The sequence below is a fragment of the Budorcas taxicolor genome, chromosome 13, assembly GCF_023091745.1.
Source record: "Budorcas taxicolor isolate Tak-1 chromosome 13, Takin1.1, whole genome shotgun sequence".
NCBI lineage: Eukaryota > Metazoa > Chordata > Mammalia > Artiodactyla > Bovidae > Budorcas > Budorcas taxicolor.
The window spans coordinates 57,267,309-57,338,273 of record NC_068922.1 but is presented as its reverse complement, the minus strand read 5'-3'; the positions used below and the strand labels follow the sequence as shown (position 1 = coordinate 57,338,273).

Below are 70,965 nucleotides of genomic sequence, written 5' to 3'. Positions count from 1 at the left end.
TTGGACGGTGGGGCGTCTTTGCATCCCTCTGGAAACAGCCAGAGGTCTCCGAGCTGGTGTCCAGGACCCGCGCGACTGAATCCCGGGCGCACCCCAGGTTTCGAGCTGTACACCCAGAAGGCACGGGTAAGTCACTTATTTTATGCGCTTTTTCCCCTTCTAGAGAAACTAGTCTCAAACCAGTTGGCCATGGCGGGTGCCAAAAACGTGGTTCAGAAGTGCTCGCGCCAACTTTCGGAAAGCAGAGCCACCGCACTGTAGCGACAGTGTTGCAATGTGCGAAAAGTAACCTGGCAGGGATTGGGTGAGAACTCCGGAGACTAGCCCGCTCCCGGAAAGTCTCTCGCGCGCGCGGCGCTTAAGGCACTTGGAGCCTGGAGCCCAGGACCCTTTGCTGCCAATTTGCAGCCGCGCGCGGCTGTGCGCCAGTCCTGGCCGCCACCGCCCGTCCCCGGGCGCTTGGCGGGCCAGAGACCGCCGCAAAAAGCGTGCGCACCTGCCTGCGCGCCTCGTAGCAGACCTCTCCGGGCCAGCCGGCGGTTCCCCACGAATCACCTGTGCTTGGAGGGCAAGCAGAGGAGGTACGGGAGTTTCGGGAGGTGCCCGACCGGGCTACCAGGGTTGGGGGCACGGACGTGGTCGTGTCGCGGCATCGCCAACCTTTTGGTGCAGCTGGTCTGATGGTGAGGCTGGGTACATCTTGGCTAGAGAGGTCCCGGGCTTTTTGCGCAGCTGCCTGGGGATGTTAGATAGTAGCTAAAAGGTCAGCGAGGTGGTCGCGAGCGGAAAGGTAAAGCAGAACAAGGAACAGGCTGGAGACGGAGTCGCGCCTATCATCAGGGAACCCCACAACGCACCCCCAAAGAGCGCATAGCCAAAGAGCGCATTCCGAAAGAGCGCAGCACCCGGTGAGCTGGGGAAAGGTGTAGGAGCCGCCGCAAGTCCCAGAGCGATTAGTTGAGAGACGGAAGGGGCCGGAGGCTACGGCAGCCTTGGGGAGGGGAGGGCTGGCAGCCTGCACCGGCCATTTTTGGCTCGGGTGGGGATAAGTTTGGAATCTGTAACCTGAAGGCAAAGCTGGAGCACAGAAACGGCCGCAATCCGGTAACGCATCTTCGGTGCGTAAAGTGTGCCTTTCTCGCCAACCCTGGGGGGAGAGACTGGTTAGTGAAAATGTATTTACAAAACCTCCCCCGACTTGGAAATTGATCTTTTTCTTGGTGCGCGGGTGTCTCGTTTCGTGCCGGTTTGAGCTATTCTGATGAGAAGGATTTGGGGTAAAAGTGAGGCGTTTGGAGACTTGAAAAGGCGGGTCGGGTTCTTAGACTCCTAAAATAAGGTTTCAGCCTATATTCAGAACATATCTTAAGGGGTCTTCCTTCCAGGTCTCCGCCAGGGGGAAGGCGTCGCGCCGCCCCAAAACTTCGCTCTGGTGGGCTGCGGCGCTGACTAATGGCTCTCGGATGCTGCTCTGGTCTTAACTAGTAAACAGCGGCGAAGGGGCTTCCTTGGGCAGCGGGGGAAGTGTCCAGAAGTCTGAAGGCTGCCTAGGACTTGGAGGCGGGTCCGGTGTGCCCTGTCTTTGGCTTGAAAGCGTTAAACTGCCTAGGTGAAATGGGGCTCCCCAAAGCTAACGTTTCTACTTAGTGTAAAAACGGCGGCGCAGTGTTCCTATTGGAGGCATTGAACGTGCTGGCTTTTTCTCTGGTGATGTCTTGGCAGCCTGCGCTCACCCAGTTAAAGGTCTCTGGTGAATAGGCGGCTGCGGTCAGGATGCCCTTGGCTTTTCAATGTGGGGGCTGCCCTCCCAAGTTGGAGAGTCTAGGGGAACTGTTTTCCTGCAGAGCTGGGTTTTCCATTAGAGAAACATGTTGCTTTAGCATATAAAAGTTGAAAAAAAAAGTCCTCAGTGCAACGCCCACACCTGTCACCCCAGTCTCGGGCTGTTTTTTAAACAGAAGCCTGGGCGGGAGAGGGTGGCTTTCTTAACTGTAGGCATTATACCAGGTTAGTTGAGGGGGCTGGGTCCCCCCTTCCAGGAACGCACTGTTGGCCATCTTTCAGACACTCCTCCACGAACTACCGGATTGAGAAAACCTGTTACCCTCCCCCACTCAGTTCCCTTCCCCCACCCCCTCCCGCCTTCCATCCTGATTCCAGGGTGGAAGAGTCATTAGGAACATACAGAACACCTGAGGAACATACCAAACCCCTGTGGGGAGGACCCCCACCCCACGGAGAGGGGCTTTTGCTATACACAGGATTCAAAAAGCCCTCTTTCTACCTACAGCACTAGTGTTTACCTGCCTTTCTCTCCCAGAAGCGTTTCTGGCAACTTCTCCAAGCATTCCCCACTCTCTAGTCTCCCAACTAGCCCTTTGTCTCACCCTGCTGCCCTGAGGTATTAGCATTTGAATGGCCTTATTTGCCCTTGCAACTTAGGAAATGGGCTTCTAAAAAGCAGCCCTTAGAGTTGACCACAGGGGTGAATTATCAGCCAGTTCCGAGGTTTCAACTGGAGAGGAAGAAAGGAAGAGGAGGGGAAAACTAGTCAATAAAGCTGGTTAAATGGTCTGCTCCAATATTCAGGATTTTTTGTTTTGCTACATTAATCATTTGCTTAATAAAAATGTGCTTTTTCGTGGACGAAAGTGTTGTTTTAACTGAACTTGAGTTGGAAAATGATGCATCAGTGTTCAAATACTGTGTGGTGTCAACAGTATGATGCAGATTTATTTCTAAGGTTTGGCAAACAAAACATTTAATCTGTTTATCAGAATTCAGGAATTGGGAATTTTAAAGTTTGGAATTAAGATAATGTCTGTTTAACGCACTAGAAACTTTTCCTCTGGAAATGCTATCACCCCTTTACTCTTTAGCCTCAGTTTTAGCAGCTGTGATAGAAGGTTTAATGAGGAAGAAAGCTGAAACTTCAAGGTTGGTAAGGAATGAGCTTTTTAAAAAAAAGTGCATGGATTTTACTCAATTTTTCTATATTATCACTGCACTTCATGTAAAAGGAGGCTACAGAGAGGAAACTGAGCAAAAATCTTGGTGGCTGGCAAAGTATGTCTCTTAACAGAAAGGTGACCGATTACGAACAAATCACTAGAATCAAATCAAACTTCCAGAGTGATGTCATATGCCAACTCAAGGACTGCCCTTCCCTTAAAAATTGTCCAGCAAAGAGGCGATGAGATTCTCAAATTACATCTTTAATCCCGTTTTAGAATGAGGGCTGGAATTCCTCATCTTGTTCTTCGGGTTTGCCATTAATGTCGCTGTTTTCTAAATTCTGATGCTCCAGAGCTGGATAGCTGGGTCTAAGACCTCAGGCTCATCGCCCACCCCTGCCTGCGGCCTGAGGTCAGGCCCAGCGGTCTCTGCCTCAGTTTCTTCATATGGAACATGAAGGAGCTGAAGAGCAGGTCCTAGCATCCCTTTCTGCTCCCAGTACCTCCAGGGTGACTAAGTAAAGCCCAGAGTTTCCCAATTTGACTCAGATCAATGATTTTAATGCTAAAGGAGCCTCCCTCCCCCCAAAATGAAAGGTTGATAAAATAAAAACACCAGTTGTGAAGAAATCTTTCTGGTTTGTGTTTGTCTAATTTGAGTTTCTCAAATCTGATTTTGCATTGGGGGCAAAAAGGTGCAAAAGTCAGGAAAAAAAAAAATCCATAAATAGGATTTAGAGAATTCAGGCAGACAGGTTAGAGAATTCAGAATTGCACCACAACCTCTTACTGACAGGGATGGGGCAGTGGGGTGGGTGAACGGCCTTCTGAAGAGCAGCTGTTAAGCCTAAGAGTCACTGCTCGTGTTAGGTGTGCTGGGCGCTCCTCTGCCTCCGTTGTCGCAGGGTCAGAAGACAGGCTTTTCAGGGTGGGGGCCAGCAGCCTGGAGACGCTCGCCGTTTGGAGAGAGAGCAGACAAATGCTCCCGACCTCAAACTGACCGCAAGTGCTGAGTATATGTTCTAGTAACACTTACAAGTGCCCTGATGAGGACTGACCTGAAAAATTGGCTCAGAGGCTGCAGCTAATTAGGATAAACCAGTTTTCTTTCAACCTTTTTTTCCCCTTCATTATCGCTCCCTCCCAGGAGCTTTTTCAGACATTTTTTCCTGAATTAGTCCTCATTCATGAAATGTGAATACCACAGATTCAGAGATACACCATGTATCTGCCTGTCTACTGTGGACTCCTGGAATAGCTAAGGTTTTCTTGCACTCTCCCCCAAACCAATCTTACCTCTGTTGCAAAATTGTTTTTTTAAAAGCGTTTAAGAAAAACTAATTTATGTCAAATTAAGTGACTTAACATCCCATTTTCGTTCTGTATTTTAACCTTTGGGGGGGCTACATATCACAAGGCTATATATAAGATGAATTTTACTGATGTTCGTTTTCTTTAAATCTCGTGTTTCTTCCCCCAAGACCCCCGATACTGGTGCTAGTGAATTCACATGGCAGAGAAGTCCAAGTAAACAGCCTAGTGACTTAGTGCTTCCAAGGCCAAGAGTGTGCAGTGTGGGGCCACTGTCACCTGTTGAAAGCACCCAGCCAGTAAAGGCAGGACATCTGAGAGGAGCTGGCACTGCAGCACCCCACCTCCCCATTCCAGGGCATGCAGTGCTGTAATTCAGTGGGAGATTTGAGGACTACAAAAGGAAAGTGTAGGGGAAGTCACAGGAAAAAGGAAAGATGGAGGGAGATGAGACACCTGGGAAGAAAGGAGGCTGAGGTTTGGAGGTGGGAATCACAAAAGCTGTGTTAGGGCTAGAAAGAACAGGCTAAAGCAAGAGATTTGGGGAGGCAAAGGTTTAGCGGAACCTCCATGGCAGTCTGGAACATCAGCTTAGTATTAGGAAGAGCGTTTTTCACAGCTGAGGGTGACAGTGGAGTGCAGTCACTGTCTCCCTGAGAGTCTTACAGGCCTGGCCCAGAAATTTCAATTTCATAGGTGCAGTCGAGCTGTCATATATACACCTCAACTGCTTCAATCAAATGGGAAGATTTACAGCCTAGGAAACCTTGCTTTATATGGTTTAAATCCTAAGTCCTGGATTCTGGTTCAGGGAGAGTCCCCAAATCTCAAACTTGAGGGGTGTGAGGATCAGAGTCCAAGACTGCCCCCCACCCACCGCCCAGCTGAAGAAGACAAATTTTTCCTCCCCCAGGCAAGAGCCGGCTTCTGAGTGCCCTGGCTTATGTTGCTGTCTCAATTAGATTTCATTAGGAGACTTTGCTCTGGGTAATTGAGGTTGTGTACAAAGGTGAAATATACCATTCCCCTTACAAAGTCAAGAGGAATAAGTCATGCAGCCAAGAAGCCCCTGGGGGCCTGGAATTTCCACCAAGAATTTCTGAAATTTCAAACAGAGCTTCCACTAAAGCCAAATTTCTCTTCTGGGATTTCCTCCCACCATCCCTGCCCCCAACTTTTGCCCCCTTTAGTCCCCTTCCCAGGGTGGCATTGTTCCTCTAATCTGGAATAGCCACTTCCTCCCCTGGAATTCTCGGCTGCACCATCAGCCAGCCTAGAGGAGGAATCCACAGCTCCATCCAGGTGGCTGTAGAGAATGTCTGGACCCACCCTACAAGCCCAAGGGGGTCAGGTGCCAGCCTCACGTCTGGCTGCAGAATGGGGTGGCCGTTCCAAGATGAGGGCCACCAAGGACAGCTAGTGAGCTGAACGAAGGGGCTAGCTGAACAAAGAGAGCTGGATTCTTGGTGGGAACCCTTGGTCCCTGGGGCTTTTTAATCTGAGATCAAGTCTTCACACCTCTGGCTGCCACTGTCTGTAATGTCAGCTCTGCGCCTGCTCCTAAGCCTCATCCATTGGAGGCATTTTCCCTGCACTTGGCATTTGCTGAAATAGCCTGGTCACGCAGACCCTTCTGCAGACAGCAGTAGGCTGCTGCTGCTGCCTCCACCGGCTGAGGCTGGCAGAGGAGATGCTGGGAGGTAAAAGGATGGGCACAGTGAGTCCTAATTGAACAGTAATTAATTGAACAGCATCAAAGTCTTATTGCTACTCAGTCAGCACTCAGAAAACATTTGTCACTGGGAGGCTGAGAAACGTAATCGTTGCCTGAATTCTCTTCCCTTTGTCCTCCCATTTCTGCTTTTGCCTTTTCCTCACAACTGGTGAAAAGATTCTCCTTTTCCTCACCTGACAGTAACCCACTGCCAGCTAATGACATATGGGGGCTGCAGAGAGGGCTCAGCAAACTGCCCCCCCTGCCAACCATCCCCCCACCTCCCGGGAGGAAATGCCACCACCAGGGGAAGAGGGATCTTTTTTTTTGTCCTGGTTTCTGCTCTCTTCTCTCTTGCCTACCTCCCCTCCCTCTCAAGGGACCCTCTTCCACTTTGCTTTCTCTTTATTGGATACAGGGATGAACTAAAACAGAAAGCTGATAGGCAGCTACTTACAGTCTGGATAGGCCATGTGCCTTTAGCAATGAATAAGAACCTCCAGACGTAAGTACACTGACGATCGTTCACTGATTATGACGTGTGCTGCCAGGGAGGCATCAATAGAGCAGAAGACGGAGTTGGGGGGGGGGTGTTGGCAGGGAGTCATGTGGGGCTGCCAAGGAAGGGGGCCATGTCCCTGCAGGTGACACTGGTGCCGTTTAAGAATCAACAGTGAAGAAATGCTGTCTTTTCATTTGGGGTTACTTCTTTACAAAAAGCCAGCTGATCACTCCCTGTGGCACCTGGGCTGTCAGATCTGAACAGATTGACTTCCTTAGAAGTGCAGTGTTTGACTGAAACATGTGTAGTATTTCCCATCCTTTCTCAATGCATGAAGTGTAGAAACCCTATTCTTTTTAAGTAGTTGAGGATACACAATTTTCAAGAAACCTCCACCTGGCTTCTGACAGCCCAGCCTTTCCTCCTCTCAGGGTACCATTTCACTGCAGACCCTAGCACAAGCCCTGCTGGGTGGGCGCCAAACCCCAGGCTGCAGCTTCACCCCAGCTCAGTCTTTCTTTAGGTACCCTGCCTAGTCTCTGCCTTCCTCTTCTGGGCTACATGAACCCATTAACTAATGTTCCTTCCCCCTTTGTGCTCATTTCTAAAAATATTTACCTTTGCCCTGATAGAAATCCATTCAGAATTGGAAATCAATGCCTAATGTAATACTTTGCGATTATAAAATCATAATGGCAGATCTTAAAAACTGTGCCCTCTGGCCACCTCCATCCAGGTCAAGGCCATGTTTGTCTTGGCCAATAAGGTCACCAGCCCTGAATGGGCTCGCCAAACAGTCCCACCAATTAGAGTGGTCACCAGTTAGCCCCTCAGCTGATCACCCCCAGCTCTTACCATACTGGTTTCTTGGGTCCCTGTGGCGAGGCTACCCAGCTGCCTTTCAGGTTAGCCAGCTCTTCTGACATCTGGCTACCCTTCTGCCAGTCTCTCAAGTCCCACTTCTGATTTGTGGTGAAGCTTCAGCTCTGATCCCCACTCATCCAAGAGATTTGGGGTTTTCAGATTCTGGTAGCCAGTCACTACAGTGAAATAAACAAGAGTGGACAAAAGGGGGACACTGGAATTAAATGCCGCAGTCTTTTCTTCCTGATCCTAATTTACCTTCAAATTAAGGCAGTTGCTACTTAAGTCTAAGGATCCTTTCTCAGCCCACAGCAGTGGTTTCAACTGGGGGCAGTTTTGCCTCCCAGAGGACACTTGGCAAATTTTAGAGACATTTTTAGTTGCTACAACGAAGGGGATGCTACTGGCATCTAGTGGGTAGAGGCCAGGGATGCTTCTAGATATCCTCCAGTGCCCAGGACAGTCCCCACAGCACAGAACTCCCTGGCCCCAGAAGGCAACCAGTGTAGAGGCAGAGAAACCACCATATAAATGAGCTATGCTGACCAGTTCTTAAATTCTTCCCTCTGGTGTGCTTCCACCTGGCCCTTCCTAGGCCCACCACTCTTTCCTGTAATGTCCCCCCTTTTTCTCTCCAGTGCTCCAAGTGTTTGAGAGTCTATCACCAAATTTATTTCTCCCCTTGAAGATTTTATCTGATCGAATGATTTCATATCCTAATAAGGATAACGGTCACTTTGAATTTGGGGTCTTGTCTTGACTCTGGTCCCGTCCTCCTAAATGATAGGCTGAAAGAAATCTCCACCCAGACTGTACCTCCTTCTCCCCTCTGTCAGGTCCAAAACCAGACTGGCTAGGCACCATGCCAGCTTTTCTCCAGGTCCTCCCTGACTTCTCCATCCCAGGGGCCAGACTTGGGCTCCGCTGACCCTTGCATGTTGCACCCGGGGGCTGCTGGAGGGTCCTCTGGGATCCCTCTGAGTCCCTCCCTCCAGCCTTCTTGCTTCCTTCACTGTGCCTGTTTCTCTCTCCCTTAAAGGTCACGACCAGCCAGGGCCTCCTTTGTTCTCTTCAGCAGGACCATCCTCCACACTGCTTCAATCCTGCCCTAAAACTAGGCTCAAATCCTCACTTGCAGGATTAAAAAAAAAAAGTTCAATATCTGTTCCATTTCCTACCAAAGAAGCCTCCAAACTGTTTGCCCTGCTATTCCATGGCATCCTCAGAGAAACACTATCCAGTATTCCCTGCCTCTCTCTCCCACTGCTCCCCCAGGCCCGGCCGGGTGACCTGTTCTCTTTATCCAGCCGTGTGCCATGTTTCTTACTATTGGATCTTTGTTCGTGGTAGGCCGACGTCTCCCATCCCCCCACTTTTGCTTACAGCCTAGCCATCCATCCCTCCGTGGAGGCCCATCTGCAACTCCATTTTCTCCAACAAGGTACCCCCCAGCCCACCGCCCCAGTTGAGGGGTCTGTCTTTTCATTTTTATGTTGCTTAGCCTCTAGGAGGGAGGATACTGTCGGCCCGATCTTCATCCCGTCAGTGCGTGTGCTCTCCTGGCAAATAATCCAGGTGCTACAGGCTCCTGGGGATGCAGAACAGACTCTCTGCATCCATTCCTTGTTGAATGGTGCTGTGGGAAAGAGCCTCGGTGACATGGGCTGTGCGCGAGGCCTGGTGAGTGTAAACCGTCCCTTTAGGGCCCCCATTGCGGCCTCCTTGAGGCTCCAAACCGCGACACCTACTGACCTTCCACTTCGGCAGGGCTCAGCATCCCCGTGACCTCAACTCCTTATCCATCTGGGGCCGTTCCTCTGCATCGGGGCAGTGAGCCCCCTCTCTCCTCAGGGTCTTGGCCCTCTACCTGCAGGCCCTTCGCCTCCTCCTCGCCTCGCCCCGGCAGCGGATCCCCCTTAGGGGTTTGCCCGCCGCCATCGGCGAGAACGAGGGCTGCTCCCTGAGAGACCCCACCTCCTCTTTCAGCCTCGGTGACCTGGGGCGTCAGGAAGTGACCCCACAGCGCCAGCAGGCCTCGTGGCGGCCCAGGCCTGGCCGCCATACGCCCGCCCACCAACCGCTCCTAACCACCCCAGCGGCACAACCTCTTAGGGCGTTCCAACGCGGCGCCCCCTATTGGACCTCCCACTCACATCCGGTTTCCGGTCTCACGCCCCCCGCTCATTCGCTAGGCAGCCTTGATTGGCGTGACCCCAGCCCAATGGCTGACCCAGCGCTGGGGTCGGAGGGGAGTGAATTGACTGTTGCAACCCAGTTGGCACATTCCGTGGATGCCCAAAAGGTTGAGCCGTTACGCGTGGGGGTAGTTGTTCAAAGTTTGAACCAAAGTTCAGTGTTGGTACTTGGAAGTGTATTGACCCGAAGAGCTGAGATGATACGCCCTTGGGGGGGGGGGGGGGGGCGGGGCTCCAAACATTACCCGGGGTCCGACTTTGTCAGTTTTCCTCGGCACAGCTCATCCGCATGGGTGGTACGGGGGCAATGATGCGCGGTGGCTCTGACCCCCTCGTTCAAAGAGGGATGTGTTAGGTTTATCGAGGTGGGAGTGTGTGTGCATACGTGGTTAGCCTGACCGTGGCTCGTAGATACAGCGATCCAGGCGATGCGATCTAAGCGATGCGCCCCGCTTGCCGCAGCCCACCTTGCACGTACCATCCCTCCCCACGCCCTAAAGCCAAGTGATCACCTCCTTCTTGCCCAGCTACCTTCCACCTAAAAGTGGCTCATAGGTCCATGTCACCCACTGGCGAGACAGATATGATGCTTGAGTCCCGGGTCTTACGTGAACTACACGCAGCAAATTTTTCCTGGGGCTCAAATCCCTCCGCAAACCCCCAAACCTTGATCTGTGTCCATGCGCACGCCAAGCCCACCCAGGTGGTGTTGGCATTTATCCCTGCCGGCGCTGAGCCCACCACACGCTACAGCGACGGCGATGGGAGCTCAAGCCGGGCGACTGCCGGGTTTGTGGCCGGACTTAGTGCCGCCTCAGCGGGCTCAGGCATTAGAAAAGTAAAGCAGCTGTTTTGGGGGACCCATAGCGAGACGACAAGAACTTGAAGGGGGCTGGAGAGGGGCTAGAGAAGCTGACAGATCAACCCCGCAGCCGGTGCCGGAAGCGGGCAACAAGCGCACCGCGGTCGCAGTTGCCCGCACGGCACGGTGTGTATCTTTGGGTTCGGTGCGCACAGGGTTTTTCAGTTTCCGAGACCACCTTAAACCGGCCATAAATCTCAACTGAAATTCCATTTAGCCTTCTCCCAGAACAGCAAGACCCCTGGAACTCTGGGGCCTTCAGTCTGTGGGGTCCCTGTGTGCGTCCCACAACCCCCAGTTCCGTGCCGCGGCAGCTACCGCTTGTAGGGTCTTGGTAGTAGATACCCAAGACCCTATTACTCCCTTGTACTTATCGTCGTCCCCATGAACGGAGAAGAACCCTGCCTGCGTCACCGTAGGCCACTGCAGAGACCCCAGAATGTGGTGGGGATGGGGGACATTGATGTGCTTTATAGGAGCCTGCCTCGGCAATCGGCAAACAAAAGCCGTAGAAGCGATGTAAAGTACCCCAAACACATTTTAAAAACAAATTGCGTGCTCACACTCGTCACCCCCTTTCCCCTCGCCACCAGTCTGCTCCGCCGGTGGGCTCACGACCACCTGTCGCATCGCCGCGCACTCCTGCACCCCCTTCGCACGTGCCCGAAGCCTTGCGCTCCAGACTCGGGACTTAGGATCTGAGGCTGCTCAGGGCTGGGGGCTGCGGCTCAGGGGTTCAGGGGTAGTTTGGGGTTACGAAACACTCCTGCAGTCCCCCCTCCCCCCGAGGAGAGTCTGTTGGGTCTGGGAGGGAGGGGTTCAGCTCCTGCGCTCCCGCAGCCCGGGGCCCACGTCTTGCGTCACGTGTCCTGCAACGCAGGAGAGCGCTCTCTCTGACCAGGGGAGAAGCGAGGAGAAACACAACAAATCAGTCAGGGAGAGGACTGGAAGGAGCCAAAACGTCCCTGCGAGGCCTGCGCGCATCGGCCCCCTTACCCAAAGTCTGGGGCTCCCGGAGCCTGGGGCCGGCTCCCAGAGCCATCTCGACACTGGACCTGCGTCCTCTGGTGGCAGAAAAAGAGCACTACGAGCGATTTTCGGACCGAATCGGCGCGCTCCTCTGATCCAAGCAGGCGGGGCTGGCCTGGGACTGAGCAAAAGAGAGAGGAGGGGACGAGTAAGGCCAAAGGTGGTGGGGGGTGTCCAGGGGGCAGCCTGAGGGGATAAAAAGTGACCAGAAAGGAGCCAAGACTCAACCAGCAAAAATAGACTTGTTTTTGCCATGGTCTGGGGTTCGAGGCCTTGAACCCCTGAACCCCTAGACCTCACTAGGGTTGGATAGTGAGGTCGGAGAACTTTCCAGCTGGTACTTTGATTTAAATTTTTTGAAAATATTTTTTTTCACCCTAGTTCGGTTGGGTGCTCCGTCTCACGGGGCCCCAAGTTTATTTTAAGAAGCCGCCACCGTGTTATGGGCGTGCGCAACTGCCTCGACGGCAATAATATGTCAGGACAACGCAATAACCCCCTTGAACTCGGGGAACAGCCCGAGCAACCACCTTTGGAGGCCCCAGGGGCAGCTGCCCCCGGTGCTGGGCCTGGCCCAGCCGAAGAGATGGAGACCCCACCGCCTCACAGCGAGCCCATCCCCATCGAGACTGAAGGCGAAGCCTGTGGACCCCCAGAGGTCTCCAGACCCAACTTCCAGGACCTCAGCCAGGCCATCAAGGAAGCCGGAGCCCAGGGAGGGTACAGCCCCCCTCCCGAGGAAGCCATGCCCTTCGAGGTCGAGCAGGCCAGCTTGGGAAGCTTCTGGCCTACCCTGGAGCATCCTGGAGACACCACTGGGACCGGTGCAGGCCTTGAGGCCTTCAGCCCACCGGTCATGGAGCCCGGAGCCTCCCATGAGGCCGTTCCAAGCCTGGGAAGCTACAGCCCTCCACCAGAAGAAGCTATGCCTTTTGAGTTCGAGCAGCCTGACCAGGGAGACAACCAACCTCCCTTGCAGGTCTCAGACCTTGCTCCAGGAGGCCCAGGTTCGGTGGTCTTCAGGGCTCCTCCCAAGGAGCCCCGAGCCATCAGACCTGCAAACGCAGGCATCAGAGGAGGATGCAGCCCTCCCCGCGAGGAGGATCTGCCATTCGATTTTGATGGAGCAGCCTTGGGGGACGACAGCCCACCCCCTGGGCTCCCCCGAGCTATCCCACAGATCGACGGCGGTGGGGGCAGCCAGATCACGACAGTCGCGGTCTCGAGTGCGATCCTCCTCACTCCCGCCGCGAACGAGCCCCCCCTCTGGGTCCCCGGCATCATCGGCAGCCCATCTCGAGAGGCTGTCAGACCTTCTCCACACTTCGCGGGAGACAGCCCCCCGATGGAGGTCTCCAGACCCCCGCGCGAGATTGGCAGCGCCCCCGTTGGGGTCGATGACGCTCCCGGCGACATGGACAGCCCCCCAGTCGCGCTTGACGATCTGCGCATCGAGGTCTCCGGAGCTCCCGTTGAGAGAGAGCAAGCAGAGGGAGAGAGACCCCCAGCCGAGGGAGAAGCAGCCGAGATGGAGGGAGGCTCAGCCACCACAGCCGCAGAGGGAGGCAAGGTCCCTGATCCCGGGGACCGAGCCCCTGCCGCCGCCGCCGAGGCAGCACTGGCCGCTCCAGCCGCCGAGGCAGCCCCGGCTGCTTCAGACCCCCCCGCCGCCGGAGCAGCCCCTGCCGCTCCTGCCGCCCCAGCCTCTCCTGCCGCCCCGGCCGCTCCTGCCGCCCCAGCCGCTTCTGTCGCTGGGGCAGCCCCGGCCGCTCTTGTCGCCAGGGGAGCCCCTGTTGGCCGGGCGGCTCCTGTCCCCCGGGCAGCCACCGTCCCCCGGGCAGCCACTGTCCCCCGGGCAGCCTCCGTCCCCAGGGCCACTCCTATCACCTGGGCAAACCCCACCTCGGGAGCCCGACCCGAGATCAGTTTCCTTAGACCCCCCAGCCCGGAGATCCAGGCTGCCGATCCGCCTGTTCCGCAGCCTCCGCGCGCATTTGCCTGGCGGGGCAGGTCAGAGCCCAGCTGCTGCTACCTCTACGACGACCAGATATCGGTCAGCAGCGACAGCGGAGACGAATCCGACGATGGGACCTTCGGATGCCGCCGCTGGTTTTCGTCCAAGAGAAACCGCCGCCGCCGAAAGCCCCGGAGCAACTTGCTCCACAACTTCCTCGTCCGGGCCTTCCGAGGCTGCGTCTTCGGATCCGAGAGCCCCCAGTTCAGAGGCTCCTTCAGCCCCAAGGTCAAGAAGGTTGCCTTGGCGGAGAAGCGCAGACAGGACCGCAAGGAAAACGCGGGGAAGTTTGGCCAGAAGCGGTCCGAGAAGAGACACAGCCAGCTCACCAACAAGCAACTCCAGAACAAGAAGATGGACAACTCGCATACGCACCGCATGCTGTTTCTAGGTAATGCGGCGGACTTTGCCCGTGGGGAGCAGGGCCACCCGGGAACCCCGGGAGCGGGTGGCAGGGCTGCCCGATGGGCCTCCGGGCCTGGCGGCGGGAGGTGGGTGTCTGGGCCGAGGCGGGAAGAACCTGCCAGAAAGTTCCAGCACGGGGCCCTAACTTTGCCCTGGGAGCGGGAGGAATCTTGGGTGGGCTTGGGTGGGGGAGAATGTGCCCTTTGGGGGATAAACATGGCGCGATACAACACTTAAGGGTCGTTTCCAGCTGGACAAACCAGTGCCAGCGATCGTAAGACCACGTCGCCGAGTCGTGGGGTGGGGGACGGCAAGAAAGGCGGGGGCTTCAGGTGAGCCAGGAACTGCGGGGCGGGGGGATGGGGTGGGGGTGGGGCGCTCAGGGGTCGCTCATGCTAGCTGGCTGGGGCCGTTGGTGGGTTGGGGGTTGATGGAGAACGTGCGTCCCTGCCTCGCCCGCCTCGGCTTCCCGGTATCGGACAGCTTGTTGTGGGTGTGCATTGGTGTCCACATTGTGTCCGCCTGTGCATGGTATCCTCAAGTGTTCTCCAACCCCCATCCCTGTCACCCCCCAAATTACCCGCCGACTGTGTACTTGTACCGGGGAATGGGCTGTCTTGTGTTTTGCGCCATTGCGCGGGCAAAAACTTTCCGTGAACACACAACACACTCCGGCGGTACCTGTGTGCTGGCGCTGGCGCTCTGCAGCGGGCGGCGCGATACGGGCGGCGGGAAAAGCCTGAGAAAGTAGCGGGAGATGCTGGGGAGGTTGTGGGGCCACCAGCTGAGCTGCGGGCGGGGGCCGCCTCCGGGCGGCCTCCATAACCTATTTTCTGTCTGTCTTTCTCTCTCTTTTCCCCTTTGCGCTAAGCGTTTCCTCACTTCTTATTCGTTCGCCAAACCCTCCCGCCTTTACGGTTGAAAAACCAGACACGCAGGTATCTGGGGTGTCCGGGGCTGCGCGCAAAAATTTGGTATTCTGCACACATTCGGTTTACCTGGTGGGAGATGAAGGGAGGAGGGGCAAAAAAACCCTACAAACCACACCGGGACTGGTTCCAGGGGATGGGCGTGGCTATGTTTAAAAACTATGAAATCTTTTTTTTTTTTTTAACCTAGGGAAGAGCCTGAGGTAAGCCAATCCTTTACCCTTTTACCAAATACAGTAGGAGGGGCTTGGTTCTAAGAGAGGGGTTATGCGTTGGGAGTTGAATGCCCATCTTGTGTTTGAAATGCAATTAAAATAAAACTTTTTAAAACAAGCTTCCAGTGTATTTTAAGTGTGTGGATAAAATGTGAAAAAACTGTGAGACATCTAAATGTTTACATGTGAATTTTTTCAAGCAGCTTTAGCTGGGGGCAGAGAGGCTCAAAGGTAAGACCCTCTGCATATGGGCTTGGGATACAAAAACATTAAAAGATCTGTTGATAATCCCATTGGGAGGATGCCGTTGATGGCCCTGGCCTCCGCCCTCCTCCTCCCCTCACTTTTCCAATAGCCTCCTCCTCCCCCCACAACAAGACCCTCTGCTGCGTCTCCCCAGTCCTTCCCTGGCCCCGCCCAGTCCCCCTCCCTCCTTCCCCCTCCCCTAGATTGTCCTTAGCTCAAATCTGGGTCTTGATTCCTGTGCCACTATCAGAGCAGCAATTAGCAAAGGTCTGAATGTGTGGCTTAAGTGAAGATTTCAAAAGTGAAACTCCACAATCCTAACTTTTTAAATTTTATTCTCTAAGCCCTCTCGAGGGATTTCAAGATTACAATTTTTCAGGCTATGCTACATTTGCTAAATATTTTGTGATGTGCCATATAACTGTGTGCTATTTTGATATGTGCTTCCCACAAGTCACAGTTTTAAATGTGATGGTCATTTTATTCATCCCCACCCAGGGAAATAAGGACAGCATCATTTCCCTCAAAAACATCCAGGAGGGAGGTAGTTTTACACTTCAGATGCCCTAACTGCACTAAAGGCCCAGAGCCTCAAATGACAATGTGTTCTTTTCCTGCGGACAACTGATTTTGCCACAACAGTTCCATTTCAACATTCCAAACATAGCACTGGGTAGCACACCTGTGATGGGGGAGGGGCCATAATTGGGGGCAGACAGGAGAGCCAAGGCACAGTGTGCACTTGCCGCCTAATTGGCAGTGTCCCTCACATGCTGCAGCCTCAGTTGCCTCATTTGTAAAAATCTTTCAAGCAGATCTTCATTAAATTTTCCTTTGCTCCATGCCCAGAATCTCCTCTCCTATACCTTTAGGGTGGGGCGCACCACCCACTTAAATCAAGACTGGAGGCTTATGCCATAGGTTATACAAACATCTACCCTGCAGCAAACAGTCCATGTCTGAGGCTGAGCCTTAAGAACAATAGAAGTTTCCCTTGCTTAGTCTTGTTTTGATGCAGGGGGGAAAATTCACCTTATAAAGATTAGCTGGGGTCACCCTGCATCACCCTGGCCCTACACCCAGGTCAAGCACCTTTGCATGCAGTGTGGTCCAGTGAGCCTTGGGCCCTGTCTATCAGGAAAACCTGAATTCAGAAAGCCAGGTTGCCTGCTGTGTCAGTGTGGCTCATTGAGCCAGGCTGCAGTCTGATAAGACTTTGTTTTTTGTTTTTTGGGTTTTTTTGCTGAAGTGACAAGAGAGGTACCCCACTGGATCTGAATGACTGATTGGGGAGGGGGAGAGAAGGCAGGGTGAAGACCCACAGACATCTAGGACAAACATTTTCACTAATATTTAAATCCTAACACATAAAACAAGATATCCATACATGCCCACCCTTGAAAATGCAGACCAAATGACCATCATTTTGATAATTTGTGACATACAGATTCAAATGTTGCTTTAACAACATGTGTGCATTTCTGTGTATATACCTTCCCCATTTTTATTGCCCAAACAGCTTAACCACATTACAGAGATTCTTAAAAAGATAGGTAAATGGTTAGATAGTCGATAACATGACTGAAATTCTAGAATAGCTAAAAAAAAGTGAAGCCCATTTCTTACTCAACACTATCCAACGATAGATTTATTTCCATGTTTCTATTGCCTTTCTGAGTAATTTCAGTGGCTTAAACATGTTTTTTGAAACCTAATTTGGGTGATTCCATCATTTTCCTTTAAGAATTGAAGGGACTGCCAGGTTAGAATTTCTTAGTAGCTACTGCATTTATTAAAATTGTGCAGGTAAATGCTATATATATAATAATGGCTATTCTGTCATGACACTTTATTTATACAGTGAGTCTCAATTAATTGTATGATCATTTATGCCACCAAGTACAACAGTGAGGGCTCCGTCTCATCCTGCTGGATACCCCTTTCCTTTTTTTTTTTTTTTCCTTTTTCAGTTCAGCCCTTTTTTCCTTATTCAAAATGCCTCCACTGAGTCATTTGTTGCAGTGGGAAAGTCGTGGCTTATCAGGCCAAAAATCTCTTCCTTGCCTTTTAAAATCCAATTTCCTACAGATTTTCCTTCAAATAAAACCATTTTTCTATATAGCTATGTTAGTTTTTATCATTTGCCTACATTACAGATACCTTGGAAAACTGGTATTCAGCAAAAAAAAAAAACAAAATAAGATTTGTCACTTTTTTGTTTATTCCTCCCACCTCCTTACCTTCCCCACCCCCAGTTTGAAAGGAACAGCTTCACTGCCTTCAGAGTTATTAGTAACCTGTAATAGTAATGATTACACATAATGATAGCACATTCTTACTGTATTTTTAAATGCCTTTCATCCAGTCACATTCATCCTTTGCAACAGCCTTGGGCAATAAAAATGTGATGGGACCCCACTGCATAGGCAAATAAACCAAAAGCCTAGTGATTAAATGTCAGTTACTTTTGCTCAACTCTGCAAGATAAGTGAGGGCGTCAGAAGTTTCTAATTCATTGCTTGTCCCCAGAATGCGGTGATACGCTATAAGGCATCGTTTTGTAAGTGTGCTGTGTGTTCTCTAGTTCCCTTGTCAGATGACAGGTGCCCAGCAGTCTTCTGCTTCCTGAATTATAGCCAGAACCAGACAGATCCCTGCTTATAAATGTCCACTGTGTGTCCGTGAAACGTGAGCCTCCCCATTTCTGGAATACCTGTCACTGTTCTGGTGGTATTTTGTTTCCACATTTGTTGTAACCCATCTGCCAACACCACAGCCTTAGTTTGTTTGTTGGACTTCTTTTTTTAAAAGCAGGTTTTCCTTAAAGTCTTTTAAAAATCCCCCAGAAGTATTCGTTAGTGAGGTCTAAAGTTTTTCTCTTTACTCAGGTTTCTACTAAAAAAGATACACACACACAAAAAAAATACACCATCATCATCATTTTAAAATAGTTGCTTTTATGCCTAGCCCCCTCCATTTTTAGTGTTCCAGTGTAATAGACTTGTTTAGAATCTCCTGGCTTGGATCTAATGACCCTATTAAAATAACTCTTGCTCAATATTCTTCATAGTGATTATTTTTTAAAAAGTATTCCTTCCTTTTAGTCAGGGTTAATTCCTTCTTAGTGAGAGTCAGTGCATAATCTTAGAAATCACCTTTGACTTTTATGGAGGAAGGTTGATATTAAGCAAAAAAGAAAAAAAGACATCTTTTTTAGAGAAGGTAACCTAACTGACTAGATTTGAAATTCTCCATATCAACCATGAATCTTTTTAGAGTCAATTTCCCCACCATATGAAATGTACCTCTCACCCCCAGCAGAACTGTGACAACTGTGACCCTCTAATTCCCTCCCCATGAAGTGATTTTGGGAGACGTGTAGATTGCAAAGGCAAACTGTCCTCTACAGTTGATGTGACAGGGTCCCCACTAACAATGAAAAAAGTTAGTTGAGGAGGAAACTGCAAGCACTGGTCAGCCTAATTAACCCTCTCCAGCCCTGGTGCCCCCCCACCCCACCCCACCACCACCCCCCTGCCAAGGAAGAGGAACTCAGACTCTGGCCCTGTTAACTCCAACCTCAACAGATTTCATTGAATTAGACTGAAAGAGTCTTTGTTCCATCAGATTCCTGTTCTGGCCCATGGTCATGCAGGGCATAAGACGGTAAAAGTCGGGCCGGGGTCTCTCCTTGGGAGTCATCTAAAGGGTCAACTAGTCCAAGTGGCCTTTGTAAAACTGAGGAAGGCTAATGGGAAGCCCCAGATACAAACTGACCATTGGTGTAGGCCAAGGAGCCTCTGAAAAGGGAGGGGAGGGGTGTTTCCAGAAGAATCAGAGAAGGATGTGTCCTTTTCCTTCATTGTCTAAAATGGGCACCAGATACTAAAAACTGAGAGGAGCCTTTAACTAAGGGCTTGGCACATATAAGTGTCTGATAAATGGCAGCCATTATTTTTAGGTGTCTTACTTGTCTTCCTGGATTTTTCTCTCCTTGGTCCAAGTGAGGGTTTTTATTTGCTTGTTTGTCTCATATTTTCTTAGCTTGTGGGATCTTGGTTCCCCTACCGAGGATCGAATCCACACCCCCTGCACTGGCAACGCAGAGTCTTAACCACTGAACCGCCAGGAAAGTCACTGGTTGTCTTCTTTGTTTACGGTATTCCCTGTGAGACTTACAAATTCTAAAAATCCGAGGCACCCATCCTGTCTTTTCCTTCTCAACATTTCGGAATACACTCTTTATCCAGGTTTTATAAACAAGAGTCAACCCAAGCAGTAGACGGACACGTTGCCACATTTATGATGGTGTGGAGTCACTGTTAGGTGAGTGACAAGATGAGGTGGGAGCTTATTCTTCACCTGTCCTGAGAAAGCATTACCTACTCCCCTCTCAGATCCCTCGCTGCCGCCCCCCCTCCTCTTTATTAGCCCTTATCTATAAATCAAATCACTACTGTGGTTGAGCCCGGGGTCCTGAGCACTGATTGCTCTGTGCTTATTACACATGCCAAAAAAAAAAGATTGTCTCTAGTTTTCCTTCCGACAGCCAGATGGAGAAGAAGGCCAGCCACTGGGAATGGAAGATGAGAAGACCCTCCGAGAATGAGGTAGGGAACAACACCCAAAAATACCCACGTTTGACTTTTCCTGGTTGTTGATGACATGCTCAGCTGAGACATGAGACGCTCTGGTCTCTGACAAACAGCAAACCCTTGAGAGGCGCAGCCCCCTCCAATCAGAATTCCTGGAGTAGTTTCACCCAGGCAGCAACTGGGGGCTGTAACAGGGAAGGACATTCGGGGACTGATCTGTGACAGAGCAGGGAACTGAACAGTAAGAGAGCATGCGCTGCCATCCTGCCTTAGAGGAAGAATGCACTGCAGGGTAATTTGTTAAACCTCAGGAGAATTCTCAAGCCTTTTGACTCGTGGAGTTCTGCCCACAGAACCTGAACATAAGATCTTACTGATGTTTCTTAATGATTCAAATTGGGGCGAGGAGGGAGGTATAAAGGCATAAATTGTTATCGGATCCCAGATTTATTATGAGTCAGTCAACGTTTCTGAAGTTGTCACACACACTTGGTGTGTAGGACAGAGTGAGTACCTTAAACTTCCCTTAACGAGTTGATAATGGGAAGGGAAATCTCGTACTCACTTTTGAAGGCGTGCCACAGACAAGCTTTCCCAACCTCCATATCAGCACACAGCGCCAATTCTTCTAAGGGAAAAAGAACTTGATTTATCCAGCTCTCACCTCTCCCCTACGATCAAAAGACCAGAGCACCTCACTTCTCTTTCCTCTCTGAGCAGTTTTGCCTTGCCTCAAACTGACTGCTAATTTGCAAATGACTGTGAAGATATAGATGGATATATATATTTCTTTTTTACAGGGAACCTTTATTCAGGTAAGTTTATAGCTGTGGGATTTTTAAAAAGAAACAGTAATTCCTGTGATGAGGCACACAGACTAAAAGCAGACACTGTAATGTAGTCCATGGCCAAGAGAGGCTGCTTGCCAGGGCTCTGCTGAAGGATCCAGAGCCAGGTCCTGCATCTCGGCAAGTCTCCATCCAGGCCCCACTGACCTGGGGGACCACAGGCCTGGGCCTCAGTTTCTTTAGCCATACAAGTAGCTAACTGGTCCACTGAAAAAGAAAACAAACCAACCTGTTGACATAGGGTGTGTCACTTATGAGGTACACAGCTACTGAAATTGCTGGGGCACATGGACACTCCCTTTTAAGTAGATGCTTCTTGTTTCTCTGTGGTTCCATAAGGTACCTCCTAAGTTTTTTTGGCCTTTGTAGTTTCTGAAGTTATAGCAAGTGTCCGTGTTAATTCTCAATCACTGTTTTCTGGATAGGTCTGAGAGGCCCAGAGTCTACTCCATTAACTTATTCATAAAATCATATATGTCATTCAGGGGTCCTTCCACCCACTGCCCACCCCCAAATATGAATTATTTTTTTACTGACTGACTCTAGAAGGGCCAAGAGACGATGGGAGTGAGTTGGCATTTCAGGTGACCACTAGATGGTGAGGTGGTACAGGCAGAAGAAAGGTGTCACATCGGTATGGCAGCGAGAGGGGAAGAGGAGAGCCAGCCAAGATAGAGGAGGGCTCCCCTTCCCTGCAGCCCCACCCCAGGACAAAGCCCAGGTTCTGATCAAAACCCCTTTGGTTGGTAAGGCCCTGGAGCTTTGGTCAAAACTAGTCCCTCTTATTCTTAAACTGTGACTTCTCCCTGCTGGCTCTCTGCTGGGAGTTTAGCATTTTCAGGGGGCTCTGTATAACAGAGGGGTCCTTCATAGGCAGACCACTGACATGTTGCCATGGAGACCAACCTGTGCAATGTAGAATGTGTGGGAGCCTCTCTAACCTCTGCCTACTAGATGCCAGTAACACACATACACACACACACACATACACAGAAATACACAATACACATGCACACATACACATACAGACACACAAACATACACACAAACACACATATATACGAACGTACACATACAAACATGCACACACACACATGCATACATATACACACAGACACAAATGTACACACACATACACACAATACACATGCACACAAACATACACAGATACACACATGCATACATGCATACACATATATACACAAACATATATGCATACACATACATACATATACACACAAACATATACACATTTACAGACATAGACACATACACACATACCCCACCCCACCCACCACCACCACATACACAAAGTGTGACAACCAGAACTGCCTCCAGTCATTGCCAGGTGTCCCCTGGAAGTGGGGGAACAGAAATCACCCCCAGTTGAGAACCACTGCCCTCACATCAGCATCAAATCCTAGGAAAGGCAGAGCTCATACAGATCATAACCTGACCACTTTAAAAAGAAAACTATTATCTTCAGAGAAAAAGTTGCTAACTTCAGTTACTAGTAACCACTCAGAAATGTTAATTTCAGCGTTGGTGATCCTACATTCTCGGGTAGAACTGATTTCCAGATATCTCTGAGAAGAAGGTGACCTCCAGAAGTTTACTAGATGACCCTAAATGGAAGAGAAAAGGAAATTATTACAGGGAAGGAAATAATGAATCGGTCTAAGATTGCTGATTACACAAGTCAGTCTGTAGCTAATAAATAGTAGATCAGGGCATAAATAGATTTTAACCCTTCAGTGATCTCATCTACCACTTAGGGGTTCTTTAGGGGCTTCTGTTTGAAGCAGGCAGGGGATGGGATTCTCCCTATCTGATGTGCATAAATTGATTCACTCTGCATCAGAGACGAGTATGGTCAGGATAGTAAGGACTGGTACTCAGATGGCTGCTGGTCACATAACAGGTCTAGATGGTTGGGGCCTCACCTACGTGTGTCCCACAAAAAAAAAAAACAAAAACCAGAGCCTGTGATTGGTAATGTGTGCATTGCAGCCATAGGGTGTAGGCCCTGCTAGCTGGGTCATTGTAGTCCTAGCCCTATGGGGAACCAGCCCATTGCATGGGGGTGACCCCTAACCATTAAGACTTGAGATTTCAAGGCAGGAAGTTGTAGAGGTGGGTAGGGGGCAGTGGAAGGAATGACTCTGAATGACTGTACTGATGAAGGTAAAATAAGATCTTTAAGAAATAAGACATACTTGTGCCAACAGAAGTGAGAACCCAAGGACGTTTCCTGTTCAAGAGTTGCACTTGGTTTTTGGTAAGATGGTGGATACACCCAGCCGTCCATACCCCCATTGCTAGGGCAGATTCTATAACCAATATCTTGGAATAATCACAATAAGACTAAGTAATTTAAAAAATTTTTTACAGATTATTTTTTTACTCAAGTATAGTGAATAAGTCATTTTATTTTTAAATAGTGGTCTAGCACCCCCCAGCTTGCACCTAACCAGCCCCCTTCCCCGCCCAATTAACCCTTATGGAAGGAGACTTTTTGCTTCTTTATTATATTTTGAGCCTAAAACACTTACATGTTTGCCCCCTTCTGGTCTTCCAATAGAGCTATTACAGATTCATTTGAGATTTATTAGTTTTTAAGAATTTTTTTTTTCATTTTCCTTAGCGAACTTGGAATTTGGGGCCCTTAAGTTAACTGCAAAGTCTAGAAGGAAAAAAAAAAACCCTACTCTCCATTCTACATACCTATAAGAACTTAGATTTTTGCTTTTACTATTAAGATTACTTTAGGATAAAGGGTGAAAACTGGTTGGTAGTTTAATAAATTATCTACTGGATATTAAAAAAAATAGGTTCCAAGTTTAGTTAAGCAAAGTGCCCTCTAACTAAGATCTGCTTATTGCAGAATCCTCGAAACTACCCAAGGCATGTTTTTTTTTGCATGTTGATTTTGACTTTTTGCCTGGGACCAAGTGCAACATCTTTCCAAGGAAATGCTTAGAAGGCTCCAGGCAGAACCCAAAACAAATGCCAGACGTTAGGGGAAAAATTTTAAAAGTTGGATTGTCATAAAACTAATAGCTGTTTATAATTCCACACTTAGGTGATTTCATTTCTTCCTTTTTAGCTGCTAAAAGGGAAGCATATTAAGATCATTTTGTTTTGCAAACAAATGGCTTGTTTTAAGATGGACACTTGACTGAGGGTTCTCTTTTCCAGTTGGAGGGTTTCTCTCGGGATCTTTATCCTTGGGAGGTTTGGTCCGGGGTGGACTTGTTGTGTTCATCCTTTGCCATGCTCCCAAGTTACCCGGATTGCAGAGGGGGTGGGCACAGAAGCCCTGGCTTCTTCCCAGGATCATGGAAAGGGTGCACTGGGTGAACATTAGCTGGCTCTCATTTCCAGAACCTTGGTTGATTCCACTGCTCTATTCAAGGATTCCATGAATTTGCCAAGTGACAGCCAGGAAAGGCCAAAACTTGATCCTTAAAATACCAACAAGGCTCCTCGTCCTGAAGATTCTGCATGGTCAGGGGAGATACTTAAGCTTGGTGGGTGGCCCTAGAGAGAGCCAGGAGGTGCGGCTGTCAGTGTTCAACTTTATGTAGAAAGAGGTAATGACCCAAGGGACAAAGCCAAATCCCTTGCAGACGTCTTATCCTGAGATTTAAGTTGACAGGTGCCACAGGTCTCGCTTTTTATTCTTTCTGACCCTAAAACCTTGATTCCCCAGAGATAGGGTCTGACTTCCCATATTAAGGCAGGCTCCAAGCTGGGCGCTGACCTTTCATTCTGCCAGGAAGAAAGGGTTGGGGAAAGGCCACCAGGACTGCTTCATTGGAGAAGGGCAGGGGGAGGGGGGAGCTGTCCCATTCTCCCCGGAGGTCTGCCCAGCTCAAACCTGGGGTCAGAAATCAGCCTCTTAAGAGATTCCCTCATTTTTTCTTTGCTTTCTCATTTTCTCTTCCTCTCTTTTGAGATTAAAAAAAAAAAAAATTCTTACTTTAGGGAGGTTTCTGAGCAAGCAATACCTTTTTTTTTCTTCCTTTCTTTTAGGGAAAGGGGCCAGAACACCAACTATTTAGGGCTGGGAAGTGGAGACAATAAAATAATGCAAGGCTGTTCGTATCTGGCTGGCAGATGGCGCTCGGCTTTTACAATTGAGAGCCTGGCTTTCCAGAATTCACAGGGAGCTTGCGCCCAAGACAGAATTCCGCAGCCCCCTCCCCTAATCCTCTTTCCCAGGGTCACAGTCCCCACCCCTCAAGGCCCAGGGATCATTTTCTTTTTTTTTTTTAAAGGTTTTCCAGTGGAACAATGGATCTCTAAGCACAGATACCCTTTTAACTAGTGGTTCTGTTAGACCATGGCCCATGCAAAAACACACTATCACAGTGACCTCTAACCTCCCAGCCCTTTGGCGTGCCCTCGGTCTTCCGGGAACCAGTTCTGAGACCTTGGGCAAATTGCTTATCTTCTGGGTCCCAGTTTTTCTCATCTGAGAAAGGAGAGGACTGTCCTTTTCACTTTAAACTTCTCTAATTCTCTTCTTAAAAGTTTTAATAGGACAGGTATGCCAAATAACCATCCTGCCCCGCCACACACACACACACACACACACACACACACACACACACAAATGTCTTTCTTTTCTCTTAAAGCATCCTTTCCAAAATAGCAGCTTGTACAGGAAATATTAGGCCTGTCTTTTGCTCTTTGGCACCTAATTAATAATTTCTGGGTACCCGTCATTGGGAGAACCTCTGCAGGATGCACAAGAGGGTGGGATTCTTTCTCACCCCAATCCAGGGCTAGAAAAGAAATTCCGAGGTGTCAGAGGTCCTTTTGTCCATCAGAGAAACCCTGGGAGGTTCCTGGAGGAGTTAGCATTTGAGACAATGTGGGAAGATCCTGGGAGATGAGGGAGTGGACTTTGGGGTAGATACTCAGTGCTGTCTTATAGAAAAGATACTGGCAGGGGGTGAATCCTTACAGTTTTTTCCATTCATGAGAAAATGGTTGGGGGTTTTTGAGGGTCTCTGAGATTTCAGGGCTAGTTTTTCTTTTCTCCCATTTATGACCTTTCTCTACCTCTCAGGGCTGCAAGCCTGTTGAGCTTTCATGGGCATTCTTACTAAGAAGAGTTTTTCCCAGCTAAGGACCCCCACCCTCCATCTCAGGCCCAACCCTGGGCTTAAAGGAAGGTCACATCTGTCATGATGAGGCCAAGTCCAGTGGAGGGACAGTGAGATCCGATGGGGTCTGGGGCCAAGTTCCTTGGTTCCAAAGAGAACAGGGACCCCTTCCATTTCTCTTCTCCCCTCCCTGCAGCAGCTGTAAAACCATGAGGTCATCTATTTGAGAAGGGCCACGTGAACTTCCTCCCATGCCAGGACCTACCAAATCCTGTCACAGGAATTCATTCCTGTCCAACAAAACCTACCCTCCACTCACCATTCTTAAATACACCCTCTCCCCTTCCCCTTTATAACTGAAAAAATTAAATAAAACTGAATAAAATATCCTCTATGCCAACAGGTTTCTCTCAAACTTCTAATTTCCTGGGGCTCCTTTAAAGTTTTTCTTACTTTTTTCCTGCCCGTACCTTCCAACCCATAGCCCTGAACTTTGAACAAGGCAGGTTAACAAAGCTCTCCCCCTTCCCCGGGGCTGGGTGTTGGGGGGGGGGGTTCCTCTGGATGTGGGGTGCCTGGGAAAGCAGGGCAGGGGGGTTGCCCTATTAAAGACACCTTTTCTGGGCCAGTAGAATTCTCCCCCACCAGAGGTCAGCAAAGAGCTCAGAATGACTGGGATGCCTACAGGAAGTGGGATCACTTAGAATTTTCTAGATGAAATATAGCAAGCCCTACGGAAAGAAACCCCAGGTTTTGGGGGGTGGGTATCTCAAATTAGGGTCCCATCCTATTCTGGGTCCCTGGGAGTTTAAACACCAATGCTGCCATTCTGTACTTAAGGGAGACAGGGAGCTTAGGTCCATTCATTTGGTGGGTTTCTCTGCCACTTTTTTCCCCCCTGGACAGCACACACATCTTTACCTTCTGGGGGGCCATGTCCTCTTAGAACCCAGTCTCCCACATCGGGCCAAACTGCCCACTTTCGCTGCCCACAGGACTGGGAATCCACACCCCACACTTTCCCTGACCCCTTTCCCTTTTTCTTCCAGAAGTTGTACTTATTGTTAAAATGACATTATAATATTACAGGAAATCCACCCCCCGCCCTGCCCTTATCCTGTCAGGGTTTTATATCTCCTTATCTCCTCCTGTTCTCTACCCAGACATATGGATGTTTCTAAAGAGGGTACTGATGGCGGTGCGCAAACAACTTCACCTTTAACTCACCCCCCCACCCAACACTCACTGACTTCCTGAGCGCATTTCCCACATTCTCCATTGTGTCTTTTCAGGGTTCTTTTACTTGCTCAGCGCTTTCCCCTGGGGTGGGACAAGGGGGGAAGGAATCTGAATTCCTTTCTTTTCTGAACTTTTGTGAACTCAGAAGTGGAAAAACCAGCTCCCCTCCAAGCCAGTTCTTTCTTGAGGAAAGAGAGAGAAGGAAGGTACAAAGGAAAGAGAGAGAGATAGCAACATAGAGATGAAATTAAAAGTTAGAAAGAGGAGGAAAGAGGGGAGAGAGAATGAGAAAGAAAGAAAAAGTACTTTAGCTAAATGTAGCTCTAGAGGGGAGCCATAGTCCCTGCCCTTTAGGAACTTACGGTCTGGGAGAAGGAGGAGGAGAGGGATCTGGGTACAAGGAATGGAAGCTGTACCAGGTAGAGGATGGAGCGCTGTCAGTTCAGGCTGAATGGCCAGCGCAGCTGAGGGGCCAGGCTGCCCTTGACTGAAGGCCTGGGGTGCAGGCCCAGGAATCTGAAGGGGGAGTGGGGAACAACACAACACATCGCTCCCTCCCCATTCCACCACCCTTCAGGACCCCACCCCAGGAGGACAGGGACTGGGGGCTGGTGCTCAATGCCAAGACCAATGCCCTTCCCTCCCTTCCCCACCATCCCCTGAGCTGTGACCTCCACTCTTTCTACCACAGTTGGCCCTTTTCCACTTGCTAGAACATTATTCTCCTGACCCTAAGATGATTCCTCAATTTTTTTTCCCCTTAATTAGTGATAAGCCCCCTTCTGGCACAGCCTGATTTTCTGAGTGTTTTCACAAGCCTTACCCCACTGAGTGGTTTGATTTTTAAGAAATCTGGCGCCCGTTGGACCTTTTTGACCTTAAAAAAAAAAAAAGCCAATCTTTATGAGTTCTTTGATTTGGTAGTTACTCAAAACAAAGCAAAGTAAATCTTCAAGTTGAAAGTGAACACCCTGTATATTACGTATACCTCTCAGACGTTGAGGAAATCCTCAGAAGTTTATAGGTTAGTGTCCTCCAGAACTTGGCTCCTGCCAGACCCAGTATAGGCATTGTGTGCTTTTTTTTTCCTTCCTTCCTCCCTTCCTTCCTTTCTTCCTTCCCCACACTTTTGAAAAACAAGTTTTATTCTCCTGGGTATGTTCATTAGAGACAGGGGACAATTCTGTTCCGTGAGGAAGGCGGAGGGGGCTTCTGCAAGAGGAGACAAGATTGATTGCTTTGAGCTGGGGGGGGGGCCCTCAAGCATATCACACCCAGATGCAAATCTCTCAGGCTATTAAAAAAAAAAATACAACACAAAAGCTGATTTTAGCTTCCTGGCATTAGTGGGGAAAATATTCCGTCAGCTGCCTCTGTGTCCTGTGCTTGATTCATTAGCTCAAGCAAAAAAATAAAATAAAAATCTTGTCCTAAATTGTTGTAGCAGGACCCCATTCTCCCCAGTTTGGGCCTAAAGCAAAAAGCAACAACGAAAAACGTAGTCCACAGAGGCAGAAGACTTTTGCTAGGTTGAACAGGATTCATTTGTTCTCAAGGTTTTAACTTCCCTCCACCAGGAAAAGTTCACCCTTTTCCCAAGCCCCCAAGTTAGAAACGTGTTACTAATTGATTGGAGCTAAATTTGCATTGCTTTGAAACCCAGCAGAATGGCCGATTAAGGGGCCAGAGGGGGGAAATGTAATTGCTAGCCTAATAGCCCAGAAAGCAGCCTCACCACCAGTATGCTTATCGAATGGGCCTTCTGTGACCTTTAAGAATCCTGGGTTGGGGGGGGGGGGTGCGGAACGGGAGAGAAAAGAACCCTTAGGGGGAAAAGGATCATCAGGGCTGTTCTTCAAAAAAAAAAAAAAGAAAGAAAGAAAGAAAAAGAAAAGCTTGTTGGGAAATGTTTAATGGGAATTTAGCATAAAATGACACACCTAATTGAAGGAAATCGTGGTTCCAAGTGAAAACAGTTGTCACGAATTAATTTTTGACTATTGGCAGATCTGAGGTTTACCTCATATGTAGACTGTGTCCAACTTGGCAAAGAGCATGGAATACTGCCCAGTTCTCAGTGCAAATGCTCCCATTTTCTCTCACTGATAAGTCACTGCCGAATTGGGGGGTTAAATGAGATGTCAAAATGGCTGTGTTTCCTTTTTGCCTTTCTAGTAGCATCTCTTAAGTTGCAGTAGCCACGCGTGTGTCTGCCAGGCCTCTCAGAAGCATGAAATCCTTGCTGGGTCGGTGAGTTTGCCTTCATTTGGGCATTTTTGTTTATTCATTCATTCACTCAATATACACTTAAAATGTGCCCTTCCCCATGGGGAAGACAAAGGTATAAGGCATTGCTGCTCTCTTTGGTCTTACAATCAAAACAATCCCAGGAAGTTAACCGTTGAGCCATTGCTGCTGGGTGATTAAATAGGAAATAGACATGGCAGGTAAGAGAAGATAGAAAGGTTGTCAAAAAACACAGATGTCGGTGGTCTTCCAATCCTTCCCCAACCTAGTTGAGCAAAGCAAATCAATGGTCACATAAAATGATTGTTGAGTCTTGATAATGAGACTGTAGAAAACCCAGAAGGATCAAAACAGAAGTCCATGTGTAGATATTCCACAGGCACACAGTTCAGATTTCCACATCAGTCCAGGACTAAACAGTTATAGGTAAACAGCAGGGCTGGGACCTCCTCGAGGCCCAGTGTGGGTCTCAGAGAAGCTACTGAACCAGGCCTTTCTTCAGGAGGTGTTGCTGGGGGTTTGCTGGGCGAACTGAGGAGTGGACTTGCTTTCAGAAGGGATTCCAGAGGCCTGACCCTGGGATGGTGAAGCTCCTTCTTCATCCAGCTCCTTTAGCCAGCTCCTTCTCTCTTCTCTGATTTTTCTGGAGCCTAAGCCTTTCAGGATCTTCTGGGACTGAAAATCCTCTTAGGGGATAGCCTTAAATTCTTCCACCTAAGCTTAGCATCTTCTGTTTATGTCTAGGATTTGTATTCTGAGGGGTGGGGTGAAAAAGCATTCACAGTTTGCATCCAGAGGTCCTGAGGTACTGTGGAGTGTTTTCATCTTAGCTTTGGTCCTCCATCTTAGCTTGGATCTTCCATCTTCTGGGATGCCCTCCATTTTGGTTTTAGTCAGTCCTCCATTTTAGGTCCTCAACTGCCCTCCATTTTTGCTCCAGTCCTCCATCTTAGATCCTGGCCTGCCCTCCATCCTAGTTTCTGTCCTCTCTCTTAGCTTCTGGGGTCTGGGACTCTTTTTCCTATTTTCCTAATGGAAATAGAGATACTCACTATTCAGGTTAGTATAATTAACCCCCAGTCTTTGCGGAATGAAAAGTGCAGAGTTAACTGCAGAATTTAATTTCCAGCTTTTGTCTCACAAATACTTTTGAGTCATCTCTTCAGAGCCTTGGAAGAGTTGTTTTATCTATAGGGCTCTTGTAATACTCAGCATAGGATATGCGGTTTTTATAGAAATACGTGTGTGTATACAGATAGGTAAATAGAGAATTCTTATTTTAGATAATAAGAGGAGGGAAGTGCTTTCGTGAAGGCGATTGAACTGAAGGAACTCCCCAGACAACAGGGACTGGTTTTATTTCAGGAGTCAAATTCAGATTTACAGAATTAATAAGTTTGGGCTTCTCCTTGTTTGTGACATTTTCATACTTTTCACCTGAGACGCACACTTCGAAATCAATGTGAATGAAAACCCATTTTCAGGGCATAATGTGAAGCTTGTTTACCAGCTCAGGGGAAAAAAAAAAAATCAGTTTGCCAAGTCACTTTGAAAACGTCCTTTATTACAAGTGGCTGCCTCTGTAAATGAATTAGTAATGTGCAGTTACTTCCCCACCGCGGCCTGATGCTCTCTTGAATCCGGACCACTCTGCTAGGATACCTTGAAAACGTTGTCCATCCTGAGAGAACTGATTGTTAAGAGATGGGGCCACCAAGGCACCGAGAACTGCAGTGAGCAAATGGTCCCATTGCTGGGACTCAGGGGCCCCCCCCGCTGCAGAGTCCCCTTTCAAAGACATCTGGACAGCTGAGGCTGGGAAGAGTGGATTTTGCTTCCTCCCTGCTCAGGGATGAGCCTGTGGCAAATTGGAGAAGCGGGCTTCTGGCCCCAGGCCTCCTTACCTCCCTGCAGGTGGTTGTGTTCTGTTCAGTTAATCCCATTAGCTGGCAAAGGCTTATGGGGCTACCCTTAAGGGACATTTGCATTTTAATAAAGAGCTCTCTGAGGCCAGAGAGCTGAAAGAGTCACGTTTTTAATAGTGAAATAGAATTCTAACAAGAGGCTGTGGAGGAAAGACTGGGGAGGGAACATTTGGGCAGTTGACACCCGAACGCTTCCCCCACCCCCAGCTCTGTGCACCCTCAAGCAGTGAATTCAGCAAATTGGCTCCCTGCCCCCACCGCCCCGTGACCCCAGGGCTTGCTCGCTCTCCAGGTACAGCTCAGCGGATGTAGGAGGGGGCCTCATCCGAGTGGCAGAGTCAGGTTCACATCGAAGCTTCAGGTGCCTGACTCATTCCGGCTCAGGCCGGTAATAACAAGCCCCATGTTTTTCTCCAGCGTCCACTTCTCTGACACACAGAATAGTCAGGAAATAAAAGATTTGAGTACTATACAGCTGCTTTGCTTTCTCTAAAAAGAAAAAAAAAAAAGTCGGGGGTGGGGATGGAGAAAGGAGCAGGGAGGCAGGAGACTAGGCCGGCAAATAATGATGCCGCAAAAACAAGCTTATTGCTGGTGTGTTACATAAACAGCCCCACCATCCTTTGCTGCAGCCCAGGGAAGAAGCAGTGCTGTAGTGACACTTGGGCTATTTCACACCTGAGCTTGGAGTTACTCAGAGGTGCATTAACAACTAATGATTCAATCGAGGGAGGGCTGGATTGCCATTTTGACTTGCCACATATTAGCATACCCTTCTAGAAACCCGGAACCTGCCAATTAAGCTCCCCAGTGAAACTCAGAAGGGGCCTTTCCAAGATGTCTGATATTTAGGAAGAGGAAATTAAGCTAATTGTGAAAGCGCCTGACATGTTTCCTTAATATCTAGGTAGTTGAAGGCTAGGATTGAATATTATGAATTCCTCACATGATAAGTGTTTGCATATATGCCATGGCTTCCACACATGGTTTTCCAAAGGTGCAGCTCAGAAGTACTCAGGGCCCTGGCTTCCTTTGCCTTCTTTTTTTTTTTTCTTCTTTTTAATCTCCTTTATTTCCTTTTTCTCCCCCCCTTAAATGTTACTGCATTGCTCACCTGAAATGTCCTTTTCAGAAAGTTCTCTGATAGCTCACAGGCTGGTGACGTCTTCACAAAATGAGAGGAGCTGAGATTGCCAGAGAGGGCCCTGGGCACTGCAGTGACTGTGACAGGCAGGAGTGTCACCGGCGGAGCTCTGCAGCCCTCGGCAGGCAGGAGGAGGGGGGCGCATTTCATTATGTGTGGAAGTTATAGCTTTATTTCAAACACAAACATGCAGGCCAGCAAGGATATTAAATATGCAGTCATGCTTTCCCTCTGAGCGAGGAAGGCGCTCAGATTTTATCTTCCTTCCAAGCAGCTTCCTTCTGCCCCTTAGATAAGTCAACAGGGAGAATCTACCTCCAAGTGTGGCTAAATTGCGACCCCCTGACAACGCCTGGGAGGGAGGGAGCTGGCATGATGGAGCCGAGGGCACCCTTGCTGATGGGGAAGATGGCCTCACAGCACCTTGGCTGCTGCCGCAGAGAGGCCGGCTCCAAAAACATCAATTTTTCTCCCCACTCTCCCAAGGTTAGGATTCTGCTTAGAACTCTCCGCTTCCTGCTAAAATTTCCATCACCAAAGGGCCTGATTTCAGGCAGAGAAAGGACCACTTTAGCAAATGAGAGGAGAGGAAAGCTGAGGGTCATTTCAACTGCGGCAAAAATCAGCCATGCCATTTTCCCTGACAGCACTTTAATTATGATGAAAGAACAAGATGGTTTTTGGTTGTTGTTGTTGTTTTTTTTAAACCAAGGAGGCTGGGGCTCTGAAAGAGATATGAGGGGGGTGCCAAGCGGGCTGTCACTACACAGTGATGGATAAGCCGAAGGAGGGAGGGAAGCCCTCTGCCCGTGGTCCCGGGTCCCTGCCCCCGTTGTGCTGGTCAGGCCGGCTGTTTGTAGCCAGGGCCGAGTCTGGCCTGGGAAGAGCCCACAGGACAGGCCTTAGCCAGTGCCTCCTGAGTGCCGGCTTCTCCCTTGCCCTCTGTGGAGTGAGCTGTGACTTTAACCTTGAGCTGGGGGTCTCGCTCGTGTTCTGCTCCATTGGCTTTTAAAGCAGCTGAGGGGTTTTCAGTGGTCACACGTCTCATTGTTGAAAATGGTGGGTTGTTTTTTTTTACAGTCAGGTTCTAGGGCCTGGAAGCTGCAGAGGAGGCCAGAGAGAACCCTGCAGGTCTGAGGGCTGAGGCCCGAGCTGTAGCAATGGGAAAAGAGGTGGAAAGCAGATGTTAATCAGTTTCTTTATCAGTTTCTTTCAGCTCTGGCGAGAATCAGGGAAAAGGCCCATTTCCCCTTCCACCCACCCTGCCTTGACCTTCGACCTTGAGCTCTCAGGAACTACCCCCCCAAGCCCGACCTCCCCCAGCCCCTGAAGGTGGCCCTGGGATTCAGACTGGCAGTATTTAGAGAAAAAGAAAAGTGAATTCCAGACTCAATCCCAGCTGAAAAGAGCCTTAGCTCCTGGGCTTGGGAATGTGAGGAAGAGAGCAACGTGGATCCAGACTGCCCATGGGGCCCAGGAATGGAGGGAGGTGGTGGGGCACTATTTCAGCCCCCTCCTCCGTTTTAGAACCTTTTCATGCCCTACAGACACCAGGTAGCGGCTGCTGGAGAGTCTCTAGGACGGAACTACACAAAGCAGGAGACGTGATGTGACCCTGACTTTGTGCCTCTGAATTACCCAATGTCTGTTACACATGCAGGCAGAGCACCCTGCAGGCTGCGGTAAACACTGAGGGGCGTAGTTCCCCCAGCCCTTCCGGGTGGGGCGCTCTACGCCAGCAGGTTCTTCCAAACAGTCCATGACTTTTCCAGGGTCCCTTCTGCCCCTCACTGAACCATCAGGCTGGTACAGACCCTTCTGGTTGTGATGACAATTACCAGGCAGAGGGTAGCGAGACAGCAGGGACTTAGGGCTCTATGGCAGGAGAATAATGGGCATTTCCCAGTGAAGCCACTTTATTTCTTGCACTTCGTCGAGAGAATTCACAAGCCAAGTGCAACACCCGCAGGATCTCACGGGAGGTGGCAGTGGTCTCAGGGTGCAGAGATGCCTCCTTTTTCTAGAACAACTGCAGTGTCCCCATCTGAGCCCCGCCAAAAGGCAGATTCTTTATCTAGATGCTCGGCGACTCTGCCTGCTGCAGAGATGGAGGAACCGTGATCCTGCTGATTGCAATGGACCGGTTGAGAAAACACAAGAGAAAAACAAATCTTTTTCTCAGTCTTCTCTTTACTGCTTGGGAAACAATATTAGGGGCCGGCAGTTGGGTCTGCGTGGAGAAAGATACAGGGGCAGCATCCTGACCTCCCTCTCTGTTGGGGGTCTGTAGGTATTTTAGAGGGATTTTAGTTTGGAGGACGAAAAAACCAGACAAATAAGATACAGAGTCTACGGGGTCAAAGCAGGTCACATTAGGAGATTGTACCTTTTCAGTGTCAGAGTAAGGATCATCTGAGAGGATTTGGGGTCTCTCTTGGAAATAAATAGGCACTTTGGAAAAGGAAAATATCCGGTTCTTTAAGAAACGAGGGTGATCGGTTAATGTCAGGCATCCGTGATCATAATCCTGTCTGAAGAACTGGTCTCGTTTTTCACGTCAGAATTAATTTTGGTTGAGATTAGATGGCTTCTTAATTTAGACCATTTGCATTTTACAGAGTTCTTAAAAGGGGGTGTCAAGCCACTTTCTGATGGCACCAGAGCCAAATAAATAGGACCATATAAAAAGGTTATATTGATAACCTTTTACAAAATCCATTCTTTCTGCTTTGTCTTCTCTCTGGCAGACTGAGTCATTTAGCACAACCTGAAAACTTGGATTTTCCTTGCTTGAAAAATGTAACGCTTCCTACTATAATATGTTTTTTCTTGTCGCCCACAAACTTCCTCTTCTGGTGACCCTTCTGACTTTTTGTGTTCTTGACACTGAAGCATCCAATCAATTTGGTCAAAAGTCCAGTTGTGAAAAAGCATCTGGATGTTTTGTCCCCAGACAGCCAGTTTGTGGAATATTTGAGGATCAGCTCATCTGACCCCCTCCCCTGACATTCCTGCCCACCCATCCCCCTGCCCCATCCCCGCCCCGCCCGCCCACAAGTAGGCTTATTTTTAGGGATCAGAGGAGACAGACCTAGAAAGCCAGCCAGCTCTCTGAGGAATGAGGAACTAGAAGGGGCATGAATAAGACGTGAGACCCTCGTGCTTTCTCTGCAGTGGCCACCTGGAGTCTGCTGCAGAGGGGCAGAGGGTCACCAGTCTTTACAGGCAGGCACACAGAGGGCAGTCTTTGTGATTAGGCTCTTGGCAGCACCATTGTCAGGGTCAAGATTTATCTGGTGCCTGCGGCCACCTTAGCACGAAAAGGAGGCTGAAGCCACCTGCCCTCATTTTGTCTTAGATTACCACCAGCTAAGGGCAGCTAGTGAAAAATACGGACGAGGAGTATTACTTTCATAGGAAAAAAAAAAACTGGTCATGATTCAGTTTCTTGAAAAAGTGCCCCCCCATCCTTTATTCTCAGAGTCACTAAAACTAGGACTTGATCGTCAGTCTCCTCTCTTTCTTTCTCATCTGGCTAGCTAATTCAGACTCTTTGGGCTTCAGTTTCTTTCAATAGCCAGGCAGGTGGGGTAGGAAGGGGATGCTAGTGGGGGCAGAGGAAGGGGGAAGGGCTCCTTGGCACCCCTCCCTCCTGGACTTCAGTCTCAGGCAGAGTAGTTCTATTTGCAGACAGCTCAGCCAAAGCAGAGCATTGCTATTACCCCCAGATGCTGTTTCCAATCGATCTTACTCATTTTCCCTCTGGGGTGCAGGCAGGGCAGAACCCAAATCTGCTCAGACTCCCCAAGCCACCCAGCCTTGATCTTTTATTTTTATTTTATAGTCACAGAACCTTGAAGATACTTTTTTCAGCAGTTTAACCACATACCGAGAATTTCAGGGGGAAAAGGTCAATAATTGATAACTTTCATTTATTAAGAGTTCATTAAGCAGACCTCTGAATTCTAATAATGACAAATCAGTGTCACATTGCTGGGAGGAAAAGACTGACAGCTGGGTGATTTCACAGAACTATCAGGTGTTGGGAGGAAGGTACAGCTAGGGTTCAATTACTATAAATTAGAGCAATTTTGTTTGTTTCCCTGGGGTTTTCCTGTTGCTAGTACCTTTTTTGGTGTGTTTGTAGTTTTACTGAAAACACATATAGTTTTCTGCCACTGTCTCTTCTACTTTGGCATCCATTTTAGAAGTTAACTTTTTGTTGTAGAGTTCTATTCTTTAGTTTTCCTCTTCTTCTTTTTTACAAAGTTCCCTTCTCTGCCTTCTGTACCCTCAGTAAATCTAGAGGATATATAGTTATGCCAAGGTGAGGAATACACATCTATTTAGCACATTTAAGAATGTGCAAGGCAAATGAAATATAAAGTTATCTTATATCTGAGATGAAAACATTGTGTCCTTGGGGATCACCCTAGTTAGTTCACAATTTGGGGTTTTCCCCCACCCCCCTTTTGCATTCAACTAACTTGTGGCAGATCACTGAAACATATTTAGGCTGATTACTGATTTTTACGCAAAACTTTTTAAGAAATTCACTTCGAAGGCTGAGAAAGACTTTCAGTTCCCCTGCTCTGGAGCGCCCCCCTGAGGCCTGGGTTAATAATAACACCATGATTGGAATTTGCAGCTAACTAGTTAGGTCTTTGTGCCTAGGCTCTTGAGTAAACTCAAGAGAGTTGGTGATGAACATGGAGGCCTGGCGTGCTGCAGCCCATGGGGTAGCAAGGGGTTGGACACCACTGAGCAACTGAACTGAACTGAGTTAGGTCTTTCTAGACTTTAGGATGCTTTGAATGGTTATGAATAAACAGAGTATCCATTTAGCTTGAAGATTAGATGTCTTTGCATCCCAGCTAAGTTTTATATCAGCTTCCTCTGAAAGATTCTTTCACGAGCTTTTTGAAGCAGCTCCCAGGGAATCCAATTATGAAAGCATCCTGTACTCAGAAGGTAGAGGTTTGCCTTTTCAGAATAAGGGAGCAATAGCTTCAACCATCATCTTCATGAGAAGCATCCTTATTGGAACCAGGCCCCAAAGTGGGATATTTGTCAACTTCTGGAGGTGGTTCTCTGTCCATCAGCCACCTGGCACCATCTTGCCAAAAGATAGGGACCCCATACCTTTGTGGCTGGTGGCATAGACGAAAGAAAGTTTAATCTGGGCTCCTTCTTGACTTACCCAGCCTTCTTCTTGCCCTCTGCAAACCACTAGGACACAGTATAGGCATTTGCTCAGGCCAGACTTTTGACATTGCAGAGTTGCTCACTTCACACCAGAGCTTCCAAGGTTTAGTCTGGAGCCTTCACTGGCTTTCCTCAAAAATCAGCTGCTTTCATGAGTGACTGCTGATGTCTAACCCTCGGTCAGATTAAGGGACCTAGTGAAACCTTTGCCCTGCCACCCCACTCTCAAGGTGTTCATGTCTTCTATCGATGAAGGGCTAGTTTTCTATAGAGTTTTCATTCTTGGTGTTAGGTCACTGCAACCCTGGGGTAAAAATAGGTGTAGTTAGTATGTTACAGATTAGACTCCGAATTTCCAGCTTTGTGGCACTTCCTCTAGTAATACCAATTTTGGTGACACATTTCCTAGAATCCCAGGCTTGCTTCATTTGCTAAAATCCTCCAAGGACAGATCTTGTTTGCTTTAAAACCTAGAAGGATTTCAAATCAGACTTCTCAGCTCCCACTTCCTCTTCCCCCTGTCTTCTGTCTTGATTTTCTTGTTTTCTATTCAGGGAGCAAGGGCCCCCATCCTTCCCCTCCCCAACCCAAGGCTGGCGTTTTTGTTGACGGCTGAGCACACGTGGCCTTCCATGGCCAAAGGCCCTTTCCTGGCTGGCTCCAGAGTTGTCACCAACAAGTCGAGGGGGAAAACTTGAGTTAGGCCTCACAATTTCAGCCAAGCTGGGCATACATCGAGTACACCTGTCACTTGAACCGGTCGGTGTCCAAAATGCAGCCCTAAGGGTCACAGCTGTGGCATTATTTCAGCATGAGCAATTCAGTATTTAATGTTCCTTGGAAAAATAAATCATTCCAAGCGGCTACTGTTCACCTATTAACCCTTAGAGGGTTTCATAGAAGGAGCATGGGGATGCCATCCATAATTTTCTTGGCCAGCAACATGCACTTCCCAGTTCTGTCTTTTAAAAGACCATTCCTTATATAATGGAGAACAGGGAGTTGCAAGAACAGCATTCTCTTGTTTTGTGGCAGGCGCAGCCTTCCAGGGTGAGAAGTTAGACTTTCCTTTCCTCTCATTTATATTTTTACCTGCATAGTACATAGCTTTCTACACACTGGCATTCCATTTCTTTCCTCTTTTCATGGTAGCTTATATTAGCCTGCTATCACTGGCAAGTCTTATTTTACAATTAAGTGCAGGGTGTGTGTGTGGGGTGGGGTGGAGGGCAGTTCATCATTAATCAGATCTTGGGATTTCATGTGAACGGCCCCCCAAAGCAACCAACATTTTAAATGTATCCTCCTTTCTGTCACCTGGGTCTTCATAAATGACTTGTCCATCTGCAGTTAATCCACACAGTGCAAATCGTTTTGAAGGCTGAGTGGTCCCCCTTCTGAAAGAAATTGGCTATATTTAGTTTTTTAAGCAAGCCTGCTTTGTGTTCTTTGTAAAGTCAGCGACATTCTTTCAATTTTTTCGGTGTAATTAGCACAAAAGGAGCCGTAATCTGAGAAGGTAGTAGAGACTTCAGTGACCAAGAAACAGGAATGTTCGAGAAAGCGGGCAGAGGCCGCCTTCCCAGTTCTGGGCGGCAGGCAGAGACCCTAGGACGTGGCTGTGGGTACAGCTGAGGTCTGTAGCTCGTGAAAACATCTCCTTTCCATCTGATCCCAGACTGATTGCAATGCCCGTTGTTTCAGCTGGCTAGTTCTCTCTTCCTCATAACTTCCAAAGGTCGGCAAAGACCTGAGGAGCCGCTGTAGCATCTGGGCTTCACTGAGTTGAGTAGCTCCTGGCTCATCAGGCAGAGGGCTGTGCACGCCGCCCAGTCCTCCATGGGCCGCCGGCAGAGGCGAGGGCACTCTCTGGGCAAATACTGAGTTGTGACCAAACAGAGGCTAAACGGAGATGGAGGGGGGAGGGGCGAAGCTGGGGCTTCTCTTGGAACCAAGCATTTGTGCCCCTCAAAATAAAAAACCAGGGAAGGAGGCGGAGCTAAACTATAATTACACAGTTTTCTATTTCATTTTCAACATGTGTGGGCAAACACAGAAAGATGAAAATGTACCCAGTTTTAGATAAATGTGTGACTAATTATGTCCCATTAATTGCTTAATTCTGGGTTTACCAACAACAGATGGAAGTGGGTTTGGTGGGGGGGTGGGAGGGGTCGAAGGCAAGTAACACCCACAGCCCCATCAGAATCTTACTTGTCCCAAACTGAGGCTAGTAACTAATTGCAAGCCTGTTTGAAAACAGTCATCTACACTTGGTTGGTAGGTAAATGCAGTAAAAACACCAAGATGGTAAAAGCTGTATTTAGCAGTTATTTCCTTTATACACAAAACAGCATTTAATGAAAGGAAATTTATTACCTGATTCATCCAGAGTATTTAATGCTATAAACACTTAATTATATGGGGCTAAATTTGAAGAATTGAATGCAATGGGGGGGGGGGGAACCCAAATCTTTAAAATCAGAACAATTAAAGGATTTTTTTTTTAGAAAGATATCTTATTAGGACTTTAGGGCTCTCTTGATTGCGCCAACTTGCTTTTTTTTTTTTTTTCTCTCCTGTTGGTACTTGTTTAATAAGATGTTGAATCAAAATGTCATTTAAATAAGACATCTTGTGAACAAAGACACAAGTGAGCTGACCCTGTACCTATTGCTAACCAGTCCTCCCTGCATTATTTTCCATCCTGGATGAATTTCTATCCTAAAGGCCAAATTAAAAGTTTGAAGCAACAGGCTTTCCCATTACCTAACAAAAGTTAGTTTGGTTTAGGAAAATTAACTCTTCTGCTATAGAGTGGTAGCAGTTTTACATACCTCACCCCTCAATTAGGACCTCCAATAAGTGGGCCCATTGATCTGTGGTTGATGTTAGTAAGCCACTCATCCAAATCATCTACCTTGAATCTTTTCAGGGCTATCATGTGTATCATTATTAAGGTTTCAGTTTTTAAAAGGAACAGGGTAGACTCCACTTTATTGTGTCCCACTTTTCAAAGTGTTTGGTGACTTTGTTAAAGTCCACTTCTGGGAATGTCCTGAGAAAGGCACTGAGTAAGGGTCTTGGGAACTGGGCATCATAGAGACCAGGACTTTCCTCTCTTTGATGGTGTCCATCTATCAGAGTCAGGAAAGATCCATCAAGGCACCAAAGACCCAGTTTCCCTCATTTTGTGAACTGTGCTTTTAAGATGTTTGATTGGTATCCCAAAGCCACTGGCTCAAAAAATTGGGTCCAAACACATTGGCTAACATGCCTCCATATTTTGTTTTGATTAGAGTATATTCTAAGTTAAAAATAAATTATTTTAGAATTAATAGGAATCAAATTGGGTAATTTCATGTGGCCCTGTAGTTAGTTCCTTGATGTCAGCTTTTGAAAGGAAGTTTCACTAACTTGAACACCATGTTTAGTTTTGAATGCAAGTTTAGGGTTACCTTGTGGTTGTCACTGTTAACTAGTGAGTGTGACAAGGAAAAAAATGCCCTTGGTAAGCAGTACATTAGATTTTTAAGAACTTTATGGGACTAAGTAATAGAACCTTCTCATCAGGGATTAACTAGGAAGGCTTTTTACAATACCTGCTTCATCATGTGCATAGTACAGGTGTCAAGTCACATTCATTTGCAACAACAAATTCAGTCATTCAGTTAAAGTGCAAAATGTGCTTTAAAGACAGAAAGCACCAATGAAGTACTAAACATTATTAAAAACTTACAGCTAAGGTTTCTGTTTCAGTGGAAACCTATTTGTTTCCTAGGCTATTAAAATAATATCATAATTTTATTTTCTCTGGAACCTCACAATGACCCATCTAATGAAAGGCCAAGAAGAACACATGCTTGTCCAAAAACTTAATTACACCATTAAGTGTAAAAACGTTTTCAAGATTCTGAGCTATAGCAAGTATATTGCTTCTAAAAGCAGACGAGGCATTCTTTCTCAGACAGGAAGATGCAAAAGAGCCAAGGAACACATCCACCCATAAATATGAAGCTTACAAGACCACTAAAAAAGAAAAACAAACCCCGACTTGCCAATCCATCCATTGTTGTAAAGTATGCTTTGCTGGAGGGAGCTGTTGATCGGTTAGCCATGTGTATAGCATGGGAACCCCCCCTGTTTCACAAAGTCATAGCACGAGGTGACCTAGTGTTTAGGTTACGGGTGTATTCTTATCCCCACTTGCAGGCTTTGGCAGGGAGCAGGTCACCTGAACCAGGCAGTTTACACCCGGGACATTCTGGCCCTTTGCCCCTCTTCAGAGCTTGAAATTTCTATGACTTCCATCTTTCCCTGAGCCAAACAAGAGGCCCCTTCCACTGGAAAACTCTCCAGTCTGGACTGTTCCAAGAATTATGCTAATGGATTGCTCCACTCTCAAAGCATAAACCAGGCACTTAAAATGGTAACAACCTATTAAAATAAATCACTAATTCATATGAAAAGGTCACGCATGGTGGCCTCTGAACCTGAAAGCCTTTAAAAAAATTTTTTTTAACTAAAACTTTTAAGGCCCTGAGTAGGTCAACTGCTAGACTGAAAACTGTAGACAGTATCAGCTCACCACGCCAATTAAGTAAAATCTCATCTTTCACTTTGTGTCGGGTGAAAACAGAAAGCCAAACAGAAAGCCGAACAGACCACAAACTAGCTTGTGTTTCAGAGCCCTTAGTGGCCTTTGCTTACCTGTAAACCATTGATTCCACCTGCTGTCATGTATTTACAAAGTAAATGCTTTATTTGTTCATCAGTGGTTGGTCATAATAAAATATAGGTGAAAGCTACACTAAAAAAAAGAAAAAAATGTTTTTCCAAGAATGTCCTGCCAGGTTAGAAGTTGAAATGGCTGAAGCCTGACCTTGCTTTATACGTTCTAGGACAATAGTCCTGATTGTACTTGCCTGGAATATGTGTCAGCATATGACATGGGACAGCTTCACTCCTTTCAAAGTTCAGGCGTCATATTTATCTAAAAGGAGGGAGATGGTAACCCAACTCAGGGATTTCCAAATAAGGAGACTCTTCATTATATTCTTTGTAGTAATGTGTAGCTACTGGCATAAGTATCAAGGTTGTATTGGTTACTATTTACCTTGTTCCTCTTAAATACAATGTATTTGCTCTTCGCTACATTAGAAGCAGGAAAGGAAGATGCTTTGGAACAAATGGAGCTTAACAAAAATCTGGCCTGTTCCTCCCCCTTATAAGCCTTCACCAATTTTTAAAAATGACAATCGATCAATTAAATTCAAGCAAGAGGTTTTTATTTATTTATTTATTTATTTCCCCTTTATTTTAATTTACAATACTGTATTGGTTTTGCCATACGTTGACATGAATCGACCACGGGTGTACATGAAGAGGTTTTTATTTACTAGGTAAAGATAAAAAAACTCAATCTTTAGGTAGTCTCTAATCTAGCTGGTAAATGATTAAGTCATGGTTTCAGACAGCCTTACTGTGGAATTTATTTATGAGAACATTCTGGTCTATAGGGTGAATATTTTTATCCGTTTTTGTTTTGGTGGATGACAGTTCCTTTGAGGTTTCTGTCGACAGAAGGTGTATTTTTGTGCGGAAAGAGAGGACATATCCAGAGCGTGATCAGAACCTGGCTGATTTGGGAATGGGGGTGGAAGGGCAAACACAGCAACTTTTCTGCAGAGTCCGAGAATGTCTGGGCCCCGCGCTGTCAGGAGAGGTAGCAGATATAGATAGACCATGAGAGTCTGGAGTGAAGATTTCGCTTCCTGTTCTTAATTCCGAGTGTTCTCTGCTGACTTTGAATTGCCCTGCCATCTCTCAGGTTCATGAAGTGAGGCCTTACAGAAGGGGGGTGGGGGTGGGGTGCAGAGGTGTACCTGGTGGGGTCAACAGCAAATAATGGGTGACACCTTCATCTGCCACACCTTTTCTTATTTTGAGTTGAGCAAACTGGGGGAAGGGGGGAATTTCATCAGTCCCGTTGAATGATTAACAGTGCCTTTCTATTTTCAAAGAAAAACTATAGGGACAATTTACTCAAGGCCTCTGACCCAACCAATCAATCACTCCACCCCCTAGGTATGTTAGCTGTGTTTCCATTTACAAATAGACTGTTTTCCTCTCCTTTTATCCTCCAACTTTTATCCAAAGTTTTAATGACTGTTTCAAAGTGAAAGAAAGTTAAAGAACGGAGAGAGTAGTAGTGACTACTTGTGAATTTGGGTTGATTGGTAGGTGACCCGTGAACCACCAAAGGCAGTTGCCAAGGTCTTAGACTGACGTCCTGGCTACTCTTGACTCACCTGGGCACCAGGTGGGCTGCTGGGACCAAACTTTTATTGAATGAATGAATGAACTGTACCCAAGCAGACACCCGCTTGACTTCAAACGACTCAACCAAGGTCCCAGGAAAAGCGAGCCACCGCCGAGCCGCTGAGGACTGACTCGGTGTCACTGCCCTTAACCCACTGCGCTCGGCCTGCTGTACCCTTAAATGGGATAGTGCTGGGGTGGGGTGGGGGAAACACTTGAACGTTTTCAAACAGTTCTCAAACAAATTCGTGATCAATAAACGACTTTTCCATCTGTTCCAGAACACCCCCCAGCCGCCGCGGCCCACAGGCCCAGCCACGGATAACTGAGACACCCTGGCCCACCACCTTGCCAAGCCGGGAGGACTCCAAGGGCGCCGACCCCGCGACCTGGCCACCAGCGCTCGGCCCTCGCGTCGCCGGCTTCACCTGGCGATGAGGATCGTTTCGCGCCCGATCACCTCGCCTGTCGCGCGCCGCGACTCATTAGTGCCGACACCTACCTCCGCGGGCGCGCGCCGCCGGGAGGGAGGGCTGGGTGGCCGGCCCCGCGCACGCTAACTGGGAAGCGGGAGGTGAGGAGGCGCGCCGCCGGGCGAGCGCCGCCGTCGCACACTTTGCACGCCGCCCAGGGCTACACCACTCACCGAAAACTGGGAGGCAGGTTCGGGAGGCGGGGTCCGGCGCCCACCGCCTTGGGCGCCCCCGAGCCCCCCGGCGCCGCACCCCCCACGCCCCGCGCGCACACCTGTGTGGGCCCCCGCAGCCGCCCGCACCCCCGGGGTGCGCGGCAGCCCGTTTGGGCATGCCCCCGGCGGGCCGATTTTTCGGCGTCCCCTTCGGCTCACAGGGGCCGCCGCGGTGGGTCCGTCCTCTGAAGAGCGGCTGGGGCGTCATCGGGCGCTTAGGAGCGCGGCTCTTCGGCTGCACGCTCAGTCGCGTCGGCACCGCCGAGCGGGCTGCGGCAGCTGGCCGGCCCGGCGCGCTGCGCGCTCGCTGGCTCCCGGGCTCCGGGCGGCGGCGCCGTGGCTGGAGCGAAGCCTCCCGGCGCGGGGCGGCGGCGGGCGGCCGGCAGGCAGGCAGGCCGGCACTGCCTTGCGTGTGAGTGCACCTCACTCACATGTAAGTCCGGGGGCACCGTGGCCTCCCGCGGAAGTGCGAGTCGCCCGGCGCGGGGCAACGGCCACCGGGGCCGGGACAGGGCAGGGGCGCCGCGGCGCTACCGCCCTGCCCGAGCCTTCGGGGCACCCCCCCCCCCCCCAATTCTCTCTCTTCTCTTCTCTCTTCTCCATTGGCGTGCCCAAGAGCCTAACCAAGGAGCGCCTGAGGGTAACAGCAAACTCGTGCCATCGCGCCTTCTGCACTTTTTCTTTTTTGAGTTGTTTGACATTTCTTGGTGCTTTTTGATTTCTCGTATTGTTGGGTGCTTTTTGGTTTGTTCTTGCCCCCTTTTCGTTTGCTCATCCGTTTTGGCGCTAACTCTTAGGCAGCCAGCCCAGCAGCCCGGACGAAGCCCGGCAGCCGCGCTCCGCGGGGCCCCGGGACGGAGCCGCGGGGATCGCAACAGACTCCCCCGACACGGGGCGCACGGGGTCCGGCCAGCCCGAGGCCGGGGGCAAACAGGGCGCCCGGGCCAGGCGAGAGCCAGGCACCCCGAGGCGGCCGAGCCGTCATGCTGAAGATGGCCATGAAACTCAAAGCTCGAGCTTCGGAGAGCGAGAGGAAGACCGCGTCGGCTGCGGCCGAGGTGGCTGCCGAAGCTGCGGCGGTGGCTGCAGCGCTGGCCGAGCAGCGCGCGTCTTGGAAGAAAGGGCTCGCCAAGAAGCCCCCGAAGAAGTCGGAGCAAGAGGCGCCCGGCGGGAAGTTGCGGACCGAAAGGGAGCGGCGGAAGGTGGAGAAGAAGCTGCAGGAGAAGAGAAGAGGAGAGGAGAAGGAGAGGAAGAAGCTGGAGAAGGTGCAGGAGAAGGTGCAGGAGAGGGGGCCAGAAGCCCGGGAGGCCCGAGGCCCGGAGCGCGCCGCCGCCGCCGCCGCCGCCGCCGAGGGCGCCGCGGAGGGCGCCGCCGGGGTCGGCGTGGGCGCCGGCGCCGGGGCCACGAGTAGGATCCGGATTGAGTGGGACACGGACTCGAGTGACGAGGACGAGGACGACGACGACGACGAGGACGACGACGACGACTTGTTCGACGCCCTGCGAGGCTTCAGGAGCGCCGTGTGGGGGTCCGGGCGGCTGGAGATGAGCGCGCTGAGCGCCCACCTGCCGCTGCTGACCTTCCTTGTCTTCTCCGTGCGCAACCCCGCGTGGGTGCTGGACTTCCTGCTGCACCCAAGCCCGGACGAGGGCCGCGGCTGCGGCTTCTTTTTCGGGGCGACCTGCTGCTTCCGAATGTTCCTGGGCTGCGCCTTCTTCTCCTTCGTGGGCGGCCCGGCCAAGCGCAGAGGACGAGGGCACTCCGGGGCCTCGGGTACCCTCGCGTCCGGCCCTGGCGCCCGTCGCCGGGGGCGCGAGGAACGGCTCATCTAAGTCAGACCCTCGCCCCCACCCCCAGGCACCACCATCGCTGTGTAGTGTGTGGAGTTTTATTGAGTATTTGTGTATGTGTGTTCGGACACATTTTCCTTTTCGGTTGCTCTGTCCTTTGCTTCGTGCTCGCCTCGCTTTTTCCACACTTCCCTGCTCTCTAGCTCGCTCTCTGTCTCTCACTTCTTTTCGAAAATTTTCCTAAGTCCGGGCTCTGGCTCGCACTCCCTCCCCTTCCGCCCACCCCGGCCCCTCGGCGGCGCCCGCGGGAGGGGAGGGGGGCGCTCGGCCTTGGGGGCCGCAGGGCGACGCGGCCCGGGGGGGGGGTGGAGCGTTGGCGTCGTGCGAGGGGTCGTCACCGGCTCGGGGACGCCCCCTCTCCCCCCCGGGGACCGGCCCCACTTGGGGCCCAAGCCCGGGGGGCGGGGGGCGAGGGGGCGTCTCCCGGGCCCGTCCCGTCCCGGGCCGCACGCGGGCGGAGGGACCCCCCCCCCCCCTTCCCGGGCACCCGGCGGGGGGCGCCTCCCTCCGCCAGCTCCCGCCCGCCCCGCCGCCGCGGCCGCTCCTCATCCCTCCTCCTCCTCCTCCCACCCCCCCCGCCGCCGCCTCCGCCTCCCCCCGCCTCCCCCCGCCCGCCGCGGAGCTCTGGGTCGGGGCGGCGGCGGGGCTCCGGCCGAGGCAATAAGAGCGGCGGCGGCGGCAGCGGCGGCAGCAGCGCCCGCAGCTCCGGCTCAGGTCTGCTTCGCTCCGCGGCGGCCATCAGACCCCTGGGCTCAGGCTCGAGGGGCTGGGAGCCGCGCGTTCCGCTCGGGCACAGCGACACCGCCCTCCCCGCGCGCTCCTCCCCGAGGAGCCGAGTCCGCGCCCGGCCCGCCCGCCCGCCCGGCGCTGCCCCGGCCCTCTCGGCCCGCGTGAGGCCGCCCGCGCCCGGCCCCGCCGCCGCCGCCGCCGCCGCCGCCATGGGCTGTCTCGGAAACAGCAAGACCGAGGACCAGCGCAACGAGGAGAAGGCGCAGCGCGAGGCCAACAAGAAGATCGAGAAGCAGCTGCAGAAGGACAAGCAGGTCTACCGGGCCACGCACCGTCTGCTGCTGCTGGGTAAGGGCGGGGCGGGGGGCGCCGGCCCCGGCCCGGCCCGGCCCGGCCCGGAGGGGCCCCTCGGGGCGCCCCGCAGGCCGCGCGCGCCGAGCCCGCCCCCCGCCCCGGCTGCGCGCTCCCGAGCCCGCCGCCCGCCCGCCCGCGGGCTCAGCCTCCGGGGGGCGAGGCCGGAAGGGGGACCCCGGGGCGCCATTGGGCCGGGCGGGGGCCTGAAGTGGGGCCGGGGGCCGTGGCGACGCGGGCGCGGGGCTCCCTGCCCTGTTCGCCCGCTCCCGGCCCCTCTCCCGTGCTCCCCGCGCCCTCCCCTCCCTCTCTCTCTCTCTCCGCGAGGCCTACACGGCGCCGGGGCTTCGGGTGCGTGCTGGGGAGGGGGAGGGGGAGTCCCACAGGGCTCGGGAGACTGCGACAAAAAGAGGGTTTCGGGGACAGGAAACGGGGTGGCGGGCCACGGGAGGGGGACCCGCCTCCGTGGGGTGTGTGATTTGTCGGGAGAGGGACAGGGAAAAAGCCAGCCAGCGGGGGAGAGGCGGGGGGACGCCGCGGTGGCGGAGGGGGCCTCGTCGAGGGGAGGTTCGGCGGGGGAAGTGGCCGCGGAGAGTGGGGGGGGGGGGCGGGTGACATCAGCCCCTCGGAAGGGCTCCGGGTGGTAAAGGTGGTGCAGCGAGGGGGAGGGGGCGCGGGCGAGTCGTGGCGCCGGAGCCGAGGGGGGGGGGGGGGGGGGCGGGGGGCGGGAGGAGGCTGCGCGGCGGCCGCTGGGCGCGACTTGGTGCGTTTGGGGCAGGACACCCTGTGTGCGCGGAGCAGACGTGTCCCGGGCCGGGCCGGGCCGGGCCGTGGAAGGAAGCGAAGGAGAATCGAATAAAATAAGGCCGAAAAAAAAAAAAATGGAGTTAGTACGCTGAAGTGCCCAGTGAAGCCAAATGACACGTCATTTTACAGTATGACCTTTTTTTCCCCTTCCAGATATGCAGGCTTTTTGAAAAGCAAAGAAGAGAATTAATTGTAGCAGCTGCCGCCCACCCCCCCTCGCAGCAGCGCCCCCCCCCATAAACCATTAGCACACACACATTTTCCTGTTAGTCGGCCACATTGAGAGCGCTTTGTGAAAAAAGGAAAAAAAAAAAAGACATGCACAAATCAAAACTGGAAAATGACATTTGTCTGTAAATGGCTTCTTGGTCTGGAAATGGCGTGTTTTTTTTGTTTTTTTTTTTGTCCTTTTCAAGGTGGGGGGGGGGGAATCCAGCGCACTTGAAGGAAAAGACTTTTTTTCCAGGTGGAAGGAGAGGAGAATACATGAATTAGTTGTTTGTCAAGTGACATTTGGTTGTTTGGTTTTGGGTTTTCTCTTTTGATTGCGGTTTTTCCTCTTTGGCAAAAAAAAAAAAAAAAAGGCGTGGGGGGGGTGGCTGTTAACTCTAAGGAGATGGCCTTTCCCCCATTTTTCTTAAAGGTGCTGATTTGGAAAAATAAATAAAAGAAGCATAAAAGAAATTGTTGAAGTGACCAGAAGAATTACACAAGCATTAATTAGTGTGGAAGTTTTCCATTTCCTCACTAATTTGGCTATCTGAGTGAATTTGCTAGGTTAAGACCTAGTTCAGGGTCACATATCAACAAAAGAGCTTGATTATAAAGAATAAAATGTAAAGGGCTGTTTTTCCGTTGTGGTGGCGTCTCCTTTGCTTTTGGGGGATGGGTCATGTCTTTGTTCTCCTGGGTCCAGATATATGTAAAGCAGAAAATTATTAAGTGAAAATAAGTCTCTTTGGTGTTTATGCATTTGCAATTACAGTAATTAAATGGTACATATGTTGAGCTGTTGTCAAAAACTTCTGAAGGTGGAATTATGGTGTGTGAATATTAATTGCGTATAATTTGATTTCAAAGTATGAGCCTAGAAAAGTCTAGAATCTTTCCTAGGAACACTCTTGCTATCTGAATAATTTAAAACAAGTGTGATGCAAATGGTACCTTAAATTTCTGACACCTTTGCACAGTGATCATAGTCTCCCCTTAATTTGAGACTTAACTCTGAATGCACCTGGCATCACTAGGCTAACCTGCCCCAGCGGTCCTAGTCCCATTATCATAAAAAGCCTCTGGCATGGGGCTCTGCAGCCGGGGTCAGTGCCATGCGTTTTACATCTTTAAATGGTGATTCTCACTGAGTGATGCCCCTTACCCAAAAAAAGAGTAAACATCATGATGCCCTTTTTAAAAAAAGAGGATCCTCTTTTTTAATTTAATGGAATAAAATTTGAATTACAGGGCCACAAAAGATCTTGCAGTAGTTTTTCAGTTTCTCTGATTTCCTAAATGTGGAAACTGAGGCACAGACCTCTGCATGTAAAAGAGAGGTGCTACGAATTTTAACACGAAATAAGAATATTGGAGATTCAGATTAATATTATGTATTCTCTTCAGTAGTACTATTAATATTTTAATTTGTGAGAGTTAGGCTCATTAAGAGAATGTTTGCTTTGAAATCAATGTTTCTGTGGAAACTAATTTTAACTTTTTACAGATATTGATTACAGCCTTGTGAAAAGGCAAAAGGAGGAGGAATGCTTTGCTCTCTGGGCAGTAAAACAAAACGATAAAAAGTGAAGAGGGGCTACAAAACCAAATAGGTTTGTGTGGGAGGGGGACAAAAATTGTCCACTCAGGATTATTTGTTGGACAGAGTATCCATTTACGGAGGCCGAGAAACTAGCAATCCTCCTCCTAGCTTGGTGGAACTATGTTTTTTTCCATAAAATACATGTTTTTACAAATTTAAGGTGATTTCAAATGGGGTATACGCCCTTTTTCTAGCTCTGTTAGTCGTGAAGGGCTTGGAATCATTGAAAATTCCGTCGTTTTCAGGAATATTTCCCCTTATGATTAAAGTCTTGTCCTTTTTAACATGTTATTAATAGGGTTGTTCTCAAGCACTATATTTAAATGTTTTTCAAGAAGACAGCAAATCGATGCTCTTTCATCCCCCCCCCCCCCCGACCCCCAAATGGTTGTTATATCCAGAGAGTTTACCATAGAAAAATAAAGTTTGCAGTAAAAGGGGGGAGGAGTGTGGAGAAGTGGATCAAATGGCATATTTGTGGGGCTAAGGGGGTGATTTTTAAGTAGCCCAGGGGACAAGAACCCTGCAGACAAAACAGCTACTTTGAGAAAATGTTGGAGAGCTGCTGCGTCAGTATAGATCTGGGGGCGCCTTAGGGGTCTGGGCATTGTCTGTGAACCCTGAGGTATTTTAACCATGAAACAGCTGACAAACAAAGAATTATGTGCCCATATACATTAAGGTGTACATTTTTACCAGTGAATGCTCGTAGTTCAGAGATCCAGTTTCATAGTCATAACTGTAATTTTCCTACCTCCCCCCACCATGACAAAATTGCATCATTCTTTGTGTGCCCACCCCACAAATTTTAAAACAACTAAAAGAAAACACCTAAACAAACCAAAACCTTTAATTCTTGTTTGTTGTTCTGATGGTGAAATACTGCAGGTACACACAAAGTTGGGTGTTTATTTCATTTTTTCTGCGTCGAAATGTCAAGGAAATTTACACGTCTCTTATTTTGCTTGTGTTTTGCGTGTTGCTTCTATGGAGAAAACAGCAGTAGTGTCTCTCTCTCTCTCTCTTCCTCTCTCTCCTCCCTGCCCAAAGTGTGTAAAATGCCTGTTTCTTAACCTGAGACTTACTTTCATTTTCTAGGTGCTGGAGAATCTGGTAAAAGCACCATTGTGAAGCAAATGAGGATCCTGCATGTTAATGGGTTTAATGGAGAGTAAGTGTCAAATCTTTACCAAGGGCACGATCAGAGTATCACATTTTATACTAACCTTTAGGAAGTTTAGGTAGCTTTTAGGGGCTGGGCAGCCAATGTCCGCTTAAGTTTTTCAGCCTACATATCAGGAAAGAGCTCTTTAGGGGCTCTTTTCCTCCTTTTTTACTCTTTGGTGCAGCAACAAACAGTAATAGTTATAAAGCCCCTGCGTTGGCCCCGTGACAGGTCTGCAGTAGGTTTTGGTGCAGTGGGTCTCCAACGTGGCTAACACCGGCCCTGGCCATCCCTTTGCCTGGCCACGCTGACCACTGCAGAGCTGGTCCCCACCCCCAGCACATTTCAGCGCAATGCACCAGTGCAGGATGTTTTAAACTATTAGGGAAACATTGTTTCAATAATATTCTCCCATAAAACAAAGTGGGAAGAGTCAGCCCTTGTTAGTAATTCTTCATCCCCCCCCCCCTCCACTTTGGAATTATCATGGGCAAATCATCATTTCCCTTTTTAAAAATCGATGATCTTGCCTAAAGAAAAGAAAAAGATATTTAAATGATAGAAAGGCTGGGAGTTAGGTACTTCTAGCCAGACCTAGGAGCACTTTTGCCTTTGAAAAGTCCTTCAAGGCATCTTGCTTTAGGACAATGTGACAATACCGCAGTGAGAATAAAGATGAAAAGAGAGAGTGCATATATGAACATGTAAACTATAGGAGAAGAATGCAAATAAGCGGCAGAGGTCTCCCCAGACCCACCTCTACTTTCACGGGGGTGGGAGGGCTGGTAAGGGTCGTCAACCTGACAAACACTTGCAGGCACTAGTTTGCAGTTAACTAGTTGGTTAGCAATCCTATTCCTTTTCTTAAACCTGGGTTCAATTTAAAATTGCATTCCCCTTTAGTTTCCAAAGGGGAGGCTGAGTCAGGGGCATAGTTTTAATTCAGTTATGCACCAACCCTTCCCTCCAACGAACTAATAAAGACGAGTTACTGTCTCCTACTGTGCACTACCCAGGGGGAAACAGATGAATTTTATCACCTATTAGAAGTAAAAGAACTGCAGCAGGCAGCTCTTTATGGAAAATTCTAGAATTTCTTAGACCAAATAATCATGGAGAGGGAAGGTAGGGAACAGGATGACATCATCCATACAAATGGACATTTAGTTTAGGATGCTTTCTAAGTTTAAAATTCAGAGGGATGAGCTCTTTTACCAGTTTTATGAATGGCTCTCCCGATGAGTTAATGGTATGCAAGTACATGTTGATTAAGTCACCTTCACATGTCACAAATCAATTCTGAAATTCTTAATTTGACACACCTTTCAGTAAAGCCCTGCCACCAAAGACTCCTGTCTGTCAATTTAAAAGCCTGAAATAGGCATTTTGCTGTGATATTGTAATTTAAAGAAAAACCTTGCATAATTTTCCCCCCAGCAACTTTCCGGGGAGCGCTGCTTCAGGAGGCTTGTTAAGCAAAAATAATTTGACCATGTCCCCTCTAGATAAATATTTTGATTAAAACTGGATGTGGCCTGCATTTTTAAAAGGATGCAGAGCCACTGTTTACCTTAGCTCAGGTCCAATAGAAGATAGGACATCCTTGAAATAATTCACTTAAAGTTTTATTACTCTGTGGATTGCCGTAAAATTTTTTAATTTTTAGAGAAAAGTTTCTCCCCCCTAAGTGAACCTGTCTGTATAGCAGACGAGGCATTTAAACCAGCACTTCTCTTTTCTGGGTTGTTGGGTTCTTTTTTTGCACACCCCCCCCTCCCCGCCCCCCGAAAGAGGAAGAGACATTCCCAGTTTGCCTGTTTGTAGAGGAAACCATAGGTAATCTCTGAGGATGTTAAATTTAGCCTGTGAAAGTGACATACAGGGGAATTCTTTATGTGAGCCTAGAAACCTTATTTTTATCTCATACAAATGAGCCTCCTTTTTTCTTTTTCCTCTCTGCGGTATTGCAACAAAGGCGGTTTCCTTCTCCACTAGGAATTCCCTGCCAAGTGAGGACATCCGTCCACCCAAGGGGATTCTGTGTAGTGGCTCAGGGTCTCTGCCTCCTTGCTCCATAAACGTGTGCTTTGTCAGGACTGGGCTGAGCTATTACATTTGCCTTAACTGTCTGCAGACTGCTGTGCCAAGTACCTCTGCAGAGTAACCGTGGCATATTAATCTGACCTTCACAAATACAGAGGTCAAATGCGGATTTTCCTAACTCAACGCTAGCTAACTCTCTCCCTTACATTTGAGGGTGGGGGGAGTGCCATTAACACTGGATGAGCTAATAAGCTAATCAATTACAAGACCTGGTAGACAGCTTAAGCCATCCTGTCCCTCCCACCTTTAAGGAGGAGTTCCTGCCAATCACGAAGATTGGGTTTGGGGAGGGAGGGGCTTAGTAGTGGGTTTTATTCTTTTAATTTTTTTTTTTTTTTGCTGTGTGCCTCACAGTCCAGGCACACTTTTAATTGACAATTTGTGGGGAACAGTTACATAGAAATAAAAACATAGGTAGCTGCCCAAGTCCAAGAAGGGAGGAAATTAATAATGCACCAGAAAGTCACGGGCCAAAAATCATGGACCTATGTGTGTTCAGTACAACACGGCGACTGAGGCCTGGAACCATCAGGGGCCTTACACTCTGCTATATTCTCCAAAGAACTGTGAGATAAATCACTGCGTTAGCTCCCTGATGCATGTACATTTAGTGAAAGCACAAGAAAATAATTATCCGTCCCTCCTGTACCTGACGGAAGTCTCCAGAGGGTTCTGCTAATGCTGCAGTGAAGGTGTGGAATTCTTCTCTCCATGGCCTGCAGTCTCAGTAGACGTGCCAATTTAGCCAGGAAGGCGACCTAAGAATGAACGGGAGGATGGCGGCCGTTTGTTTAGGAATGTAGGGAGGCTGTGTGGGGTTTTTGTGAAATTGCGGTGCCTTGCAGATTAGGTGAGCTTTCAATCTCTCTTTAAAAGGGGCGGCGAAGAGGACCCGCAGGCTGCAAGGAGCAACAGCGATGGGTAGGAACATTCAAAAACAGAAAAACTTTTTTTAACACACACACACCTGACACACACAAAGCTCATACTGGGAAACAGGACACAGAGATCCGGGAAGAAAACCAAAATCATTTAAGGCCATCAGCCATCTTGGTATATACATTTGCAAACAACACAATTTCTTGTCATTTTCAGAGCAAGTGAAGTGCAAAACAGGTTTTTTTTTTTTTTTTTTTTTTTGCCATCCTTAAGGTATAGTTAGATTCAGCTGGGGGAAAGCTGTAGATTTCAGCATTAAGACGGTCAATTTAGGATTTCAAACATTGATGGTTTCTATCCCCCACCCCCAGCTCTCCATTTGAATTGGCTACTTGTTTTAAAAACTGGCTACTTGTTTTTAAAACTACTAAATTCTGTCTACCCTGTGGCTGGTCTGATGTTAAAATTTCAGACCTCTTTGGGGGAAAAAAAAAAATCTTTTTATCTCTATTAAAATACGTGGTGCCGCACCGTCCTTAATTGGGCGGGGGGAGATAAATGCTTGGCACCTTGAGGAGGGAGGTCATTATTGAGAATGATCTCGAAAAGTCTCTGGTCTTTTTAAAATTGTCATTTTATCCAGTGGACAGGAAATTAATGATGGCCTCCATCTTTTTCCATTCATTATCAAATTATTTTTTTCCTTCACTTCCTGCAACCGCACTGCCTATCACACTCATGCACACGTACATACACGCATGCCAGGTAACCCTCTCCAAGCACTGCTCTGCGTATTCAGCATGCAGTGAGGGAGCAGGTCTTTGTCCTGAGAACATGCAGAGCCAACTGACTTAGCCTAGGGCACCTCAAAAATAGCTTCTGTGGCTTGGGAGGGGAGGGGCAAAGGAGATGGGGGTCGGGACCAAGTAACTGACACATGTTTGTTCATCTGTTTTTTTTAGACTATATAACCCCTAGATGATGGCTTCAATTTCTCATCTTCCCGGCTATGTCCTATCACACTTTGCATGCTGGAATTGCCCGTCTTAGGAACTTCTAATAAGAATACTATTCTGTTGTGGGGGGTGGGGGGATGGGGCCCCAACACCTAACCTCTAAAGATAACTGAAAAAAAATTAAAAAAAAAAACAAAAAAAAATCAAAAAAAAAAAAACAAGAAAAAAGTAATCCCTAATTGACAAATGCGTAGTGTATCAACCACCCAAAGCATCTACATAAACAGTGATTGACAGCTTACTGTACCAAAAGTTGGCATTTGAGAGCTATGACCCCTCTCTATTGAACCACCTCCCTATTGAAGCACCACCTGTATACTTCCTAGATGCTATGCTAGATCCCTGACTGAACCCTACTAATACCTACTAACAGCCTGCTCTTCTATCTGTGACTCTGTTCTACAAGTTAAAACTTAAGTATTAACAAATGTGATAAATAAAAATTCTCTGCATGTCTCAGCAATCCCTGTATCTTGCGTCTGTCTTCTGTCTTTCTTCTTTCGTCTGTCTGCCCACCAAAAAAAAAGAAAAAAAAAAAGCATAAAGATAAAAAGGTATAAAGGTCAGTATACAACATAGCCTTCCCCTAACACTTGGAGGAGGGGGTGGGCATCTCTTAAAATTTGAACCCAGCATATAAAGCAGCCGTGATCTCAGGCTTTATATATGTTGCGGGTAGCGGGGAGGGGGTGGTTTACAAAATCCAAACAGTACTTCCAGCCCCCACTTTTCATCCATCCGAATTCTGTATGTAGTTGATATACATTTTGATCATTACTTCAAAAACATATGAGGAACTTTATCAGAGGCTGTCACAATCAATGTTAAATTCATTAAGCGATAGTAAAAATTATGATAAACCTGCCAACCCCCAGTATAATATCTCCATCTACATAGTAATTGCTTCAATGGAGGAATTTTTGTTTTAGTATTACACACCCGAATTAGATTTCAGATTTCTATTTTAGCTGTTTTATACTTGATATACTCCCACACCTATTCACATACGTAGATGAATACTGAGCACATTCTCAGAATATCCGTATTTAAGACTGGAAGTTTTCCAATTACCATACTACTACTTAGACCAAAATATCAACCTGAATGAAAGAACCAGGTTTCTGGAAATAACTTTTCTCTTGCTTTGGGCTCATTTGGGCATTAATACCCAGACATACATGATTTTAACTATTGTGGGACCTTAAAACCAAAGCTCCAAGGCACTCATTACCATGGAAATGGAGCTGCTTTCTAATGAATGGGAATGAGACTGTCTTGTGGGGTTTTAACTTTGAATTTCTGTGTGCAATTTGGGAACAAACATGTCCGTTTAAAACTCCAACGTCTAAATACCTGATTTAGGCCGTAGCGCCAGGTCGGGACACGACTGGGGATTTCAGAAATTCACAAACTCACAGAGGGGGTCAGGATGAGATCCCTTTGTATCGATGCTGGTTGCATTAAGAGTCAGGGGTTTGGGGCACAAATCCCCCACTTCTGGTTGGCAGCACAGCTCTCCTGGAGTTCTCCCAACTTGCAGCACTTTTATTAAAAGCCATGAGGGGGTTCCTGGTACCATCTGTAGCCCTGCACCCGCAAAGCATACACCTCTTCAGCCCCTGATGAGGGCAGTACCTCCAACTAGCTCCCCCCATTCAGATACGAGACGGGCAGGGTCTCGGAGGCCAGTTGCACCCTGGGGAAAGGAAGAAATGAGATCACTCGGAAAACAAGGGCCCACCGCTCAAAGGAATATGCAAAAGGCTTATTTTGAAAGGGTGAAAGGCCAAGTTCTCCGGGGAGCGGGGCTTTGCAGGCGATCACATGGCCACACAACCCACCCCACCCCCGGCCCTGGAGCTGCCTCCCCCTCCCCACGTCACACTGACCTCCCGGCTAGGCTGCTCTTACTGTTAACATCCCCTCCCCGCTTGTCCTCTACGCTAATGTCCTGTCGTGTCCTGCCCCTGCTGAGGGGCTACGTGTTTAATTTCTACCTCCACCCCAGTACTGTAGGTGAATTAACCCCGTGAATACATCAACAACTGGATTCCAGAGATTTATTTGAAAAGTCCCCAGCAAGAAAAATATAAGCCCTGTCCCCCTCCTGCCTCTGTCACTGGGACCCTCCGCCCCTCCCCTGAGGACAGCACCTTCCATCTTTGTGACACTACTGTCACCTCCCAGGACCTGATACTCAGTAGGTGTGTCGTGGGTGTGGTCCAATCCCCTAGCCCACAGGTGAGCCACTCTGGGCAATACTGTGGCAAGAACACAGCCCCAAAGAATCTTTCTTGGCTGTGTTTGATGATGGACAGTGTCTGAAGACACACGGGGACAAGCACAATGTCAGGGTTCCCCAGAGTCAAAGGGCCTTTACCTGTGGCCCCAGGGACCCTGAAAGTAGCTGGTTCCACACAGACCACACCTGCCCTGCCAGGTGTGCAAGTTAAAATCAATTAAAAAGTGATGAAGGCACTAACATCTACTTAACTGTGGGGCATAGGCCACACCGCCTCCCTCCCCTTCCCCCTGTAAGTCCCAGATCTTAAAAGACTTACAGGGAGGGGTGGCAGAATTCCATTTTACTGTATTCACATCGAGGGATCAATGTATATTAACATCATCAACTAGAAATATTGTCCACTGCTGCTGGCCGCATCGAGGGACACACAGTGACTATTCCAATAAGTAATAATAGTGTCCTTAAGTCTGTAATTAACACTACAACCTACATTTCATTCACTGCTGGTCCCTATGCTAATCCAGTGACTGAAGAAGCCCCAAGGCACACCATGACCTTTCCGCACCTCCCTAACCCTACAATAACACTTTCCCGCCCCCACCAAAAGCTTCGGGACAGGGATGCCTGGTGTGCTGCAGTCCATGGGGTCGCAAAGAGTCACACAACTGAGCAACTGAGCCCTCAGTAGGGATGCCAATAAAGGCCAGTAGGAACTTTTAGGAAGTGCTGGTATGCAGTGGGGGCCACAAGAGGGTGGAAGCCCCTCTGAATAGTAAATAACCAGTCCACACTTCTGGTACAGTAGCCACAATCCTTATCTAGATGCTTGGGGTTCTGCCCCACTTGGGCGTGTCCTCAGGACACAATGGATGGTTATCATTTGAAACCACCATTATTCAGGAACCTCCAACCTAAGCACAGATCTGAACCCACCACTCCTTCAAGAACAGAATACTATTTTAGTTGGAAAGTCGTGATTGAAACGACACTGTGAGTCAACGTGATGCAATATGATTTTTTTTTTTCTTTTCAATCCCACTGTAGTGAGAAGGCCACCAAAGTGCAGGACATCAAAAACAACCTGAAAGAGGCCATTGAAGTACGTGCCTGGTCCTTTTCTGTCATTTCTTTTAGCTTCCCTTTCAGACAGTGCTCTCCCCCTGACCTTTGCTCCATCATTTTCAGACCATCGTGGCCGCCATGAGCAACCTGGTGCCCCCTGTGGAGCTGGCCAACCCAGAGAACCAGTTCAGAGTGGATTACATTCTGAGCGTGATGAACGTGCCGGATTTTGATTTCCCTCCCGTAAGCCAAGCCTGCACCCCCTCCCCACACCACCAGGGGCCCCCCTCCCCCTACTCTGCCACAAAACTCAGTTTGCACACTGCCAGCAAAATCCAGTTCTTTGACACTGTTAGGAAACAGTTAACCCATTAAGAATCCTTATTCTTTAAATGACAGCAACAGCTAGCAATAATCATTAGGGCTTTAGTCAAGACGGAGGAGCAAAGTTATGTCACCCCTTGTCAGTCTTGACTCACTTCTCTCCACAAGTAAACATCCCAGTTCAATACTTCAATTCCCACTGGATTGGACTGTAAATTTTCACAGAAGAAAAAGTCATGAGTTGTGGCAGCCTTAATTATTCCCTTATACACATCTTGTGACAAAGTACTGTATGTTGAGTAATGGCACAGAAATGCTAATCGTCTAGCGATTGAAACTATTCTGAGATATCAAGGAATGAGAAATGAAGTGCCACTCTGAGTTTTATAGATGGGAGATAGTCTCATTTTAAACAATTTGCCATTTAACTTTCGTTAATTTTTTTTTCTAAAATCAGTCCTTGCCTTTGGCTAAATGAAGTCTTTTCTCATTAATTAAAAAAAAATTACAAAAGGCCCTCACCTAAATGTCATAACACAGGGATTGTCTTCTCTGTTCCCTGGCTGACGTGCAGGACACTTTTTGCACAGATTTGTTGGCTCTGTAAAGAACTATTTTTAGGGAACAGAGAACTGCCCATGCCCTAAGCATATATATATATATGTTTTGACCCTTAGTGAGGGAAGAATAGTTTATAAGAGGGGAACAGGAAATAAGGTGGAAAGATGGGCAAGTTTATAAGGTCCAGAAGGAAAAGACTTGTCTACAGCAAAAACAATGACTTATTGTTGCCTTTTGTCAGGATTTCGTGGGAATTTGTGTTTGTATATTTTAAATGGGTTTGGCTGCAAACTTCTCCTATCCAGGAAGCAGTATTAATAAGTATGGCTAGGTAAATTTTCTTAAATAGGAAGAAATAAAAGAAGAGGCCAGCAGTAAACACAGCATACATAATGCCCAACACAGACTCTTCTGTGATTCTGTAGCTCTAATAGGAGAAAATGCACCAGGATGGTGACTCTTAAGGGTCCTCCCATTTAGCTTTTGACCCTTTTCTTGCTGCATTCACATTGCAGAAAAACCTTTCCTTCCCTTGTAAGGGGAGATTGCCCCATATAATTAAAAATGTTTTTATGTCAAATGACATATGAACCGTGACCTATTGCAGTTTGAAACTAGGCAGAGGTCATTTGCTCCTTTGATTGATAGGCATTGACTGACAAGGTCAGATTTGCCAATAGCTCCCAATTATAATATTTTTTGCTAAAATTCACATTTTCCTGGAAGGAAAATTGCGGTCTCATCACATCTTAATAAATGAGATGTCTTACCTCCATGACATCAAATCATTTATTGGCAAAGTCTCCTAATTAGCTTGTATTCCTCCTAGGTAAGCAATTGGGTGAGGAAAGAAACTTACTCAGTAGTTTAGTTTGGCCCTTCATCCCATTCCCAAAAAAGTACAGAATGAAAACTACCCAAGACCAGTAATCTACAGTAAGAGATCAGCTGGTGTCAATTTCCAAATACGTGTAGCACACTGAAGTTCTGTATGAACACTGACTCCTTAGTTTGCCTCGAAACGGAATAATTGCACCCAGGGTTGGTGGCAGGGTGAACTCTGGTCTCACTGACTGGGAGCAGCCCCTGTGTCTAAACATTCCCTCTCTTGTTCACTTCCAGGAATTCTATGAGCATGCCAAGGCTCTCTGGGAGGATGAAGGGGTGCGTGCCTGCTATGAGCGCTCCAATGAGTACCAGCTGATTGACTGCGCCCAGTAGTAAGTACACTGTCTCCGCATCAGCGTGCACGCGCACACACACAAACACGAGCGCATGGAGAACATCCTAAAAACCACAACTCACACTGTTTAAGTTACTTCTTTTCAGAGAAGCCAGCCTGCAGTTTGAAAGTTGTAGTCCGATTCACTGGTTTTATAAAGCCCTTTATTGCACTTTTTAGTGCAGTGACATTATTTTTATACAAACAGGTAATGCCTGGTAGAGCAAAATGATAATTACCTGCAGTAAAGTGATGTTCATAATTAATTACCTTGAAGTAATTAATTGAATTGACCTCCAAGCATGTGGGGAGATAGGACAGCTTTCACACTTTGGATAAGGTAGAAGTATTGTATTTTATTGCTATAATTTAAAACGTGACAAAGAGGAACAGTGTGGCAAAAATATGCCTCCCCCCTCCTTCGTGGCCAGTCCAGTATTTCTACTATCAGGTAAGTGACTGTAGTAGCTGCTAGAGTCCAATATGTCTAGTTCATCTAGAGTTGGGTGTTGTGTTGAATTCCATCTCCTATCCTTATTGATTCATTCACACTGGGCTTAATTCGAGGATGCTCCCCCCATGGGGTCCTTGCTGTGTCCCTTCATGGGCTCTCTTCCAGTGGATGTGATAAACACAGCTGGAAAGTTGCTTTTTAAATAGTTTATGACCTTGCTTATCCTGTACATAATATAGCAAATATGTGATGTTCAGAGCCATAAAAGATATTTTAAAGGTATCGTTTGTTTGCTGATGTTGCACAAATGTACTCAGCGGTCTCAGTTATCATACATTCTTAAGTTGGATTGTCTTTTATGACCGGAGGAAGGACAAGAGATATTTGTGATGTTTCAGCCTCTCTTATGTAAGTAACTGAAACACACACAATTTTGCTATTGAAAATATTAAGTAACCAGAAACACGGTACCCGGCTGGCTCACAGAAAGCTAAAATTGCATTACTTAGGAGCCCCACGCCTGAGGAACTTATGAAAACCACTTGAATAAACAGGAGGGAGGAAGAGGTGACAGCACTCCAACTGCAAACACAAAGCAAGTGCCCCAAATTCCTGTTATCTACACATGACAAGAGCTTGTGTTAGGGGCTGTGAAGCCTGTCAGTTTCTCTCTCCTTGGCCCTGCTTTCCCATTGGAAGTGCATTTGATTATTTTCAATTGTCACACATATAGCTATTTTGTGATTTCATATACAAGCAAATCTGTATATTTTTTCAACAAGTGAGAAAAAAAAAGTCCATCTTGGCCAGTCTCTGTGACCCCCCCCCCAACCCCCACCCCCTCTTCAACAAAGTCTCTGATTTTCTCAAAAGTTTGAGCTTAAAGCTGGAAGTGCTAATTATAGTAATGCAAAACAAATGGAAATCCTGGAATTGTTTGCCTTTTGTAGTTTGGATCCAAGTCAGAAGTACAGGTACAAGATTAGAAGGATTTAACCACTCCAGTTTGGAGTGCTCTGGGAGGGGGTAGGGTGTAACAACTTCATTAATTAACAGTTTAGCCAGCTTTTTTTTTTTTAATCTCACACCATTTAAAAGTTTTTTTTTTTAAAGCAACACTCAATTACTCCTGCAACTTTATCTGAGAAAGGCAACATATGCAGTTTATGGAAAGTTTTAAGGAAACTCTAAGAAAAAGAGAACACAGCTCAAATTTTATAAAATGTCTTCCCCAGCCCAATGATTGGAAAGCAGCTCTGCCCCTGCAGTGACCAGTGTGTTTCTGGTTTCACTGCCTTTATGTTAAAAAGTTGATCTACTGCTACCTTGCCCATTTCTTAAGGCGCCTGTTTTTATTTGTTGAGCCGGGGTTTGGCTGGCCCCACTCCAGATGTCTCTCTCACAAGATTTGGTGCTGATGATCTATTTTTAGAGCTGTGGTTCTGTTGCCATGGCAACATGCTGGAGGCCAGGGCGGCTGGGGAGCTATTTCTGGACTGGTACTGTAATGTAAGACTGATTGGGCAAGTTAGTATATCCTCTAAGCCAGACTAACTTTAAACTGGTAAAAAGGAAGGAGGAAAGAAGAAAAAAAAAAAAGGTACAGAATTTCTTTAAATAGACTTTTCTTTGTGATTTTTCTTCTCTGATTAGCCCCCTTTAAAATAATTCCAGACCCCTCCCCCCAAGGGGGAAAAAGAAAAAAGCTGGTTTTAACATTAACACAGTAATCAGTGTTTTAAAAGTTATTTTTCCTAACAGTGTTATCTAGTCTGGCAACATAAGCAAGGTACTTTTTGCTTTGGGGACAGTGTATAGCTGTGGAGAAGGAGGTAAAAAACACTGCTTTTCCCCTATAAAGCTTTCTCATCGTTAAGGATGGCCCCTAAGGTCTCCACCCCTCCACTGTGCAGGCTCCCAGCCTGAATAAGAGCCCCTAACCTGGTGGCTGTGAGGGTTTTTGAAAACACTAAAGTTTAATATCTGGACTGTGCTATTTCATAGACCAAGTAGAACGGAAGGGAACGTTGTGTCTGTTTCCTGTTCAGTGTGGTAAGGGCCCGGCCCCTTCTTACAAATAGAAGGAAGGGATACCCTTTCTGAGTAACTCGGACAATCTCATTTTCATTAGTCTCTTGGGAGGGAAAAAAACCTTGCTGCTCTTAAATGTGCCATTTTTTTCCATTTTTTAAAACACCGCATGACAGGAAGAGTCCAATTTTCATCCTACTTGCCATTTTAACCAAAGCCAAACAATTTGAATTTAATTCAGTCATTATCAAATGGCACAAAATCAGTCAGCTGATTGATCTGCACAGAACCAGCCTTTTAAAATTAAAACAAGGCCAGGAGAGCCCACTCCTAGTTCCTGATTCCTAGACGTACTACTGCTCAGCCAGGTACATTTATCTTATATTCTCTTTGCTCTAACCTCTCTAAAGCATAAGCTTGGAATCATAAGTTTAATGAACACAAGAAAAATTCCCACTGACTTAACGCCATGTAACTGTGGGGTGATCATTTCCATTAGCTGATCGTTACAGAGAGGCAGGAATAGTGGGTGGGCAAAGTGGCATGAGTATGTGGTCACCCTGGTGCATCTTTTTCTCCCAGCTTCCTGGACAAGATTGATGTTATCAAGCAGGATGACTACGTGCCCAGCGACCAGGTACGCACACATTCTCACAAGCAGAGGACTTGGAGCCCTCTGTCCCAACTAATTGGCAACTCCAGATTGGCAGTTATTAATGAATGTTAGTTGGTTTCGGTGAGATCCCTTGACCCAAGATTCTGTTTTAGGATCTGCTCCGCTGCCGTGTCCTGACTTCTGGAATCTTTGAGACCAAGTTCCAGGTGGACAAAGTCAACTTCCAGTAAGTAAATGGTTCCCTTTAAAAAAAAAAAGATATCTTGACGTTCCTTCTGGTAGGGAGAGTGGTGGACCAGTGTCGGCCCTTGGAGTGACCAGGTATCATTTCTCTCCTGTAGCATGTTTGACGTGGGCGGCCAGCGTGATGAACGCCGCAAATGGATCCAATGCTTCAATGGTACGGAAGCCGAGGGCTTCTCTGCTCTTTAAGGACATTTTGCTTTTCTAGTTGTTAAGGATCACTTTCCCTGCTAACATGCGTTATGTTTGCTTTCTTGTGCTGAAGATGTGACTGCCATCATCTTCGTGGTTGCCAGCAGCAGCTACAACATGGTCATTCGGGAGGACAACCAGACCAACCGCCTGCAGGAGGCTCTGAACCTCTTCAAGAGCATCTGGAACAACAGGTTTGTGCAGTGACGCCCCCCACCCCCACCCCCCCAATCTCCTTCCTACTGATGTCAGGGTCAATAGAAAAGAATCTTGTACAAGTTCTTGTGCAAGCATCTCAAACCACTTGCAAAAAGAATACTCTCTTTTCCTGGGCAATAAACCCGCTTCCCTCTTTCTTAGATGGCTGCGCACCATCTCTGTGATTCTGTTCCTCAACAAGCAAGATCTGCTGGCTGAGAAAGTCCTTGCTGGAAAATCGAAGATTGAGGACTACTTTCCAGAATTTGCTCGCTACACTACTCCTGAGGATGGTACGTATGGCCTTCTGCAGTTGATTAGTGCCCATTGGTCCCATAGGGTTTTGCATATGTTAAAGATTTCTATTGATTTTAAAAATGAATGATCTCTAACAATGGAACTACACTTCCCCAGCCACCACCACCACCACACTATAAGGGGTCTATAGGGGGAGCAAAAGAATCTCATTCTAATTACTTAAGTAAAAAAATATTTATATTCTTTACAGCGACTCCCGAGCCTGGAGAGGACCCACGCGTGACCCGGGCCAAGTACTTCATTCGAGATGAATTTCTGGTGAGTAGAGACTGTTGTTTACTTAATTCTAAATCTGGGGATCAAACCATCCAGTTCCTCCATGTTATTTCACCGATAGCCAGCATGACTCTTAGCCTTTGTGCCCTTCAGTTGGGGATTGTTTCAACATAACGTCAATAACTAGCGGGCAGAGTTTGGTAGATGACATCTACTGGTGAGTTACTGGTGAGGGGTCACTGACCACCATTCCTCTGTCCCCACAGAGAATCAGCACTGCTAGTGGAGATGGGCGCCACTACTGCTACCCTCACTTCACCTGCGCTGTGGACACCGAGAACATCCGCCGTGTGTTCAACGACTGCCGTGACATCATCCAGCGCATGCACCTCCGTCAGTATGAGCTGCTCTAAGAAGGGAACCTCCAGATTTAATTAAGGCCTTAAGCGCAATTAATTAAAAGTAAGATATAATTGTACACGCAGTTGATCACCCACCATAGGGCATGATTAACAAAGCAACCTTTCCTTTCCCTCAAGTGATTTTGCGAAACCCCCTTTACCCTACAGCTTGCTTAAATATTCCAAATTTAGAAAGCTTAAGGCGGCCTATAGATTAAGATTAAGAAAAAAAGGCCACAAATGTTCCCTTCTCTCTTTAAGTAACTAAAATATAATAGCAGCAAACAGAAATAAATAAATGAAATAAATGAAACAAATGAAATAAATATCGTGTTGTGCAGCATTAAAAAAATCAAAATAAAAATTAAATGTGAGCAAAGATGTGACTCCTGTGAATTATTTGCGGTTTCGAGCAAACATGCACTATTCAGGGTTTGGACTACATCAAAAGTTAGGAGGCCCCCATGTTTAGGTGACAAGGCCCCAAGGTTATAAGTGGATGTAAAATCTTCCCATACTATTTGTTGACCTAATCTTGGGTTTCTGAAAATGATTTTCAGACAATACCAAATGATCACCTTGTCCTCCTCCCAAACCGATGCCCTGAAGACAACCATTAAGGTCCATCAAAAAATTCTATACTTTGAGCATTGCTGCCCTATCCAAGTATTCTACCAATTTATACCTTTATATACTATCTTATGGTGTGTCTACTTACCTACTCTCCCCAAAATAGGTGTCTGCTTTTCAGCTCTTTGTCCATCCAACAGCTCAGTTGGGTGGGAGGAATTTAGTAATGCAGTTTCAAATCAAGTAGATTTACTCAAGAAATAGTGTAGAATGTATGTTAAATCATCACACTGTATACACTGAATATATTAAAATTTGTCAATTATTAACTCAGTAAAAATGATGGGAGGGGTGTGGGAGGTAGGGGGTCGGGAGGAATAAACCTGGTATAAAGCTATCAAATAGTTATAAACAAATGGTGTAGTGATTTGGGGAAAAATTAGGCTGGATCCCTATCTCATTCCATATGTAAATGATCTCAATGTACAGCAAACATGTATGTTTACAGAAAGTTACTTTTAAAATGGCTATCTTTACAGTTAAAATCTTGGTTTATAGACGGCCTCTCTAAGCGTGATGTAAGATTTAAAAAATTTAAATGGGGGGAGGACTGTAAAAAAAATCAAATATGAGTGAGGGCAGGGGTGGAAACTGGGTAAAAATATGTAAGAAAGGATTCATTTCCCTAATAGGCAAAGAGCTCTTAAGAATTAATAAGCAAGCCCATCACAAAAATGGGCAAGGTACATGAACAAGCAATTTTACTTTTTAAGGTACAAATAAGTAATTACCTCTACACCTCATCTCATACACAGATGAACTCAGTGGGTCAAACACATATGTTTAAATACAAAAATGTACTTTAAAAATGGTGATTTTTACAATTAAAATCTTAGTTTATAGAAGACCTCTCTAAGCATGACCTAAGATTATAAAATATAAAGCGGAGGTGGGGAGATGGGAGAGGACTGTACATAAAATATGAATCAGGGTGGGGGTAGGGGTGGAAATTGGGTAACAATATGTAAGAAAGGATTGATTATCCTAATTAGCAAAGAGCTGTTAAGAATTAATAAGCCATCATAAAAATGGGCAAGATACATGAATAAGCAATTTTACTTTTAAAAAAGGTACAAATAACTATCTCTACCTCATCCCACACACAAATGAATTCAGTGTTGGTCAAACACATGTTTAAATACAAACGTACTTTTAAAATGGCAATTATTACAATTAAAATCTTATGGAAGGCCCCTCTAAGCATGACCTCAGATTAAAAAAATATAAAATGGGGGTGGGGAGGTGGGGTGGGAGACAGCTATACAAAACTTAAATACGGGGTTGGGGTGGAAACAGTAAAAATACATAAGAAGGATTAATTTCCCTAATAAGCAAAGATCTCTTATTCAATAAGCCATCACAAAAATGGGCAAGATACATGAACAAGCAATTTTACTTTTAAAAAAGGTACAAATAACTATCTCTACCTCATCCCACACACAGATGAACTCAGTGTTGGTCAAACGCATGTTTAAATACAAACGTGTACTTTTAAAATGGCAATTATTACAATTAAAATCTTATGGAAGGCCCCTCTAAGCATGACCTCAGATTAAAAAAATATAAAATGGGGGTGGGGAGGTGGGGTGGGAGACGGCTATACAAAACTTAAATAAGAACGGGATTGGGGTGGAAACGGTAAAAATACGTAAGAAGGATTAATTTCCCTAATAAGCAAAGATCTCTTATTCAATAAGCCATCACAAAAATGGGCAAGATACATGAACAAGCAATTTTACTTTTTAAAAAAGTACAAATAATTATCTCTACCTCATCCCATATACAAATGAACTCAGTGTTGGTCAAACACATATGTTTAAATACAAACATGTACTTTTAAAATGGTGATTTTTACTACTGAAATCTTATGGCCCATCTAAGCATGACCTAAGATTAAAAAAATGTATAGTGGCAGTTGGGGATGGGGTAGGAGAGGGCTGTATAAAATGTAAGATCAAATATGAATGGGAGTGGGGGTGGAACTGGGTAAAAATACATAAGAAAGGATTAATTTCTCTAATAAGCAAAGAACCCCTAAGAATTAACAATTAACAAGCAAGCCATCACAAAAATGGGCAAGGTATATGAACAAGCAATTTTACTTTTTAAAAAGGTACAAATAACTATCCTTATCCTCATTCCATACACAAATGGACTCACTGTGGGTCAAAAACATATATTTAAATATAACAATACATCTTTAAAATGGCTACCTTAAAATATTGGTTTATAGAAGATAATAAGCATGACATAAGATTTAAAAACCATAAAGGGTTGGCCGAGGAGAGTGCAAAACTTGAATGTGAATGGGGGTGCGGGTGGAGACGGTAAAAATCTATAACAACAGGTTAATTTCCCTAACAAGCAAAGAGTTCTTAAGAATAAACAAGCCCATCACAAAAATGGGCAAGGTACAGGAACAAGCAATTTTACTTTCTAAAAAGGTACAACTAACTAACATTGGGGAAACCAGGCAACTTCACTCATAATGAAGTGAAATACAAATAAAAATCTTGCACCATTGCTGGGGGAGGGAATGGGCACCAGCACTCATAGGTCCCACACCAAACTCACTGAATCCTTGACGGGTCATGGCTTGGACCTGAGATCTTCTTGGGTTCCCTATAGTTCTTCATCCCCAGGCTCATCCCTTTAGCTCATGGTCACCCATGGTGTGGCTTCCTAGAAGGTTGAGAGGGAGAGACCAGCTCACCCCCGGCATCAACCATTGCACCCTCTGAAACAGGCCACATGGGACATCAGTCAAGTGGGCTCTCTACCTCAGGCCCAAACCCTACTTCCTGTTCTATTTTCCAGGTCAAATTAATCCCAGCCAATTAATCCTCAAGATCAGTACTGCAGAGGTGAGCAAAGAGTGTGCCACCGAGGGCAAGAAGAATAGCAAACACCCCCTATCCATTAACCTTCCCAAAGTTCCTATGTAACATTCATTCCACATAAAAATTGTGTGCTTACTAGCGAGATTTCATCACAAAATGACACTCAAAAGCCGCCCAAATGAACATACAATCAACATGAGTGCTTGCTATCCAAATACAGCCAAAGACCCACCCCTTAAATGTGCATAATCCTCCAAAGTACCCCAAATAAACACCAAACCCTGGGCAACAACTACAGGACCAGCCCAACCATAAAAACACCCATCCAGGTAAAGTGCTGGCAGAGAATAGTCCCCAAGCCCCTCTTCCAAGATGGCCAGCCGGAGGCTCCACCCATCCAGAGATTCTAGAACCTTCTCGGAATAATTCACATTAGGTTGCCATAGCGCTAGCCACATATCCATCACAATTAGAAAACAAACTCTCAGGCTATAGAACATGTATATGTGAAAAATGCAATCCCAGAACCCCAGGCCCTTGCTGATCAGAACTGGCAGAGACTGTGATGACGTCCAGAAGGATGGTAATAAAAGTCACAGTTATCCAGCATCTACCAGGTACCCATCAGCGCCTAAGCAGGCAGGGGCCGCTGTTTCCGCCTTTTTTACCAATGACTAAAGATGGCCTAGAGAGGCCAAAGTAACTTGCCCCAAGAAAGATTAGTAAGCAGGGAAGATGGGCTTCAAACTCAGGTAGCCAAAGCCCACTGCTTGGCTGCTATCATATCCTGTAGTTCTAGACAATACGGGAAAAGAGAGAGGGCCTCCTGCTAGTCTTTCCAGGATGTCAGTTGTGGGGAGACCATGACCCATGGTCGCCACTGGATTCCATAGCTGGTGGTGATGGGGGTAGAGAGATTCGTGAGTAGGCAGCAGAGAGGAAGGGAGGAGTGCCCTCCTCCCTCAGAGTGGCACTGGATACACGCCCCCAACCCAGGGATTGAACCTGCATCTCCTATGTCTCCTGCATTGCAGGCAGATTCTTTACCACTAATAATAAACCACTAAGTGGCCCGATGAAGCTTTAGTTTGAAGACGGTCTAGAATTTTTACCCATCTTCACTTTCAAAATTATCCCCAAAGAAATGGCCACCTCAGCACAGCCCTTCTATGTCAAATGGTATTCTCTTATCATAATAGTTTCTTGGACATTTTTTGGTCTTTTTATTCAACAAATAGAGAGCAAAGAATCTATGCCAGCCACTGGGAGTTCAGCTCTCATGGGGTTTACGTATATCAGGGGAGACATGCATTTACCAAATAAGCAATTGAATTATAGATGATGACAAGGCCTCTGGGCTAGTAAACAGGTTGGGGGCAATGGGGAATGGGAACTATTGGAGGGATTCCACTTGAGATAGAATAGCCAGGGAGGGCTTTTTGGAGGAGGAGGCTTTTCTTACTGGAATACAAAGGATAAGAAGGAGCTAGTCATTTAAGTATGAGTTACCAGTAGCAAACATCACTCTTCTTTATCAATATTGATTATTAAAATATTAATAGCATTTATGGAGCACTTTACTGGCACTTTATGTGCCAGACAGTGTCCTAGGCCCTTTATAGGGGTTATTCCACTTAATCATTTTGAAACCCTAGGAGGATGTACCCTATCATCCATATAAGATGTGTGCAATCTGTTATCCCACTGTACAAAAGTAAAAAAGGTAAAATATATCTAAAACATTATGAATAATTTATATAAACTATGCTTTTAACACTGGTTACACTATAAAGGTCATGTAATATTCACTTAATTAGTGTAACTTCTACTCAGGTTGCTAACAGAGAGTTGGGGAATTTAGTGTCTCTACGATAATTTTTCTGTGTATCAACATTTAATACTATGAACAAAACAATTATCTGATTTTGCCTGTCTTGTTCTCTGTATCAGTTAGGAATGTATTCAGCCACACATAACGGAACCTGACTTGGAGTGGAACAAACAGGCTTACATCTCTCACCAAGAATTCTGGAGGTAGGTGTTTCCTGGTTTTATCTCAGTAGCTCATCAAACAGCAGCGCCAATGCCTCCACAATTCTCTTGGCTTCTCTCTCCTGGTTGCAAAATTGTATA

The 70,965-nt window shown here is 47.6% G+C and overlaps 1 protein-coding gene across 1 annotated transcript; it reads left to right on the top strand.

Annotated features, from left to right (window-relative positions):
• The first annotated feature begins 11,873 nt into the window (after window positions 1-11,873).
• GNAS (GNAS complex locus) lies at window positions 11,874-65,741 on the top strand. Its single transcript, XM_052650647.1, has 13 exons — window positions 11,874-13,836; window positions 51,215-51,287; window positions 54,261-54,305; window positions 58,569-58,623; window positions 58,710-58,829; window positions 60,594-60,691; window positions 63,761-63,815; window positions 63,947-64,020; window positions 64,136-64,194; window positions 64,303-64,423; window positions 64,590-64,720; window positions 64,936-65,003; window positions 65,228-65,741. The coding sequence occupies exons 1-13, from the start codon at window positions 11,874-11,876 to the stop codon at window positions 65,372-65,374; spliced, it is 3,009 nt and encodes a 1,002-aa protein (XP_052506607.1). The 3' UTR covers window positions 65,375-65,741.
• Window positions 65,742-70,965: the final 5,224 nt, after the last annotated feature.

Excerpts from the sequence above, each read along its gene's own strand:
- GNAS (XM_052650647.1), top strand. The coding sequence starts at position 11,874 with ATGGGCGTGCGCAACTGCCTCGACGGCAATAATATGTCAGGACAACGC. Across the intron at positions 58,830-60,593 it reads CGGATTTTGATTTCCCTCCC|GAATTCTATGAGCATGCCAA; the intron begins GTAAGCCAAGCC and ends GTTCACTTCCAG. Across the intron at positions 64,424-64,589 it reads AAGAGCATCTGGAACAACAG|ATGGCTGCGCACCATCTCTG; the intron begins GTTTGTGCAGTG and ends CCTCTTTCTTAG.